General features: G+C 47.0%; 3 protein-coding genes across 4 annotated transcripts; 1 reads left to right on the forward strand and 2 right to left on the reverse strand.

Annotated features, from left to right (window-relative positions):
• Nucleotides 1-7,710: 7,710 nt before the first annotated feature.
• On the reverse strand, nt 7,711-14,796 carry ube2t (ubiquitin-conjugating enzyme E2T (putative)). The gene is made up of 7 exons (XM_084189456.1): nt 14,667-14,796; nt 14,304-14,421; nt 13,986-14,055; nt 13,762-13,867; nt 13,217-13,315; nt 9,112-9,207; nt 7,711-8,800 (listed from the first exon to the last, which is right to left on the reverse strand). The coding sequence occupies exons 2-7, from the start codon at nt 14,410-14,412 to the stop codon at nt 8,651-8,653; spliced, it is 630 nt and encodes a 209-aa protein (XP_084045582.1). The 5' UTR covers nt 14,413-14,421; nt 14,667-14,796; the 3' UTR covers nt 7,711-8,650.
• A 1,865-nt stretch (nt 14,797-16,661) lies between these two features.
• LOC311114180 (putative methyltransferase YdaC) lies at nt 16,662-24,153 on the reverse strand (the record flags this gene model as incomplete). The annotated part of the gene is made up of 5 exons (XM_084189454.1): nt 16,662-16,858; nt 17,842-18,022; nt 18,523-18,594; nt 18,784-18,917; nt 24,132-24,153. The coding sequence occupies 5 exons, from the start codon at nt 24,151-24,153 to the stop codon at nt 16,662-16,664; spliced, it is 606 nt and encodes a 201-aa protein (XP_084045580.1).
• Nucleotides 24,154-24,758: 605 nt separating this feature from the next.
• Nucleotides 24,759-53,866, forward strand: etv7 (ETS variant transcription factor 7). Of its 2 annotated transcripts, XM_084189453.1 has the most exons (9): nt 24,940-25,206; nt 25,555-25,711; nt 25,830-25,994; nt 33,510-33,707; nt 40,223-40,342; nt 40,681-40,823; nt 41,459-41,559; nt 41,697-41,903; nt 52,464-53,866. In XM_084189453.1, the coding sequence occupies exons 1-8, from the start codon at nt 25,168-25,170 to the stop codon at nt 41,860-41,862; spliced, it is 1,089 nt and encodes a 362-aa protein (XP_084045579.1). In that variant the 5' UTR covers nt 24,940-25,167; the 3' UTR covers nt 41,863-41,903; nt 52,464-53,866. The 2 variants fall into 2 exon arrangements, with proteins under 2 accessions (XP_084045578.1, XP_084045579.1); XM_084189452.1 differs by lacking the exon at nt 52,464-53,866 and having other exon boundaries at nt 24,759-25,206; nt 41,697-42,908.
• Nucleotides 53,867-71,728: the final 17,862 nt, after the last annotated feature.

A 71,728-nucleotide genomic window follows, 5' to 3' on the forward strand; every position in this document is an offset into this window, starting at 1 on the left:
GTTCTCATTTACAACTGCGACCTGGCCAAGATAAAGCAAAGCAGTGTGATAAAAACAACAACACAGAGTTACATATGGGGTAAAACAAAACAAAGTCAAAAATACAACAGAAAAAATATATATATACAGTGTGTGCAAATGTAGCAAGTTATGGAGGTAAGGCAATAAATAGGCTATAGTGCAAAATAATTACAATTAGTATTAACACTGGAATGATTGATGTGCAAGAGATGATGTGCAAATAGAGATACCGGGGTACAAAAGAGCAAAATAAATAACAATATAGGGATGAGGTAGTTGGGCGGGCTAATTTCAGATGGGCTGTGTACAGGTGCAGTGATCGGTAAGGTGCTCTGACAACTGATGCTTAAAGTTAGTGAGGGAGATAAGAGTCTCCAGCTTCAGAGATTTTTGCAATTTGTTCCAGTCATTGGCAGCAGAGAACTGGAAGGAATGGCGGCCAAAGGAGGTGTGCCAAGCTTGTAGCGTCATACCCAAGAAGACTTGAGGTTGTAATCGCTGCCAAAAGGTGCTTCAACAAAGTACTGAGTAAAGGGTCTGAATACTTATGTAAATGTGATGTTTCCAGATTTTTTTTAATACATTTGCTAAAATGTCTAAAAAGCTGTTTTTGCTTTGTCATTATGGGGTATTGTGTGTAGATTATTGAGGGAAAAACAATTTAATCCATTGTAGAATAAGGCTGTAACGTAACAAAATGTGTAAAAAGTCAAGGGGTCTGAATACTTTCCGAATGCACTGTATTGTTAAAGTAAGTCTCTCTCACCTTCTCTCGTCCGCCCAGGTCCATTCCGGCCATGTGACTCCCTGCTAGGCAGCTGGTTGGTCCGTGTGGGTCTATGGTGCATCTCCATCGTGTCTCTATTGGGGAACTCTCTCTTGCTGCTGTCGCTCTTCGGTTCGGCGGGCTATCTCTCACCGCTTCGGTTCACCACCGCCTGCATGGGCGCTGCCAACCTCCTCACCGGCGTATGCACATGCACGCTCGCCCTCGTGGACGCCCTCACGCTGGGAGAGTTTGGTCGTCACGGCGCCCGCTGGGAGTCGGGTCCCGGTTGCCAGGCGACGGGGTGGGTGTGGGTGTTTGCGTCCGAGGCGAGTGTTCTGCTGTTGACCCTGGCGGCCGTGCAGTGTAGCGTGAGCGTGACGTGCACACGGGCCTACGGGAAGGCGCCCTCACACGGGAGCGCCCGTACGTGCGCGCTCTTCTGCCTCACCCTCTCTCTCACCCTGGCGTCCCTCCCTCTGGTCAATGTGGGGGAGTACGGTTCCTCCCCTCTCTGCCTGCCCTCCCCCCTGCATCCCCCCTCCCCCCACCCTCCCTCCCATCTAGGCTTCCCCCTCTCTCTGATCATGATGAATACTCTGTGTCTGCTGATAGTGACAGCCTCATACATCCGTATGTACTGGGAGCTGCTGAGAGGAGAGTGTGAGGGGCTGTGGGACTGCAGCATGATTAAACACATCATCTGGTTGATCTTCATCAACAGTCTCCTCTACATCCCAGTAGCCTTCCTGTCTCTCTGCTCCCTGCTGGGGCTGCTTTCTCTGGGGGAGGAGGTGCTGAAGTCTGTCTTGCTCCTCCTCCAACCCCTCCCCTCCTGCCTCAACCCCCTCCTCTTCCTCCTCTTCACCCGAGACCACACCCACTTCTTGTTCTGGCCACATCCCAAGGCACGCCCCCAGTTACACCGGGACCGCACGCTTGAAGACTCGCTGGTCTCCGTGGACACGGAGAAGAGCTTGTGTTCTGATTCATCGACGCAGGTGTCACTCACCGAGGCCAACGCCCTCTACGGTGGAAGCCCCACCCTCCAACCCCGGCTGGATCCAATCAGATTCTCCCACTGCTCTTCCTCCTCCCCTGTTCCTCTGATCCCCTGCCAGACACCTTCCCCCAGCCTGAGAGAAAGAGAGATGGAGAGTGAAAGAGAGAGGGAAAGAGATATAGAGGGAGAGGGAAAGAGAGATGGAGAGAGCGAGGCAGAGTGGTAACGTATGAATCACTAAACTACAATGGGACACAATCTGGCTGTCTGGGACCCTAAGAGACATTATAAACCAACACATTCCCTAGTCCCCCTAGTCCTCTTCTCCCCTCCCTCCTTCTCTCTCCTTCCCTCCCTCCATCCCTCACTCATAGGGAGACCATTACAGAAGAACAGCAGCAGGGGGCATTTGAAAGAGCATCAGTCCTGGAGAAAGCATCTTCATTAATGTCAGCATCGCTCCACACAGAGACAGCATACACCACTATTGAAGAGTACTAGAGTCTGACTACACCAAGTACCATTAAAAGTCTGTGACTATATCACTAAGGGATACATTCAATCCAACCTGCATTAAAGTTTTTTCACAGTAGCTTTTTTTCCAATGGTCAAATTAACTCTCAGCCTGGTCTTGGGTCCTGTATAAAAACCTACAACTACTACCAGGGAAACCCCCCTCACAGGTATGGTTTCACTTTTCAGAATGTTGACTAAACATTGCTATGGCAGATTTGAATGAATCCCAGCCTAAGTGCCGTTAATAGTCTATAAGTACACACTACCATGTGCCCTACTGCCCTCACCAGTCACCAAGGGTAGCATTCAGAGGGGTCTGAAATGTGGACACTTTCCAATGCTTTGTACAGCCATATTCCAACTAATAGGCCGGGATTCATTCAAATGAAATTTCCCAGATGTTCGTGAGATGGCATTCACTGTCAACTCTGTTGATTTGATTGAATTCCAGCTCCATTAACAGCAGATGTGTGGCTGAATGAATGATATGTAGCCTGCCTAGGGTCCCTCCATAGACTGTAGATCCAATGTAGATCCAATTTAGGTAGGTGGACTTTCCAATCCTTTCAGATGAGTTGTAGTGTACAGGGGGTAGGGGACGGGTCATTTGGGATTGGGATTATCTAAAGAGGTTTTGGTGTACAGTAGGCTAGCTAGCTGGGGTCTGTTCAGAACGCTGCAGATAGAAATGTAAAGAATAGAGCTGTCCTGTCTGTTCTGTTCTACACCATAGATTTCTACATATGTGTTTCGTAACGTTCCACTCTGCTGAACAGAGACGTGGTGATGATGTGACTACCATGTAATTGTTCCTATAGAAGGGTTGCCTGACATCATGAAAATGATGCGTGCGTCGATGGGGCAGAAGGTCGTGGGCTGTTATATGATTCAAGTTTCAACTTTTATTTGCCACGTACATTACAACAGATGTAAAACAGTGAAATGATTTCCTTGAGAGCTCTTTTCCCAACGATGCAGTGATTAAAATAATAATATAGAATAGAAAATCTAATAAATAAATGTATAACTACGATGCGAGTTAAAAAACACGAGAACGCAAGTATATACAGGTCAGTGTCAGTACCTTATTCAATGTGCAGGGGTACTGGAGTGGTTGTACGTACAGGTCAGTGTCAGTACCTTATTCAATGTGCAGGGGTACTGGAGTGGTTGGATATACAGGTCAGTACCTTATTCAATGTGCAGGGGTACTGGAGTGGTTGGATATACAGGTCAGTGTCAGTACCTTATTCAATGTGCAGGGGTACTGGAGTGGTTGGTTATACAGGTCGGTACCTTATTCAATGGCAGGGGTACTGGAGTGGTTGGATATACAGGTCAGTGTCAGTACCTTATTCAATGTGCAGGGGTACTGGAGTGGTTGTATATACAGGTCAGTGTCAGTACCTTATTCAATGTGCAGGGGTACTGGAGTGGTTGGATATACAGGTCAGTGTCAGTACCTTATTCAATGTGCAGGGGTACTGGAGTGGTTGTATATACAGGTCAGTGTCAGTACCTTATTCAATGTGCAGGGGTACTGGAGTGGTTGGATATACAGGTCAGTGTCAGTACCTTATTCAATGTGCAGGGGTACTGGAGTGGTTGTATATACAGGTCAGTCCCAGTACCTTATTCAATGTGCAGGGGTACTGGAGTGGTTGAGGTGGGTTTATACATAAAAAGTGACTGGTAGCAGGATTAATAATAATAATAATAATAATAATAATAATAATATAGCAGTGTAAACAGGGCTGAAGTGACTGGTAACAGGAATATATAAATACTAGGGTAATATACTAATGGTAATATATACAATACCAGTCAAAAGTTTGGACACACCTACTCATTCCAGGGTTTTTCTTTATTTTTACTATTTTCTACATTGTAGAATAATAGTGAAGACATCAAAACTATGAAATAACACATATGGAATCATGTAGTAACCAAAAAAGTGTTAAACAAATCAAAATATATTTTATATTTGAGATTCTTCAAAGTAGCCACCCTTTGCCTTGATGACAGCTTTGCACACTCTTGGCATTCTCTTAACCAGCTTCATGAGGTAGTCACCTGGAATGCATTTCAATTAACAGCTGTGCCTTCTTAAAAGTTAATTTGTGGAATTGCTTTCCTTCTTAATGCGTTTGAGCCAATCCGTTGTGTTGTGACAAGGTAGGGGGGTATACAGAAGATATCCCTATTTGGTAAAAGACCAAGTCCATATTATGGCAAGAACAGCTCAAATAAGCAAAGAGAATGACAGTACATCATTACTTTAAGACATGAAGGTCAGTCAATACGGAAAATATGTTTCTTCAAGTGCAGTCGCAAAAACCATCAAGCGCTATGATGAAACTGGCTCTCATGAGGACCGCCACAGGAAAGGAAGACCCAGAGTTACCTCTGCTGCAGAGGATAACTTCATTAGAATGAACTGTACCTCATATTGCAGCCAAAATAAATGCTTCATTAGAGTTAAAGTAACAGACACATTTCAATATCAACTGTTCAGATGGGCATGAATCAGTCCTTCATGGTCGAATTTGAGATTTTTGGTTCCAACTGCCGTGTCTTTGTGAGACACAGAGTAGGAGAACGGATCATCTCCGCATGTGTGGTTCCCACCTTGAAGCATGGAGGAGGAGGTGTTATGGTGTGGGGGTGCTTTGCTGGTGACACTGTCTGTGATTTATTTAGAATTCAAGGCACACTTAACCAGCATGGCTACCACAGCATTCTGCAGCGATACGCCATCCCATCTGGTTTGGGCTTAGTGGGACTATCATTTGTTTTTCAACAGGACAATGACCCAAAACACACCTCCAGGCTGTGTAAGGGCTATTTGACCAAGAAGGAGAGTGATGGAGTGCTGCATCAGATGACCTGGCCTCCACACTCCCCAACCTCGACCCAATTGAGATGGTTTGGGATGAGTCGGACCGTAGAGTGAAGGAAAAGCAGCCAACAAGTGCTCAGCATATGTGGGAACTCCTTCAAGACTGTTGGAAAAGCATTCCAGGTGAAGCTGGTTGAGAGAATGCCAAGAGTGTGCAAAGCTGTCATCAAGGCAAAGGGTGGCTAATTTGAAGAATCTCAAATAAAATAATGTTTAACACTTTTTTTGGTTACTTCATGATTCCATATGTGTTATTTCATAGTTTTGATCTCTTCACTATTATTCTATTCTACAATGTAGCTCAGTTGGTAGAGCATGGCGCTTGCAACGCCAGGGTTGTGGGTTCGATTCCCACGGGGGGCCAGTATGAAAACGTATGCACTCACTAACTAAATAAGAGCGTCTGCTAAATGACTAAAATGTAAAAATAAAGAAAAACCCTTGAATGAGTAGGTGTCCAAACTTTTGACTGGTACTGTACATGTAAAACAGGATCCATAGATCAATACTAATGGTAATCAATAATCAATAAACAGCAGCATAATGGAGTAATACATCTAATCAATAATCATTTAGCGGCAGCGTGTCAGTGGGTAAAAACCTGTGGATGGGCATAGAGTCAGTGTGGATAGTCTGTGGGAGAGGGACAGCAGTAGTTAAGTCCTTTAACAGTCTTATGGCCAGGGGATAGAAGCTGTTTAGCAGTCTGTTGGTCTGAGCCTTGACGCACCGGTACCGCCTGCCCGATGGGAGCATGGAGAACACGCCATGTCTACCTTCTCAGACCCCGCCTAGCATGCTGGGAGCTCACCACCAGTGATGCGCTGGGCCGCCGGCACCACCCTCTGCAGGGCCTTGCGGTCGAGGGGCGGTGCAGTTGTAAAAGTTCCTTTGTTGTTTCAGCCTCCTGATGGAGAAGAGGCATTGTCTTGCCCTGTTCACAACTGTTCTGGTGTGAAAAGACTAATGCTAGTGTTCATGGGAACAGGAATGATGGTGGTCAGCTTGAGACGTGGGGATGACAGACTGGGACAAGGAGAGGTTGAACATGACCATGATGATGTCTGCCAGCTGGTCTGACCATGATGATGTCTGCCAGCTGGTCTGACCATGATGATGTCTGCCAGCTGGTCTGACCGTGATGATGTCTGCCAGCTGGTCTGACCATGATGATGTCTGCCAGCTGGTCTGACCATGATGATGCCTGCCAGCTGGTCTGACCATGATGATGTCTGCCAGCTGGTCTGACCATGATGATGCCTGCCAGCTGGTCTGACCATGATGATGCCTGCCAGCTGGTCTGACCATGATGATGCCTGCCAGCTGGTCTGACCATGATGATGCCTGCCAGCTGGTCTGACCATGATGATGTCTGCCAGCTGGTCTGACCGTGATGATGTCTGACCATGATGATGTCTGCCAGCTGGTCTGACCGTGATGATGCCTGCCAGCTGGTCTGACCATGATGATGCCTGCCAGCTGGTCTGACCATGATGATGCCTGCCAGCTGGTCTGACCATGATGATGCCTGCCAGCTGGTCTGACCATGATGATGTCTGCCAGCTGGTCTGACCGTGATGATGTCTGACCATGATGATGTCTGCCAGCTGGTCTGACCGTGATGATGCCTGCCAGCTGGTCTGACCATGATGATGCCTGCCAGCTGGTCTGACCATGATGATGCCTGCCAGCTGGTCTGACCATGATGATGCCTGCCAGCTGGTCTGACCATGATGATGTCTGCCAGCTGGTCTGCGAACGCTCTGAGAACGTGCCCTGGAATACCGTCCAGCCCTGCGAGTGTTGACCAGATTAAAAACCTTACATCGGCCTCAGAGAGCGAGATCACCCAGTCCTCTGGGACGGCGGGGGCCCTCGTGTACGGCTCTGTGAGGTTTTTTGCCAAAGCGTTTACAAAATGCATTTAGTTTGTCTGGTAGAGAGGCATCTAGGTCAGATAGCTAGCAACAATGACAAGAAGCTCCCATTTGGGGAATCGCAGGTGGCTCATTTTCATCTTGTTCCTGATACAATGTCTTGTTTTGAGGTGTTTGGACTGACGTCAAGTTTATGCTAATAAGGCTCAAATTCGCTAGTTAACTAGCAACTGTAACGACATATTTGAGACAAGTTCTCATTGTACAAATGTATTTATGTTTTCAATAAAACATTGGAGATGAAATATAGTTTAGTTGTCAACAGTCTAAGCCAACCCCGTCTGTTTTGCCCCATAGTTGCGCACGCATCAGTTTTGTTGCTAAACAAACAACCCTTCTATAAACCCCCATGTTCCCTTTGTTATATCATAATAAGTATAAAATGTGATATGATTCAGATATATAACCTGTAGTTTGTTACAAACTGACTTGTTCCTTTGGATGTACATACGTTCTGGTTGTCAGGATGTTAAAGTTATATTTGAATAATAATAGTTTCATTGAGATGACTGATCTTTGTTTTTTATTTTATGCTCATGTGTTTATAAAATAAAATGACTGTTTAACTCCGTTAGGTTCCAACATTTTAATAAGAAAACAAGCATCTAAGCATCATATTAAGGCCTCGTTACAGCAGCATTATATTAAGGCCTCATTACAGCAGCATCATATTAAGGCCTCGTTACAGCAGCATTATATTAAGGCCTCATTACAGCAGCATCATATTAAGGCCTCGTTACAGCAGCATTATATTAAGGCCTCATTACAGCAGCATCATATTAAGGCCTCGTTACAGCAGCATCATATTAAGGCCTCGTTACAGCAGCATTATATTAAGGCCTCATTACAGCAGCATCATATTAAGGCCTCGTTACAGCAGCATCATATTAAGGCCTCGTTACAGCAGCATTATATTAAGGCCTCATTACAGCAGCATCATATTAAGGCCTCGTTACAGCAGCATCATATTAAGGCCTCGTTACAGCAGCATTATATTAAGGCCTCGTTACAGCATCATTATATTAAGGCCTCATTACAGTTTTTCCACAGTAGCTCTTTATCCAATGGTCAAATTAACTCTCAGCCTGGTCTTGGGTCCTGTATAAAAACCTACAACTACTACCAGGGCGACCCCGCTCACAGGTATGGTTTCACTTTTCAGAATTACAAGTGTGTGGGCACGGGATGAATATTGTAAATAAAAAAGACACTGCGTAAACATTGCTATTGCGGGTTTGAATGAATCCCTGCCTTAGTCTGTGCATAACTATATAAAGGGAAAAACTCAAAACACTTTAAAATACAATTGTGGTACTCTGTAGCTCAATTGGTAGAGCACGGCGCTTGTAACGCCAGGGTAGTGGATTCGATCCCCGGAACCACCCATACGTAAAAATTTAAGCACACATGACTGTAAGTCGCTTTGGATAAAAGCGTCTGCTAAATGGCATTTTATTATTACAAACTGAAGTAACACAAGGGGACAGGAGCACAAAACGTGTAACGTGTTACAGACATGTTCTCTTGGGGTGCTGGGGGTGCTGGGGGCCCTGGGGGTGCTGGGGGTGCGCCTCTGTCTTGTCCTTCTGAGCTTCTCTCTTGACGGCCGACGGCTGGACCGGAGCCTCTACACTGTCCACGGTCTCCACCACACCACCCTACACACACAGTATTAATTAACTGCTGAAGGCAAGCATCTTAAAATGTATTAAATGCGATTCAAATGAATTAATGAACTAAGTCAGGAGCTATTTAAAATCATTGAACAGCATAAGGTCTGTATCTACAGTTCCCTTACTAAAATGGGGTGGTCTTGTTCTACAAATAGAGGCACCATAACATTACTACGGAATTACAGCACCACCTTGTGGCGAAGAAGACATTACTACATTGACATGGAGTTACAGCACCACCTTGTGGCGAGAAGACATTACTGCATAAAGTCACTACGGTCCACATATCTAACAACCTGTAACATTCCCTTGTTGTTCTGTACAGCGTGTTTCTCTGTCCACCTCTTGGCCTTCTCCAGATACACCTGCTTGCTGTACTTCAACTCTGATGACTGGGAGAGAAACATAACTCAGTGTAAGAGACATAATATACCGAGGGTGTCTCAGGAGAGTTGGAATACGAAAAAAAAACACATTTCCAATTAAATAGGACAAACATAAGCACCCACCAAAATTATGAATTATACTGAACAAAAATATAAAAAACGGAACATGGAACAATTTCAAAGATTTTACAGAGTTACAGTTCAAATAAGGAAAATCAGTCAATTGAAATAAATTCATTAGGCCCTAATCTATGGCTTTCACTTGACTGGGCAGGGGCGCAGCCATGGGTGGGCCTGGGAGGGCATAGGCCCACCCACTGGGGAGCCAGGCCTAGCCAATCAGAATAAAGCCCACAAAAAGGCACACCCTCTGACGAACCCGCAAGTGAAGAAGCCGGATGCGAAGGGCTGCCGTGGTTACACGTGGTCTGCTGTTCTGAGGCCGGCTGGACGTACTGCCAAATTATCTAAAATGACGTTGGAGGCAGCTTATGGTAGAGGAATTATCCAAAAATTATCTGGCAACAGCTCTGATGGACATTCCTGTAGTCAGCATGCCAGTTGCACGCTCCCTCAAAACTTGAGACATCTGTGGCATTGTGTTGTGTGACAAAACATAAATAAATGGTGTGGCCTTTTATTGTCCCCAGCACAAGGTGCACCTGTGTAATGATCATGCTGTTTAATCAGCTTCTTCACATGCCACCCCTGTCAGGTGGATGGATTATCTTGGAAAAGGAGAAATGCTCACTAACAGGGACGGAAACAAATGAATGCACAACATCAGCGAAATAAGGTTTTTGTGTGGAAAATGTTTATTTATTTATTTACTCATGAAAAACATGTGACCAACACTTGTTCAGTGTAGAAAGCTCAGTGTGTGAGACGGATAACTGTGTGAGGGCTATAGGAACAATATTAACTCTCTAGCATGGCGTTTGCAACGCCAGGGTTGTGGGTTCGATAAAATAATGTATGTGCTAACTGTAAGTCGCTCTGGATAAACTTAGATGACTAAAATGTAAATGATGTAACATCTCATTCCAAAATGATGGGCATTAATATGGAGTTGGTCCCCCCTTTGCTGCTATAACAGCCTCCACTCTTCTGGGAAGGCTTTCCACTAGATGTTGGAACATTGCTGTGGGGACTTGCTTCCATTCAGCCACAAGACCATTAGTGAGGTCGGGCACTGATGTTGGGCGATTAGGCCTGGCTCGCAGTCGGCGTTCCAATTCATCCCAAAAGGTGTTTGACAGGTTGAGGTCAGGCCTCTGTGCAAGCCAGTCAAGTTCTTCCACACCGATCTCGACAAACCATTTCTGTATGGACCTGGCTTTGTGCATTGGGCCATTGTCATGCTGAAACAGGAAAGGGCCTTCCCCAAACTGTTGCCACAAAGTTTCAAGCACAGAATCTTCTAGAATGTCATTGTATGCTGTAGCGTTAAGATTTCCCTTCACTGGAACTAAGGGGCCTAGCCCGAACCATGAAAAACATCCCCAGACCATTATTCCTCCTCCACCAAACTTTACAGTTGGCACTATGCATTTGGGAAGGTAGCATTCTCCTGGCATCCGCCAAACATGTTTTTACGTGTCCAAGTCAATAACCAACATGCAGAAACAGTTTGGACTGCCAGGTGGTGAAGCGTGATTCATCACTCCAGAGAACGCGTTTCCACTGCTCCGAGCCAGGCATGGGGATCTTAGGCCATGGAAACCCAGTTCATGAACCTCCTGACGAACAGTTCTTATGCTGACGTTTCTTTCAGAGGCAGTTTGGAACTCAGTAGTGAGTGCTTCAGCACTCCGTGGTCCCGTTCTGTGAGCTTGTGTGGCCTGCCACTTCGCAGCTGAGCCGTTGTTGCTCCTAGACGTTTCCACTTAACAATAACAGCACTTACAGTTGACAGGGGCAGCTCTAGCAGGGCAGAAATTTCACGAACTGACTTGTTGGAAAGGTGGCATCCGATGACGGTGCCACGTTGAAAGTCACTGAGCTCTTCAGTACGGGCCATTCTACTGCTAATATTTGTCTATGGAGATTGCATGGCTGTGTGCTCGATTTGATACACCTGTCAGCAACGGGTGTGGCTGAAATAGCCGAATCCACTAATTTGAAGGGGTGTCCACATACCTTTATATATATAGTGTTTATCAGCTATGAGGTCAGTCTTTAGGAAAGTATTCAGACCCCTTGACTTTTTCCACATTTTGTTACAGCCTTATTCTAAAAAATGTATTTATATTTGTTTAGGTCCTCATCAATCTACACACAATACCCCATTATGACAAAGTGAAAAACTGGTTTTTCAAAATTTTTGCAAATGTATTAAATAAAAACACAGAAATACCTTATTTACATAAGTATTCAGACCCTTTGCTATGACACTAAAAATTGAGCCCAGGTGCATCCTGTTTCCATTGATCATCCTTGAGGTGTTTCTACAACTTGATTGGAGTCCAGCTGTGGTAAACTCAATTGATTGGACAATTGAAGGCACACACCTGTCTATATAAAGTCCCACAGTTGACAGTACATGTCAGAGCAAAAACCAAGCCACGAAGCCGAAGAAATTGTCCGTAGAGCTCCAAGCCAGGATTGTGTCGAGGCACAGATCTGGGGAAGGGTACCAAAACATTTCTGCAGCATTGAAGGTCCCCAAGAACACAGTGGCCTCCATTATTCTTAAATGGAAGAAGTTTGGAACCACCAAGACTCTTCCTAGAGCTGGCCGCCCGGCCAAAATGAGCAATCGGGGGAGAAGGGCCTTGGTCAGGGAGGTGACCAAGAACCCGATGGTCACTGACAGAGCTCCAGAGTTCCTCTGTGGAGATGGGAGAACCTTCCAGAAGGACAACCATCTCTGCAGCACTCCACCAATCAGGTCTTTATGGTAGAGTGGCCAGACGGAAGCCACTCCTCAGTAAAAGGCACATGACAGCCCCGCTTGGAGTTTGCCAAAAGGCACCTAAAGACTCTCAGACCATGAGAAACACGATTCTCTGGTCTGATGAAACCAAGATTGAACTCTTTGGCCTGAATGCCAAGCGTCACGTCTGGAGGAAACCATCCCTACGGTGAAGCATTGTGGTGGCAGCATCATGCTGTGGGGATGTTTTTCAGCGGCAGGGACTGGGAGACTAGTCAGGATCGAGGGAAAGATGAACGGAGCAAAGTACAGAGAGATCCTTGATGAAAACTTGCTCCAGAGCACTCAGGACCTCAGACTGGGGCGAAGGTTCACCTTTCAACAGGACAACGACCCTAAGCACAAAGCCAAGACAACGCAGGAGTGGCTTCGGGACAAGTCTCTGAATGTCCTTGAGTGGCCCAGCCAGAGCCCGGAGTTGAACCCGATCGAACATCTCTGGAGAGACCTGAAAATAGCTGTGCAGCGACGCTCCCCATCCAACCTGACAGAGCTTGAGAGGATCTGCAGAGAAGAATGGGAGAAACTCCCCAAATACAGGTGTACCAAGCTTGTAGCGTCATACCCAAGAAGACTCGAGGCTGTAATCGCTGCCAAAGGTGCTTCAACGAAGTACTGAGTAAATGGTCTGAATACTGATGTAAATGTGTTATATTTCATTTTTTTTACTTTGAATAAATTTGCTAACATGTCTAAAAAGCTGTTTTTGCTTTGTCATTATGGGGTATTGTGTGTAGATTGAGGGGAAAAAACAATGTAATCAATTTTAGAATAAGGATGTAACGTAACAAAATGTGGAAAACGTCAAGGGGTCTGAATACTTTCCGAATGCGCTGTATATGAGCTATGGGGTCAGTATGTCTGATTTAATAGCTATGGGGTCAGTCTGAGTTTAACAGAGGTTAGATCGTACTGGTAAGCTCACTCCAAAACTTGAAATGTCGCCGGCCACATTGGTACGCACCTTTTCAGGGGCGCAACTGGTTAGTACATTGTCAAGCAGGGCGGTAACCTGTGTTTGAGTCGTTGTACGGACAGTGAAGGAGCAAAGTGACCTTGGTCAGTGTGTGTGTTACTCACTATGTCAGCCATGAGCGGGTCGTCCAGGTTGGGTTCAACCATCAGCAGCTGTATGGAGGTGAGCACTGTAGAGATGTTCAGGGAAGGTTTCCACGCACCCTACACACACACACACACACACACACACACACACACACACACACACACACACACACACACACACACACACACACACACACACACACACACACGGAAAGAGGTGCTACACATGGTGTGGAGGGTGGCTGTCCATGTTGTACCTTGGGTGGGAGTGTATGTGTCTTACCCTGGGTGGTAGTTTGAGTGTGTGTTTGCGTGCGTGTTACCCTGGGTGGTAGTTTGAGTGTGTGTTTGCGTGGGTGTTACCCTGGGTGGTAGTTTGAGTGTGTGTTTGCGTGGGTGTTACCCTGGGTGGTAGTTTGAGTGCGTGTTTGCGTGGGTGTTACCCTGGGTGGTAGTTTGAGTGCGTGTTTGCGTGGGTGTTACCCTGGGTGGTAGTTTGAGTGTGTGTTTGCGTGGGTGTTACCCTGGGTGGTAGTTTGAGTGCGTGTTTGCGTGGGTGTTACCCTGGGTGGTAGCTTGAGGGCGTCGTGACAGATGCGACCAGTGTTGTCTATGTTGGGGTGGTAGATGGGGGTCAGGAACCTCATCTTAGGGGGCTCGAAGGGATACCTGGAGGGTTAGACGAGAATCATCATTACGCAATCAAGATCGTTGTACCTAAAAGGTGTACTAGACCTGTATCTACTCAGAGATTTTAGTGTTTTATTATGTCAGAGTCACATCATACCTATCTGGAACCTTGATCTCCAGTGAGAAGACTCCTCCTTCAAATGGAGTCTCGGCTCCACCCACTATCTCTGCACAGGACAGGAGAGTATCAACACCTATAGACGTTTATATCTATATAAAACTACATCATTGATCACTACTATAATTCATGTCTATAATATACGGTCTATATAATAGATAATTGATCAACACCAATAGGCTATCAATGGCTGATGCATGAAAATAGTTACTTCAACACATATACTAGCACCCACCGAGAGGCTACATAACCGTACGATTGACTTATCGATAAGTTGATTGATTGATAGCTACTCACGGGCCCGGAGCTCGTCCATCTGCCCCTCCGTCTGCCAGCACGTAATCCCCGGTGAAGGCTCCGTGCTCATCATGTGCAGCTCTCGCTTTAAACGTGAGGTCCTCTGCATTATCTAGCTCTGAGACACACGGTGAAATACATTTTTAACTAGTTAACTAACTCGTTACTTAGCTAACTTCAGACTAACGAAGTGACAAAACTTTAAAAACGGCAGAAGTCTGAATAGTTAGCTATCTACCTTACCCATATAACGTTACAGTAGCTAGCTAGAAGCTTTGTGCCAACTAAGGCTAGCCATGATGCTAAAACGAGCTGGACATTTGTTGGGTATATTATTATCGACAGTTTGTCATTTGGGCTTACCTGGACAAAATACTATGTCGTTTTCCGCTTCAAATACACCTGTAGGCGAGACTTTTAGCGAAAGAAAATAGAAGCTACCTAGGTAGTTTCTGAAGGGGCGTTTGACAGAACGTTTCGATTTTCCCTCCTTATACGTCACCGGAAATACGCCTTTGGTGAAGTGCATTGTGAGTGATGTAGTTCATTGGCAGAATGTAGAAAACTTCTGCTAGAAAATTGTAGGCTATCTACCAGAGCTTCATCCAAATGATAGAATAATGACACTGAGTCAAAATACATATATTCCGATTTATTTGAAAAACAAAAGTGAGACAAGGTTGCCAAGATTTATTCTAATACTAGCAGTCAAACAAGGAAATGGTTCCAATCGTTTTTCCACCATTCATTTTTTTTCCATAGAGGATTTTAGAAACACTTAAAATAAGGGCTGTGTTTTGTGCAGGCTTACCCTGGAGTGACGTTTTGATAACCGTGTAAATCTCTCTAGGAAAATGTGACTTTTATCAAGTTTGGTGGGGGAGGAATAATATTCTGGGGCTGTTTTTCATGGTTCGTGCTACGCCCCTTAGTTCCAGTGAAGGGAGATCTTATAGCTACAATGATGTTCTAGACGATTCTGTGCTTCCAACTTTGTGGCAACAGAGCCAGGCCTAATGGCCCGACATCAGTTCCCAACCTCACTAATGCTCTTTGTGGCTGAATGGAAGCAAGTCCCCGCAGCAATGTTCCAACATCTAGTGGAAAGCCTTCCCAGAAGAGTGGAGGCTGTTATAGCAGCAAAGTGGGACCAACTCCATATTAATGCCTATGATTTTGGAATGAGATGTTTGATGAGAAGGTGTCCATATACTTATGGTCATGTAGTGTAGATCTGAATTAAATGTATACAAATCTAAAAGTAAAAAAATCAATCAATCAATCAAATGTATTAATAAAGCCCTTTTTACATCAGCAGATGTGCTTATACTGAAACCCAGCCTAAAACCCCAGAGAGTAAACAATGCAGATGTAGAAGCAGGGTGGCTAGGAAGACTTCTAGAAAGGCTGGAACCTAGGAAGAAACCTAGAGAGGAACCAGGCTCTGAGGGGTGACCAGTCCTCTACTGGCTGTACTGGGTAGAGAGGAACCAGGCTCTGAGGGGTGACCAGTCCTCTACTGGCTGTACTGGGTAGAGAGGAACCAGGCTCTGAGGGGTTGCCAGTCCTCTTCTGGCTGTGCCGGGTGGAGATTATAAGAGCACATGTCCATTAAGGTTAGATCGTTCTTCAAGATGTTTAAACGTTTCAAAGTCAACTAATGCGAGATCATCAGCCTCTACCATATGGACGCATAGATACACCGTGATCCATTGGTGGCTAAAGAAATGAGTGCATGGAACTCTTAGCCTATAGGCCAATGCACTTCCATTGCTCTTTCACACTGAGGATTGGTGATTATCGAGGGGGAGATTATTGGAAAGATTTTAAAAATAGCTTACTATGAGGAACTATAGTTTGAATATATTATCATTCACAATGGATGTTAAAAACATTTCCGCGCAGCAGGCCAGGTACTTCTATACAAGCTCAGGCGCCAGCGCTCCTTCAACATTATCTGGACAGAGAAACCAGACACCTGCTCACTGCTCACATGGAGCAATCCAAACAAAAGACAATGAAAACATTTACAAATCTCGTAAATGATGGTTATGAAATAAACCAAAAGTTGTTTCTCACCAGTGTAGCCGGTTGTGAACTCTGCAAACAACGTTTCCACTCCGAGAATGAGAATGGTAAAAGACAAATTAATACACGCATTAACAGAAATTAATGTAACCAAATGATCAGTTTGGCTTATTGCCACGCCCACTGCCCAAATAGGCCTATGATCTTGTGATTTGAAACAATCCACAGCTATTTATTAAAAGAAGAAAACTATCCTTGATTCCTCAATGGCGGATGATGGTGATGAAACCCTTTTGTGTGTGTGTGCATGTGATTCTGTGTATGTGTCCATCACTTCTCAGCAGTAGCATATATAGCCTGGTAGGTGATGTGTTTGTGTTGTTGATCCTCCATAGTGACCTGGTTAAACCCAGAGGCTCTCAGAGCTTCCATGTAGGCCTTGGGTTGCCAGTTCTCTGCAGGGAACTCCCGCCTGGACGCAAAGCTGGCCACACTGCTCAGTCTTAGAGAGGTCCCCATCACACCTCCTACAGTAGAGAGACATTCAGAACCACACCAACCCTCCCCAGTCCCCACTCCCACACCAACCCTCCCCAGTCCCCACTCCCACACCAACCCTCCCCAGTCCCCACTCCCACACCAACCCTCCCCAGTCCCCACTCCCACACCAACCCTCCCCAGTCCCCACTCCCACACCAACCCTCCCCAGTCCCCACTCCCACACCAACCCTCCCCAGTCCCCACTCCCACACCAACCCTCCCCAGTCCCCACTCCCACACCAACCCTCCCCAGTCCCCACTCCCACACCAACCCTCCCCAGTCCCCACTCCCACACCAACCCTCCCCAGTCCCCACAACCACACCAACCCTCCCCAGTCCCCACAACCACACCAACCCTCCCCAGTCCCCACAACCACACCAACCCTCCCCAGTCCCCACAACCACACCAACCCTCCCCAGTCCCCACAACCACACCAACCCTCCCCAGTCCCCATAACCACACCACACCAACCCTCCCCAGTCCACACCACACCAACCCTCTCCAGTCCCCACTACCACACCACACCAACCCTCCCCAGTTCACACCACACCAACCCTCCCCAGTCCCCACAACCACACCACACCAACCCTCCCCAGTCCCCAGTCCCCAGACCCCACAACCACAACCACACCACACCAACCCTCCCCAGTCCCCACAACCACACCAACCCTCCCCAGTCCACACCACACCAACCCTCCCCAGTCCCCACAAGCACACCACACCAACCCTCCCCAGTCCCCATAACCACACCACACCAACCCTCCCCAGTCCCCACAAGCACACCACACCAACCCTCCCCAGTCCCCATAACCACACCACACCAACCCTCCCCAGTCCCCAGTCCCCACAACCACAACCACACCACACCAACCCTCCCCAGTCCCCACAACCACACCACACCAACCCTCCCCAGTCCCCACAACCACACCACACCAACCCTCCCCAGTCCCCACAACCACACCCCTCACCTGGTTTCATGACTCTGTGTATCTCTGCGGCTCCCTTCCTCAGGTCTGGCCAGTAGTAGTAACAATTACAGTGGAAAACCTTGTCTAACATACTCTCTGCTAGAGGCATGGCTGCCACATCACACTGATACAGAGACACCTTCCCACTGGAGACCAACTCCTTCAGACGATCACCTGCCATCTAGAGTTGAGAGGAGGAGAGGGGTGGGGAGGAGAGGGGTTAGGAGAGGGGAGAGGAGTGGGGAGGAGAGGTGGGTGGAGGTTAGGAGAGGGGAGAGGAGTGGAGAGGAGAGGTGGGTGGAGGTTAGGAGAGGGGAGAGGAGTGGAGAGGAGTGGGGGAGGTGAGGAGAGGAGGAGAGGAAGGAGGATGGTGGGGAGGAGAGGGGTGGGAGGAGAGGGGAGAGGAGGGGGGAGGTGAGGTGGGGGGAGGTAAGGAGTGGAGGAGAGGGAGGAGGCTGGTGGAGGGGAGGAAAGGAAAGGGGAGAGGAGTGGAGAGGGGGAGGTGAGGAGTGGGGAGGTGAGGAAAGGAAAGGGGAGAGGAGTGGAGAGGAGATTAGGAGGGAGGTGAGGAGAGGAGGAGAGGAGGGGGAGGTGAGAAAACCAGTGTTGTAGTTGAGTCACTAAACTACCACCCCTCTACACATGCACACACCCTACACACTCATTTAGTCTCTATCTCACCTGGTGCATATATTGTGAGTAGTCCACTCCTATGAGTCTCCCTGTAGGTTCTGTCAGTAGTGTGGCTGCAGCCTCCAGGCCCCGGCCCAGCCCCGGCCCAGCCCCGGCCCAGCCTCCAGACCCGGCCCCGGCCCAGCCCCGGCCCAGCCCCGGCCCATGGCCCAGCCCCGGCCCAGCCTCCAGGCCCAGCCCCGGCCCATGGCCCAGCCCCGGCCCAGCCCCGGCCCAGCCTCCAGGCCCATGGCCCAGCCCCGGCCCAGCCTCCAGGCCCAGCCCCGGCCCATGGCCCAGCTCTAACACTGGATCTCCAGGCTGGATCCCACACAGTGACACCGCAATCTCCTCTAACACCGTGTTGTGGTAAGATCTTACTTTTTGGAGAAATGTCCTCTGGTCTGATGAAACAAAAATAGAACTGTTTGGCCATAATGACCATCGTTATGTTTGGAGGAAAACGGGGGTTGCTTGCAAGCCGAAGAACACCATCCCAACCGTGAAGCACGGGGGTGGCAGCATCATGCTGTGGGGGTGCTTTGCTGCAGGAGGGACTGGTGCACTTCACAAAATAGATGGCATCATGAGGAAGGAAAATTATGTGGATATATTGAAGCAACATCTGAAATATGAAAGCTGATCTACCCCTTAAAAAAATAAAAAAATCTCAAGACATCAGTCAGGAAGTTAAAGCTTGGTCGCAAATGGGTCTTCCAAATGGACAATGACCCCAAGCATACTTCCAAAGTTGTGGCAAAATGGCTTAAGGACAACAAAGTCAAGGTATTGGAGTGGCCATCACAAAGCCCTGACCTCAATCCTATAGAAAATGTGTGGGCAGAACTGAAAAAGCGTGTGCGAGCAAGGAGGCCTACAAACCTGACTCAGTTACACCAGCTCTGTCAGGAGGAATGGGCCAAAATTCACCCAACTTATTGTGGGAAGCTTGTGGAAGGCTACCCGAAATGTTTGACCCAAGTTAAACAATTTAAAGGCAATGCTACCAAATACTAATTGAGTGTATGTAAACTTCTGACCCACTGGGAATGTGATGAAATAAATAAAAGCTGAAATAAATAATTATCTCTTCTATTATTCTGACATTTCACATTCTTAAAATAAAGTGGTGATCCTAACTGACCTAAGACAGGGACTTTTTACTAGGATTAAATGTCAGGAATTGTGAAAAACTGAGTTTAAATGTATTTGGCTAAGGTGTATGTAAACTTCCAACTTCAACTGTACATTAGAAGTCTCAAGGTCATTGGCCACAGATAAAATGACGTCAAATCACGTTATATCTACCTTAGCTTTGATTGGACTGATCAAGTCAACATCATAATTTCAAAATCTTAGCTAGCAAGCTAGACAAGCAGTCATCATTACATTTTACATTTACATTTACGTCATTTAGCAGACGCTCTTATCCAGAGCGACTTACAGTTAGTGAGTGCATAAATTATATATATATATATATATATATATATATATATATTTTTTTTCTTCATACTGGCCCCCCGTGGGAAACGAACCCACAACCCTGGCGTTGCAAACGCCATGCTCTACCAACTGAGCTACATCCCTGCCGGCCATTTCCTCCCCTACCCTGGACGACGCTGGGCCAATTGTGCGCCGCCCCATGGGTCTCCCGGTCGCGGCCGGCTACAACAGAGCCTGGATTTGAACCAGGATCTCTAGTGGCACAGCTAGCACTGCGATGCAGTGCCTTAGACCACTGCGCCACTCATGCATCAAGTTGGCAATCTAGTGGCAAATCCTTTTCAATCCTTGTCATTAGGGGAGGGTTTGGCTGGCCGGGATGTCCTTGTCTCATCGTGCTCTAGCGACTCCTTGTGGCGGGCCGGTCGGTCGACTTCGGTCGTCAGTTCGACAGTGTTTCCTCCGTCACATTGGTGCGGCTGGCTTTCGGGTTAAGCGAGCAGTGTGTCAAGAAGCAGTGCGGCTTGGCTCTCAACCTTCGCAGAGTCCGTAGGGGAATTGCAGCGATGAGACAAGATCATAACTAATTGGATATCATGAAAAAGGGGGTAACGCCATGGGCCAGAAAAGACTTCAGTGAGTTCAAGACAACTGGGAACTCGGATAAAACTAGCGCAGACTGGGAAAATACGGAAAATAATTTTGAACGGTCATCAATCTTTCTAGAGCCCTCAAGAAGGACCGCCGCGCCAACTTCCTGTTCAAGTTTTGGAAAGGCACACACCTGTCTATATAAGGTCCCACAGTTGACAGTGCAGGTCAGAGCAAAAACCAAGCAATGAGGTCAAAGGAATTGTCCGTAGAGCTCTGAGATAGGATTGTGTCGAGGCACAGATCTGGGGAAGGGTACCAAAACATTTCTGCAGCATTGAAGGTCCCCAAGAACACAGTGGCCTCCATCATTCTTAAATGGAAGAAGTTTGGAACCACCAAGACTCTTCCTAGAGCTGACTACCCGACCAAACTGAGCAATCAGGGGAGAAGGGCCTTGGTCAGGGAGGTGACCAAGCTCCAGAGTTTCTCTTTGGAGATGGGAGAACCTTCCAGAAGGACAACCATCTCTGCAGCACTCCACCAATCAGGCCTTTATGGTAGAGTGGTCAGACGGAAGCCACTCCTCAGTAAAAGGGACATGACAGCCCGCTTGGAGTTTCCCAAAAGGCACCTAAAGGACTCTCAGACCATGAGAAAAAAGATTCTCTGGTCTGATGAAACCAAGATTGAACTCTTTGACCTGAATGCTAAGCGTCACATCTGGAGGAAACCTGGCACCATCCCTACGGTGAAGCATGGTGGTGGCAGAATCATGCTGTGGGGATGTTTTTCAGCGGTAGGGACTGGGAGACTAGTCCGGATCGAGGGAAAGATGAACGGAGAAAAGCACAGAGAGATCCTTGATGAAAACCAGCCCTAGAGCGATCAGGACCTCAGACTGGGTCGAAGGTTCACCTTCCAACAGGACAGGAGAGACCTGAAAATAGCTGTGCAGCGACGCTCCCCAAGAATGGTAGAAACTCCCCAAATATAGGTGTGCCAAGCTTGTAGCGTCATACCCAAGAAAACTTGAGGCTGTAATCGCTGCCAAAGGTGCTTCAACAAAGTACTGAGTAAAGGGTCTGAATACTTATGTAAATGTGATATTTCAGTTGTTGTTTTTTTATACATTTGCAAAAATTTCTATAAACCTGTTTTTGCTTTGTCATTATGGGGTATTGTGTGTAGATTATTGAGGAAAAATAACATTTAATCAATTTTAGAATAAGGCTGTAATGTAACAGAATGTCGAAAAAGTCAAGGGGTCTGAATACTTTCCGAATGCACTGTATTTGCATTCGTTATGGTCTTGTGAAGGCTGGCTGAATTCTGGCAAAGAGTATGTTCTTTTATCTTAGCATGTCTATAGATTCTCCCTTCTCCCTGTTTTTTTTGGCTTGGAAATGTTGATACTGGAGACTGTTTTCTTAAGAAACTGCGTAACCAAGCATTTATAGCGGCTAAGAAATGCTTTGCCATTAAATTGGAAGGTTGGTTATCCGCCCACATGTCAAGTTATGTATTAGTATATTTGATTTATTACAAGATTAAGGGTCTACTGGGCAACTTTCATAAGGTCTGGTTGCCTTATATGGAATACAGTACGACTAAAGGAGTCTGTATTGAAAACAGGCCCACGTCAGGGGAGGTCTGGATGCCTTCTATGGAATACAGTACGACTAAAGGAGTCTGTCCTGAAAACAGGCCCACCTCAGGGGAGGTCTGGATGCCTTCTATGGAATACAATACGACTAAAGGAGTCTGTATTGAAAACACGCCCACGTCAGGGGAGATACCTATTAGGCAATCCCTAGCTGCTGGGCTGCTCAGTCCTGGCCCTGGGGGTCTGCTGGGCTGCTCAGTCCTGGCCCTGGGGGTCTGCTGGGCTGCTCAGTCCTGGCCCTGGGGGTCTGCTGGGCTGCTCAGTCCTGGCCCTGGGGGTCTGCTGGGCTGCTCAGTCCTGGCCCTGGGGGTCTGCTGGGCTGCTCAGTCCTGGCCCTGGGGGTCTGCTGGGCTGCTCAGTCCTGGCCCTGGGGGTCTGCTGGGCTGCTCAGTTCTGGCCCTGGGGGTCTGCTGGGCTGCTCAGTCCTGGCCCTGGGGGTCTGCTGGGCTGCTCAGTCCTGGCCCTGGGGGTCTGCTGGGCTGCTCAGTCCTGGCCCTGGGGGTCTGCTGTACTGTTGTCACTCTGGCCTTGGCCTAATACACCCAAAACCAATAAATGAATGTTTCACTAAGATCGTAAAGCTGAGTGAGGTGTGTTGGGTTGGGGCGCTGCAGGGTGGTAGACCCCTAGGGAGAGGACAGGGCGACGTTGGGTTGGGGTGCTGCAGGGTGGGGGATCCCTAGGGAGAGGACAGGGCGACGTTGGGTTGGGGCGCTGCAGGGTGGGGGACCCCTAGGGAGAGGACAGGGCGACGTTGGGTTGGGGTGCTGCAGGGTGGGGGATCCCTAGGGAGAGGACAGGGCGACGTTGGGTTGGGGCGCTGCAGGGTGGGGGACCTCTAGGGAGAGGACAGGGCGACGTTGGGTTGGGGTGCTGCAGGGTGGGGGACCCCTAGGGAGAGGACAGGGCGACGTTGGGTTGGGGCGCTGCAGGGTGGGGGACCCCTAGGGAGAGGACAGGGCGACGTTGGGTTGGGGCGCTGCAGGGTGGGGGACCCCTAGGGAGAGGACAGGGCGACGTTGGGTTGGGGTGCTGCAGGGTGGGGGACCCCTAGGGAGAGGACAGGGCGACGTTGGGTTGGGGTGCTGCAGGGTGGGGGACCCCTAGGGAGAGGACAGGGCGACGTTGGGTTGGGGCGCTGCAGGGTGGTGGACCCCTAGGGAGAGGACAGGGCGACGTTGGGTTGGGGTGCTGCAGGGTGGGGGATCCCTAGGGAGAGGACAGGGCGACGTTGGGTTGGGGTGCTGCAGGGTGGGGGACCCCTAGGGAGAGGACAGGGCGACGTTGGGTTGGGGTGCTGCAGGGTGGGGGACCCCTAGGGAGAGGACAGGGCGACGTTGGGTTGGGGCGCTGCAGGGTTGTGGAGAGGACAGGGCGACGTTGGGTTGGGGTGCTGCAGGGTGGGGGACCCCTAGGGAGAGGACAGGGCGACCCAGCTAGATTGTGTGCAAGTAAAAAGAGGTATACAGTACTATTAGTTCTATGAGATTAATTATATGGAGGATTTTCTGTTTCTGTGTGTTCATGTATATTTGAGGTGTATGTCGGTTTTTGTGTGTTTTTTTTTTTTTTCAAACCTTTAAAAAATGAAAGGTGGAAACTGGGAAGGAAATTGTGTTGGGAGAGAGTTTAGTTATTAACTAGACTGGTGGGCGTCGGGCGTGCAGGTGGCTCGGGCTGGCTGGTTGGTCTGGCTGGTTGGTCTGGCTGGTTGGTCTGGCTGGTTGGGCTGGCTGGTTGGTCTGGCTGAAATTTGATATCAAGGATGTCTTAATAAAGACAATCAAAAGTATTTGTATTTTTTCAAGAGTTTGTTAGGCTATTGGTTAAAGGTGCAACACAATATGTATTATTGAATTACCTTTGATCTAGTTAAATCTTATGAATCACTTAAACATATTTAATAATTATATCTTACCTAGCTTTATGACTGTGGGCATTTTTGCTTAATTTCTGTTCTATATAGAGATGACATATTGGATTGTGTAAAAATGCAGGAAATGATATTTAGATGCCCAGATCCCCAGGTTATGTCCACCCCACTCCTAAAACCAAAGTGGTGCTCCTGTCTAGATAATTTCATTGAGAGAGAAAAACAGTTTTTCTGTACACAGCAGGTTCGGCTGATTGCACTTTTATCACGGTCCCTTAGCCGTGTGCACAATATTCCCCTACTGAAACCAACATAAACTAACCTTTTGAAAACAGAATGGAACAGAGGGCTGGACCTTGCTCTCTAGCGTCATCTGATTCTAGATATATCACCCTAATCCTTTTAGGAGCTTCCATGGAAGAGGTGTTGACGAGCGAACTCCGAATATTAAACCAATATCCAAACTGAAAACAAATGTAATGCGGCGTTAGCTGGGGAGGGCTCATTAGGACGACTGAATGAACCGAATCCTTTCGTCCCCCTTTTTTTTAAAATTATTGTTTATTGAATCAAATATAAACACACACTCAGACATAATTTAATTCAAGAATTGATAAGAGCATAAAAGACAAACAAAAAATAATATGTTCCTTCCCACTCAGCTCTCGCTGCGCGACATTCGTCATGAATTTTGGGCACCAGGCGTCCAAATAGCCTCTCCCGAAAAAACACGTACCACGATCAATTTAGATAAGCGAGATAGCGCAAGCTGCACGCTAAGGCTTGAGCGCATGGAAGTGATATCTGCACTTTTTGAAAAAACATACACACACACACCTCTATGGATCCTTTCGATTTCGATTCCCGGAAACAAGGATCATATGTCATTATAATAGTCGGACTGCATCTGAAAATCATGTACAGCTCATACGTTTAGATTCCATAATAACTTATTCTGACCGTTAATGATAGAAGTCTTATACACATAATTATCGTATTAGCGGACGGATTGTTGATCACCTGAGCTCTTATATAGAGCATTATTCTACTAGTCTACTTCCGGACAGACAGGTAGAGAACGATGGAAGACAGAGGCAGCTCCCGGTCAGATCTGATCAAGGTAAACTGAAGCCCTGATGACATGAATAGGAAACGCTTCCACGTCCTACAAGTAATGTTTCCGTTTTAATAGGAATGTATAGAGAGATGGATTATGTTTGTTTTACACATTGTGTCAGCTGTTTTTACTCCCAGCGAAAGATCGAGCAGTTTAAGGGAGAAAGAGAAAGAGACACTTTCACTTTTGCATTTAGTTCTGCATGTGTGCTTTCATGCTCGCTAGATATACATTTATTCACTGATAAAGGAGACAGAATAGTTGTGGGCTTAACTGTGTTGTATTTGAAAAAACATAACTTAAAATTATAATATAAAAAAGTGTGTGTGTGTGTGTGTGTGTGTGTGGCAGGACCATGAAGAGCCCAGTCCTTTGGCTGTTCTCACTCCCCTAGCCCCTGGCAGAGGAGTGCTGTTCCCTCCATCTCTCTTTCCTCCCTGCTCTGCCCTCCTCCCTCCAGTCATCCCCCATTCACAGGAAGACCTGTGGCAGCTACCTGGAAGACTACGTGAGTCAACCACACACACAAATATACATACATACACGCACACACACACTTACTTGTTGGCTAACAACTACGTGCATGTATATGGTGTCTGTGTGTGTGTGTGTGTGTGTGTGTTTAGGTATAAACCCGTCTCTGTGGGATAAGGAGGATGTGTGCCACTGGCTGCACTGGGCTCAGAGGGAATATTCTCTCCTCAGAACTGAGAGAGGACGTTTTGAGATGAATGGCAGAGCTCTCTGCCTCCTCACCAAGGAAGACTTCAGACGACGCTGTCCCGATTCAGGTACGCCACTGGGGAGAGCTCCTCTCTCTGTTTCCAGGTGATGTACAATACGACCTCCTCTCTCTCTGTTTCCAGGTGATGTACAATATGACCTCCTCTCTCTCTGTTTCCAGGTGATGTACTATACGAGCTCCTCTCTCTGTTTCCAGGTGATGTACAATACGAGCTCCTCTCTCTGTTTCCAGGTGATGTACTGTACGAGCTCCTCTCTCTGTTTCCAGGTGATGTACTGTACGAGCTCCTCTCTCTGTTTCCAGGTGATGTACTATACGAGCTCCTCTCTCTGTTTCCAGGTGATGTACAATACGACCTCCTCTCTCTGTTTCCAGGTGATGTACAATACGACCTCCTCTCTCTGTTTCCAGGTGATGTACAATATGACCTCCTCTCTCTCTGTTTCCAGGTGATGTACAATACGAGCTCCTCTCTCTGTTTCCAGGTGATGTACAATATGACCTCCTCTCTCTCTGTTTCCAGGTGATGTACAATATGACCTCCTCTCTCTCTGTTTCCAGGTGATGTACAATACAACCTCCTATCTCTCTGTTTCCAGGTGATGTACAATACGAGCTCCTCTCTCTGTTTCCAGGTGATATACAATATGACCTCCTCTCTCTCTGTTTCCAGGTGATGTACAATATGACCTCCTCTCTCTCTGTTTCCAGGTGATGTACAATACGACCTCCTCTCTCTGTTTCCAGGTGATGTACAATACGACCTCCTCTCTCTCTGTTTCCAGGTGATGTACAATATGACCTCCTCTCTCTCTGTTTCCAGGTGATGTACAATATGACCTCCTCTCTCTCTGTTTCCAGGTGATGTACAATACGAGCTCCTCTCTCTCTGTTTCCAGGTGATGTACAATACGACCTCCTCTCTCTGTTTCCAGGTGATGTACAATACGACCTCCTCCCTCTGTTTCCAGGTGATGTACAATATGACCTCCTCTCTCTGTTTCCAGGTTGATGTACAATACGACGTCCTCTCTCTGTTTCCAGGTGATGTACAATACGACCTCCTCCCTCTGTTTCCAGGTGATGTACAATATGACCTCCTCTCTCTCTGTTTCCAGGTTGATGTACAATACGACGTCCTCTCTCTGTTTCCAGGTGATGTACTATACGAGCTCCTCTCTCTGTTTCCAGGTGATGTACAATATGACCTCCTCTCTCTCTGTTTCCAGGTGATGTACAATATGACCTCCTCTCTCTCTGTTTCCAGGTGATGTACTATACGAGCTCCTCTCTCTGTTTCCAGGTGATGTACAATACGAGCTCCTCTCTCTGTTTCCAGGTGATGTACAATATGACACCCTCTCTCTGTTTCCAGGTGATGTACAATACGAGCTCCTCTCTCTGTTTCCAGGTGATGTACTATACGAGCTCCTCTCTCTGTTTCCAGGTGATGTACAATATGACCTCCTCTCTCTCTGTTTCCAGGTGATGTACAATACGACCTCCCCCCTCTCTGTTTCCAGGTGATGTACAATATGACCTCCTCTCTCTGTTTCCAGGTGATGTACTATACGAGCTCCTCTCTCTGTTTCCAGGTGATGTACAATATGACCTCCTCTCTCTCTGTTTCCAGGTGATGTACAATACGACCTCCTCTCTCTCTGTTTCCAGGTGATGTACAATATGACCTCCTCTCTCTGTTTCCAGGTGATGTACTATACGAGCTCCTCTCTCTGTTTCCAGGTGATGTACAATACGACCTCCTCTCTCTGTTTCCAGGTGATGTACAATATGACCCCCTCTCTCTGTTTCCAGGTGATGTACAATACGAGCTCCTCTCTCTGTTTCCAGGTGATGTACTGTACGACCTCCTCTCTCTCTGTTTCCAGGTGATGTACAATATGACCTCCTCTCTCTCTGTTTCCAGGTGATGTACAATACAACCTCCTCTCTCTCTGTTTCCAGGTGATGTACAATACGAGCTCCTCTCTCTGTTTCCAGGTGATGTACAATATGACCTCCTCTCTCTCTGTTTCCAGGTGATGTACAATACGAGCTCCTCTCTCTCTGTTTCCAGGTGATGTACAATATGACCTCCTCTCTCTGTTTCCAGGTGATGTACAATACGACCTCCTCTCTCTGTTTCCAGGTGATGTACAATACGAGCTCCTCTCTCTGTTTCCAGGTGATGTACAATATGACCTCCTCTCTCTCTGTTTCCAGGTGATGTACAATATGACCTCCTCTCTCTCTGTTTCCAGGTGATGTACTATACGAGCTCCTCTCTCTGTTTCCAGGTGATGTACAATACGAGCTCCTCTCTCTGTTTCCAGGTGATGTACAATATGACACCCTCTCTCTGTTTCCAGGTGATGTACAATACGAGCTCCTCTCTCTGTTTCCAGGTGATGTACTATACGAGCTCCTCTCTCTGTTTCCAGGTGATGTACAATATGACCTCCTCTCTCTCTGTTTCCAGGTGATGTACAATACGACCTCCCCCCTCTCTGTTTCCAGGTGATGTACAATATGACCTCCTCTCTCTGTTTCCAGGTGATGTACTATATGAGCTCCTCTCTCTGTTTCCAGGTGATGTACAATATGACCTCCTCTCTCTCTGTTTCCAGGTGATGTACAATACGACCTCCTCTCTCTCTGTTTCCAGGTGATGTACAATATGACCTCCTCTCTCTGTTTCCAGGTGATGTACTATACGAGCTCCTCTCTCTGTTTCCAGGTGATGTACAATACGACCTCCTCTCTCTGTTTCCAGGTGATGTACAATATGACCCCCTCTCTCTGTTTCCAGGTGATGTACAATACGAGCTCCTCTCTCTGTTTCCAGGTGATGTACTGTACGACCTCCTCTCTCTCTGTTTCCAGGTGATGTACAATATGACCTCCTCTCTCTCTGTTTCCAGGTGATGTACAATACAACCTCCTCTCTCTCTGTTTCCAGGTGACGTACAATACGAGCTCCTCTCTCTGTTTCCAGGTGATGTACAATATGACCTCCTCTCTCTCTGTTTCCAGGTGATGTACAATACGAGCTCCTCTCTCTCTGTTTCCAGGTGATGTACAATATGACCTCCTCTCTCTGTTTCCAGGTGATGTACAATACGACCTCCTCTCTCTGTTTCCAGGTGATGTACAATACGAGCTCCTCTCTCTGTTTCCAGGTGATGTACAATATGACCTCCTCTCTCTCTGTTTCCAGGTGATGTACAATATGACCTCCTCTCTCTCTGTTTCCAGGTGATGTACAATACGAGCTCCTCTCTCTGTTTCCAGGTGATGTACAATATGACACCCTCTCTCTGTTTCCAGGTGATGTACAATACGAGCTCCTCTCTCTGTTTCCAGGTGATGTACTATACGAGCTCCTCTCTCTGTTTCCAGGTGATGTACAATATGACCTCCTCTCTCTCTGTTTCCAGGTGATGTACAATACGACCTCCCCCCTCTCTGTTTCCAGGTGATGTACAATATGACCTCCTCTCTCTGTTTCCAGGTGATGTACTATATGAGCTCCTCTCTCTGTTTCCAGGTGATGTACAATATGACCTCCTCTCTCTCTGTTTCCAGGTGATGTACAATACGAGCTCCTCTCTCTGTTTCCAGGTGATGTACAATATGACACCCTCTCTCTGTTTCCAGGTGATGTACAATACGAGCTCCTCTCTCTGTTTCCAGGTGATGTACTATACGAGCTCCTCTCTCTGTTTCCAGGTGATGTACAATATGACCTCCTCTCTCTCTGTTTCCAGGTGATGTACAATACGACCTCCCCCCTCTCTGTTTCCAGGTGATGTACAATATGACCTCCTCTCTCTGTTTCCAGGTGATGTACTATATGAGCTCCTCTCTCTGTTTCCAGGTGATGTACAATATGACCTCCTCTCTCTCTGTTTCCAGGTGATGTACAATACGACCTCCTCTCTCTCTGTTTCCAGGTGATGTACAATATGACCTCCTCTCTCTGTTTCCAGGTGATGTACTATACGAGCTCCTCTCTCTGTTTCCAGGTGATGTACAATACGACCTCCTCTCTCTGTTTCCAGGTGATGTACAATATGACCCCCTCTCTCTGTTTCCAGGTGATGTACAATACGAGCTCCTCTCTCTGTTTCCAGGTGATGTACTGTACGACCTCCTCTCTCTCTGTTTCCAGGTGATGTACAATATGACCTCCTCTCTCTCTGTTTCCAGGTGATGTACAATACAACCTCCTCTCTCTCTGTTTCCAGGTGATGTACAATACGAGCTCCTCTCTCTGTTTCCAGGTGATGTACAATATGACCTCCTCTCTCTCTGTTTCCAGGTGATGTACAATACGAGCTCCTCTCTCTCTGTTTCCAGGTGATGTACAATACGACCTCCCCCCTCTCTGTTTCCAGGTGATGTACAATATGACCTCCTCTCTCTGTTTCCAGGTGATGTACTATATGAGCTCCTCTCTCTGTTTCCAGGTGATGTACAATATGACCTCCTCTCTCTCTGTTTCCAGGTGATGTACAATACGAGCTCCTCTCTCTGTTTCCAGGTGATGTACAATATGACACCCTCTCTCTGTTTCCAGGTGATGTACAATACGAGCTCCTCTCTCTGTTTCCAGGTGATGTACTATACGAGCTCCTCTCTCTGTTTCCAGGTGATGTACAATATGACCTCCTCTCTCTCTGTTTCCAGGTGATGTACAATACGACCTCCCCCCTCTCTGTTTCCAGGTGATGTACAATATGACCTCCTCTCTCTGTTTCCAGGTGATGTACTATATGAGCTCCTCTCTCTGTTTCCAGGTGATGTACAATATGACCTCCTCTCTCTCTGTTTCCAGGTGATGTACAATACGACCTCCTCTCTCTCTGTTTCCAGGTGATGTACAATATGACCTCCTCTCTCTGTTTCCAGGTGATGTACTATACGAGCTCCTCTCTCTGTTTCCAGGTGATGTACAATACGACCTCCTCTCTCTGTTTCCAGGTGATGTACAATATGACCCCCTCTCTCTGTTTCCAGGTGATGTACAATACGAGCTCCTCTCTCTGTTTCCAGGTGATGTACTGTACGACCTCCTCTCTCTCTGTTTCCAGGTGATGTACAATATGACCTCCTCTCTCTCTGTTTCCAGGTGATGTACAATACAACCTCCTCTCTCTCTGTTTCCAGGTGATGTACAATACGAGCTCCTCTCTCTGTTTCCAGGTGATGTACAATATGACCTCCTCTCTCTCTGTTTCCAGGTGATGTACAATACGAGCTCCTCTCTCTCTGTTTCCAGGTGATGTACAATATGACCTCCTCTCTCTGTTTCCAGGTGATGTACAATACGACCTCCTCTCTCTGTTTCCAGGTGATGTACAATACGAGCTCCTCTCTCTGTTTCCAGGTGATGTACAATATGACCTCCTCTCTCTCTGTTTCCAGGTGATGTACTGTACGAGCTCCTCTCTCTGTTTCCAGGTGATGTAAAATACGACCTCCTCTCTCTCTGTTTCCAGGTGATGTACAATACGAGCTCCTCTCTCTGTTTCCAGGTGATGTACAATACGACCTCCTCTCTCTCTGTTTCCAGGTGATGTACAATATGACCTCCTCTCTCTCTGTTTCCAGGTGATGTACTGTACGAGCTCCTCTCTCTGTTTCCAGGTGATGTACAATACGAGCTCCTCTCTCTGTTTCCAGGTGATGTACAATACGAGCTCCTCTCTCTGTTTCCAGGTGATGTACAATACGACCTCCTCTCTCTCTGTTTCCAGGTGATGTACAATATGACCTCCTCTCTCTCTGTTTCCAGGTGATGTACTGTACGAGCTCCTCTCTCTGTTTCCAGGTGATGTACAATACGAGCTCCTCTCTCTCTGTTTCCAGGTGATGTACAATACGAGCTCCTCTCTCTCTGTTTCAAGGTGATTTACAATATGACCTCCTCTCTCTCTGTTTCCAGGTGATGTACTGTACGAGCTCCTCTCTCTGTTTCCAGGTGATGTACTATACGAGCTCCTCTCTCTGTTTCCAGGTGATGTACAATATGACCTCCTCTCTCTCTGTTTCCAGGTGATGTACAATACGACCTCCCCCCTCTCTGTTTCCAGGTGATGTACAATATGACCTCCTCTCTCTGTTTCCAGGTGATGTACTATATGAGCTCCTCTCTCTGTTTCCAGGTGATGTACAATATGACCTCCTCTCTCTCTGTTTCCAGGTGATGTACAATACGACCTCCTCTCTCTCTGTTTCCAGGTGATGTACAATATGACCTCCTCTCTCTGTTTCCAGGTGATGTACTATACGAGCTCTTCTCTCTGTTTCCAGGTGATGTACAATACGACCTCCTCTCTCTGTTTCCAGGTGATGTACAATATGACCCCCTCTCTCTGTTTCCAGGTGATGTACAATACGAGCTCCTCTCTCTGTTTCCAGGTGATGTACTGTACGACCTCCTCTCTCTCTGTTTCCAGGTGATGTACAATATGACCTCCTCTCTCTCTGTTTCCAGGTGATGTACAATACAACCTCCTCTCTCTCTGTTTCCAGGTGATGTACAATACGAGCTCCTCTCTCTGTTTCCAGGTGATGTACAATATGACCTCCTCTCTCTCTGTTTCCAGGTGATGTACAATACGAGCTCCTCTCTCTCTGTTTCCAGGTGATGTACAATATGACCTCCTCTCTCTGTTTCCAGGTGATGTACAATACGACCTCCTCTCTCTGTTTCCAGGTGATGTACAATACGAGCTCCTCTCTCTGTTTCCAGGTGATGTACAATATGACCTCCTCTCTCTCTGTTTCCAGGTGATGTACTGTACGAGCTCCTCTCTCTGTTTCCAGGTGATGTAAAATACGACCTCCTCTCTCTCTGTTTCCAGGTGATGTACAATACGAGCTCCTCTCTCTGTTTCCAGGTGATGTACAATACGACCTCCTCTCTCTCTGTTTCCAGGTGATGTACAATATGACCTCCTCTCTCTCTGTTTCCAGGTGATGTACTGTACGAGCTCCTCTCTCTGTTTCCAGGTGATGTACAATACGAGCTCCTCTCTCTGTTTCCAGGTGATGTACAATACGAGCTCCTCTCTCTGTTTCCAGGTGATGTACAATACGACCTCCTCTCTCTCTGTTTCCAGGTGATGTACAATATGACCTCCTCTCTCTCTGTTTCCAGGTGATGTACTGTACGAGCTCCTCTCTCTGTTTCCAGGTGATGTACAATACGAGCTCCTCTCTCTGTTTCCAGGTGATGTACAATACGAGCTCCTCTCTCTGTTTCCAGGTGATGTACAATACGAGCTCCTCTCTCTGTTTCCAGGTGATGTACTGTACGACCTCCTCTCTCTGTTTCCAGGTGATGTACAATACGAGCTCCTCTCTCTCTGTTTCCAGGTGATGTACAATACGAGCTCCTCTCTCTCTGTTTCCAGGTGATGTACAATATGACCTCCTCTCTCTCTGTTTCCAGGTGATGTACTGTACGAGCTCCTCTCTCTGTTTCCAGGTGATGTACAATATGACCTCTCTCTGTTTCCAGGTGATGTACAATATGACCTCTCTCTGTTTCCAGGTGATGTACTATACGAGCTCCTACAGTGTGTGAAGCAGCAGAGAAGAGGTGTGGCCTGTGGAGACCAAACTCCACTCACCCTGACCCTCCCCCAGCCCCCTCTCAGTCTCACCCAACTCCCCCCTACTATAAACACCCAGTCACCCCAAACCAATGGAAGCCAGGGTCCCCGACCGCTAGGAGCCAATGTATCAACAGGTGAGTTTCTGTTCTGTTCTAACCTAACAAGCATAAAAGAAACGCCATCCGGTGTTCAGGGAGAAACGGAAGCTAGGTTGAAGATGACTGTACCCCTTAAAACGTAACGTTATGACTATAACTGCTGTTCCCTGAAGGAGGGAAACGAGGTACAGCACACTATGGGGTGTCGCACTCTTGTGACTTCGATTGAAGGATCTACAGTCACGCCTGACAAGGCCAATTAAATCGCACCTCGTTGGAAGCCCCGCCTTCCACAGGTGATAAGCATGAGGCTCGAATTCATTCCTTCAATTTAATACCGCTCTTCACCGAGCCGAGGAACAGCCGGCACTGCGCTAAACAGCCGCTATACCTCGTTTCCCTCCTTCAGGGAACAGTAGTTATACTCATAACTTTACGTTCTCTTTCAGTCAGTCAACTTTGGTACAACATACTACGGGGAAATATAATCACACCCCAAGCCGGATACTAAATGAAACGTGCATAAAGCTCACAGCAGACAGGGCATGTCAGCTCTCTTGCTCTTCAGAAGCAAAAGGAGGAGGTGAAAAGGGAAATAGACATGGCCATAACATAGTCATGACTTTCAAGGCGAAGGGAGCATTTGAATGCAACGTCACCTTAAAGTCGGCCGGGGCCAACTGAGCGCCGGATAACGCGTGGAGGCCATGAGCACGGAGGTTTTGTAGGAGAGGATCTTCAGATCCACTGACTCCAGAGGCTCAAAGGGGGCAAAACACAGTGCCTCCAAAACCAGCGCCAAGTCCCATGTGGGCACAATATGTTTAGAGACCGGTCGATGAGACGTTTTACACCTTTCAGGAACCACACCACCAGGGCAGGGCGGTCTGAGAAGACATACACCTTTCAGGAACCACACCACCAGGGCAGGGCCCCCGGTGAGGCTCCGTCAACTCCCACATGACACGCTGAGATAGCGGCCATGTACACTGCTGTAGCACAGGGGGTTGGTGGCACCTTAATTGGGGAGGACGGGCTCGTGGTAATGGCTGGAGTGGAATGGGTGGAATGGTTTCAAATACATCAAACACATGGTTTCCATGGTTTGATGCCGTTCCATTCGTACCGTTCCAGACATTATTATGAACCGTCCTCCAATCAGCAGCCTCCACTGACCTGTAGGAACACAAGGATGTCCCTCACAGCACTGAAAAGGAACCAGTCCTTTATCTTGGTACCAGAGCTCAAACACTTGCCACTTATACGCATACAGCGCTATCATGGAGGGAGCCCTTACAGACTGAATGGTAGTTATAGCATTCGGAGGTAAACCTCTAGCCATCAGATTGGCCCTCTCAGGGGCCAGGCCCATAGGAACCAAATCTTCGGCCTTGCTTGTCAAACCTGGCCGTGTGCCTGGGACAACAGATCTCCACGAACCAAGGCTGCCTGGGCCAACGGGAAGCAACAAGAATCAATGATAAGCCCTTCCGGTGCGGACTGAATCAGAACCACTGGCGGAAACGCGGAAAGGACGGTCCGAAGCCACTGGTGTGCCAGCGCGTCCGTTCCCAATGGGGCACGCAGGACCCTCATCGAGAAAAATAAGACACTGCACGTTTTCTCGCGATGGGTAAAGATCTACGTCGGCCCTGCCAAAAAAGTCCATAACAGGGAGACCACCCAGGGGTGTAGCCTCCACTCCTGAGAGAGAGGGTCCCACATGGTTAAAAGATCTGCACCCGAGTTGAGGCAACCGGGGACATGCGTCGCCCAAAGCGAGAGCATATGCACACTGCCCCCCAGCAATAGGGAGCAAGCCACGGTTAGGAGGGAGAGAGACCGTCTGTAGATGAATGCCACCGCTGAAATATTGTCGGCTCTGACCAGCACAAGCCGGCCCGACAAAGGCGGGTGGAAGCGTCTGAGCACCAGACACACCGTTAGGCACTCCAGGTAATGAATATGCAGTGCGTGTCACCATCTGTCGTGATCAGCTTGAGGGATACAACTCTGCCCATGGGAGCCCCCTGACAATAGTAGAGGGTCCCACCGCTGGGACAGGGCCCAAAGGCCTGACGGGGACACCCAAAGTGACCGGTTTAGGCTGCGAGATGCACCCAGGTGAGTAGCTAGCACTCAGCGCTGAAAGGGCTGCATCAACTATAGCCCCATGGGGAACGACTTCCATCACAGAAGCCTTCGTCCCCAGTAGGCACTGGCCAAAACGCACTGTGTGACCCACCTGAAATTTGGCTAAGCAGAGCCGGAACCCGGACACCCTCCATGGGGATAGAAAAGCGCGAAACGCGAGTGAGTCTAGCTCGAGAACCAGACGCAGGATGCGCTGAGATGAAGTCAGACAGCTCTTTTTCTGGTTTCTTATGAAGCCTAGAGACTGAATACGGGACAGTAGCATGGATGTCTGCTTGCCCCCTCGACTCCTCCACTACCAGACAAGACGCTTGAGCTTTCTGAGTTTGAGACTGAGGTGCTTGCTGAGGGCACGTAGGTCTAGAATGGGATGCAAATTCCTGACCCTTTTCGGGACCAGGAAATACAGTACAACTCAGACTGCCTGCTTCAAGAGATGGGAGGCTATTTCCTCCCTCAAAATGGACGCTGAGGCCTCGGGAACAGTCGACGTGATGACTCTGCACAACTAATTGTAGCCTGTACCTTGACATCACTGTTTGCATGATCCAGAGTGGCACACCGTTGGTCGGAGCAGACAGCGAGCCTCCCGTGAAGTGCCATCTGAAGGGGCGAGACGCCACCTTGACAACCGTTTCCACCACTCTTGACAACCGTGTGTCTGAACTTGGAGAAGGGACACTTTTCATCGAACTCACATGAACACTGTGGAACTTGGGGTTGAAAAAACAGTGTTTATGTGCTAAGGTTTGCCTAAAGCCCGGCCCACTCTGGGTACAAGGGCTCCGACGATCAGTGACAAACTCCGATTGGGAGTGCCACCTGGGGGTACACTTGTCACAACGAGCCAGTGAGGCGGTAAGATGCGTTCCAGTAACCAGCTGGCACCCAGCGCTGGATGGAATGCATTATCATGGAGGTTACCTTACCGACCGGTCATGGGTACTGGCTGGGAATGGGACAGACAGCACTGGAAAATCGGACCCCTTCTGTAGTAACAGACGGACGATAAATGATCAATTCTAATTCCCAGGAATGAAAAGCACTGAGCTGGAGAAAAGACAGCTCATTTCGGGGTTCATATGAACCACAGGGAATGTGTATGGGATAATAGCATGGTCCAACTCTGCTTGTTCCCCCATAACCTGTATCACTAGACAGCCCATAGAGACTAGTGAGCTACAGGCAGGAATCGGCAATGGATCCCAGTAATGAGCCATCTATGGGGAGGGGTGCCCCCTTGTGGACAGAGAGCGAATCGCCCAACTTATTACTCCCACCCTGGGGCATGGCTGCCCGAGGGCTACTTCCTCATTGGAGGAGCATGCCCCGCTCTCTCTACTCCCTCCAACTCCAGGAATTTAAAATAGGAATGGGTTTGCCATAGTGCTGGGGGAACACTAGTTAGCTTCATTCACCGGAAGTTATGCATGCTAGCCGACGCTAGCTAACCTCTTTGACCGCAGCACGGTCCGTTTAGAATAACCAAGAGACTTAATGCTACGTATACTAAACGAGATCTACCCAAGCAACTCCACCATGGGGAGGCAGGAATAGATCAACTCCACCGTGGGGAGGCAGGAATAGATCAACTCCACCGTGGGGAGGCAGGAATAGATCAACTCCACCGTGGGGAGGCAGGAATAGATCAACTCCACCGTGGGGAGGCAGGAATAGATCAACTCCACCGTGGGGAGGCAGGAATAGATCAACTCCACCGTGGGGAGGCAGGAATAGAGCAACTCCACCGTGGGGAGGCAGGAATAGATCAACTCCACCGTGGGGAGGCAGGAATAGATCAACTCCACCGTGGGGAGGCCGGAATAGATCAACTCCACCGTGGGGAGGCAGGAATAGATCAACTCCACCGTGGGGAGGCAAGAATACATTTACATTACATTTACGTCATTTAGCAGACGCTCTTATCCAGAGCGACTTACAAATTGGTGCATTCACCTTATAGCCAGTGGGATAACCACTTTACAACTTTTTTTTTTGTGGGGGGGGGGGGATGGGTAGAAGGAATACTTTATCCTATCCCAGGTGTTCCTTAAAGAGGTGGGGTTTCAAATGTCTCCGGAAGGTGGTGAGTGACTCCGCTGTCCTGGCGTCGTGAGGGAGCTTGTTCCACCATTGGGGTGCCAGAGCAGCGAACAGTTTTGACTGGGCTGAGCGGGAACTGTGCTTCAGCAGAGGTAGGGGAGCCAGCAGGCCATAGGTAGATGAACGCAATGCCCTCGTTTGGGTGTAGGGACTGATCAGAGCCTGAAGGTACGGAGGTGCCGTTCCCCTCACAGCTCCGTAGGCAAGCACCATGGTCTTGTAGCAGATGCGAGCTTCAACTGGAAGCCAGTGTAGTGTGCGGAGGAGCGGGGTGACGTGAGAGAACTTGGGAAGGTTGAACACCAGACGGGCTGCAGCATTCTGGATGAGTTGTAGGGGTTTAATGGCACAGGCAGGGAGCCCATCCAACAGCGAGTTGCAGTAATCCAGACGGGAAATGACAAGTGCCTGGATTAGGATCTGTGCCGCTTCCTGTGTAAGGCAGGGTCGTACTCTCCGAATGTTGTAGAGCATGAACCTACAGGATCGGGTCACCACCTTGATGTTAGCGGAGAACGGGTGTTGTCCAGGGTCATGCCAAGGCTCTTCACACTCTGGGAGGAGGACACAACGGAGTTGTCAACCGTGATGGCGAGATCATGGAACAGGCAGTCCTTCCCCAGGAGGAAGAGCAGCTCCGTCTTGCCAAGGTTCAGCATGAGGTGGTGATCCGTCATCCATACTGATATGCCTGCCAGACATGCAGAGATGCGATTCGCCACCTGGTTATCAGAAGGGGGAAAGGAGAAGATTAGTTGTGTGTCGTCTGCGTAGCAATGATAGGAGAGGCCATGTGAGGATATGACAGAGCCAAGTGACTTGGTGTATAGCGAGAATAGGAGTGGGCCTAGAACTGAGCCCTGGGGGACACCAGTGGTGAGAGCACGTGGTGCGGAGACAGCTTCTCGCCACGCCACTTGGTAGGAGCAACCGGTCAGGTAGGACGCAATCCAAGAGTGAGCCGCGCCGGAGATGCCCAGCTCGGAGAGGGTGGAGAGGAGGATCTGATGGTTCACAGTATCAAAGGCAGCAGACAGGTCTAGAAGGACAAGAGCAGAGGAGAGAGAGTTAGCTTTAGCAGTGCGGAGAGCCTCCATGACACAGAGAAGAGCAGTCTCAGTTGAATGACCAGTCTTGAAACCTGACTGGTTTGGATCAAGAAGGTCATTCTGAGAGAGATAGCAGGAGAGTTGGCTAGAGACGGCACGCTCAAGAGTTTTGGAGAGAAAAGAAAGAAGGGATACTGTCTGTAGTTGTTGACATCGGAGGGATCAAGTGTAGGTTTTTTGAGGAGGGGTGTAACTCTCGCTCTCTTGAAGACGGAAGGGACATAGCCAGCGGTCAAGGATGAGTTGATGAGCGAGGTGAGGTAAGGGAGAAGGTCACCGGAGATGGTCTGGAGAAGAGAGGAGGGGATAGGGTCAAGCGGGCAGGTTGTTGGGCGGCCGGCCGTCACAAGTCGCAAGATTTTATCTGGAGAGAGAGGGGAGAAAGAAGTCAAAGCATAGGGTAGGGCAGGACCAGCAGTGTCATTTGACTTAACAAACGAGGATCGGATGTCGTCAACCTTCTTTTCAAAATGGTTGACGAAGTCATCCACAGAGAGGGAGGAGGGGGGGAGGGGGAAAAGATTCAGTGAAAAGATGCCAGGTCCGCAGGGAGCCCTGTTCTGTGAGCTCGCAATGAGTCATCAAGCCACGGAGCTGGAGGGGAGGACCGAGCCGGCCGGGAGGATAGGGGACATAGAGAGTCAAAGGATGCAGAAAGGGAGGAGAGGAGGGTTGAGGAGGCAGACACACACACACACACACACACACACACACACACATACAGACACACAGACACACACACACACACACAGACACACACACACACACACACACACACATACACACACAGACACACACACAGACACACAGACACACACACACACACACACACACACACACAGACACACAGACACACAGACACACACACAGGTCAGGTGTAGGTGGTTTCCGTGAGGGCAGTTGGTTGTGTGTGTGTGGGTGTGTGTGTGTGCCAGTAGGTTTGTTCTGTTAACCCCCAGTCCCCCCTCTCTGTCTCCCTCTCTCTCTCCTCTCTGTCTCCCTCACTCCCCCCTTCCCCCTCTCTCCTCTCTGTCTCCCCCCTCTCCCCCCCTCTCTCACACACACACACACACATACACACACACACACACATATACACACACACACACACACACACACACTGGTGAGCACCACACACACACTATGCACAGCAACTTTTTTATCTGTTTGTGATCTCTCTCTCAGATGTGTCCAAGTGTCCTCCCACAATCCCTAGCTCCCAGGAGGAGGAGCCTCTCAACCTGTCCAATCAGGAGAGGCCTCAGATAGAAGTCCCACCCAGAGAGGCCAATGGCAAGATCCAAGGTAACGCACACAGACACACACACAGACACACACACAGACACACACACAGACACACACAGACCCCCCCTCTCTCTCTGTCTCTCTCCCTCTCTCTCTCTCTCTCTCTCTCTCTCTCTCTCTCTCTCTCTCTCTCTCTCTCTGTCTCTCTCTCTCTCTCTCTCTCTCTCTCTCTCTCTCTCTCTCTCTGTCTCTCTCTCTGTCTCTCTCTGTCTCTCTCTCTGTCTCTGTCTCTCTCTCTGTCTCTCTCTGTCTCTCTCTCTGTCTCTCTCTCTCTCTCTGTCTCTCTCTCTGTCTCTCTCTCTCTCTCTCTCTGTCTCTCTCTCTCTCTGTCTGTGTAGACTGCAGGTTGCTGTGGGACTATGTGTACCAGCTGTTGTCAGACCAGCGTTACCAGCCCTTCATCCGCTGGGAAGACCAGGAGAGCCTGGTGTTCAGGGTGGTCGACCCCAACGGACTAGCTCGACTCTGGGGGAACCACAAGGTACGCTGGGGGTCTGTCTGGAGCTCACAGGACGGATGGTGTCACAGAGTTCTAGAAAAGGGTTGGGGTCAATTCCATTTCAATTCAGTCAATTCAGGAAGCATTTTTGGAAATGGAATTTCAGTTTCCTACTAGAATTGACAGTGGTGATGATGGTGGTGGTGATGACGGTAGTGATGGTGATGACGGTAGTGATCGTGATGACGGTGGTGATGACGGTAGTGATGGTGATGACGGTAGTGATGACGGTAGTGATGGTGATGACAGTAGTGATGACGGTATGATGGTGATGACGGTAGTGATGATGATGACGGTGGTGGTGACGGTAGTGATGGTGATGACGGTAGTGATGACGGTAGTGATGGTGATGACGGTGGTGGTGACGGTAGTGATGGTGATGACGGTGGTGATGACGGTAGTGATGGTGATGACGGTGGTGGTGACGGTAGTGATGATGATGACGGTGGTGATGACGGTAGTGATGGTGATGACGGTAGTGATGGTGATGACGGTGGTGGTGACGGTAGTGATGATGGTGGTGATGACGGTAGTGATGGTGATGACGGTAGTGATGACGGTATGGTGGTGATGACGGTAGTGATGATGATGATGGTGGTGGTGATGTCTCCCTGTAGAACCGAGCCAACATGACGTATGAGAAGATGTCTCGTGCTCTAAGACACTACTACAAACTCAACATCATCAAGAAAGAACCAGGACAGAAGCTACTCTTCAGGTGGGACACACACACACACACACACACACACACACACACACACACACACACACACACACACACACACACACACACACACACACACACACACACACACACACACACACCACACTCAGCCCTTCTCCTCTCCTCTCCAGGTTTCTCAAGACCCCCCAGGAGATCAAGCGACACCGAGTGGACCGCCTCGACTCAGCAGATTCCCCTGAACACACACACACACCCTCACACACACTCCGGCGGGACTTCAGTGAGGATGGTTTGGAGTTGTCCCCTGAATACAGCCCCCCAATCTCTAACCCCTGACTCTAACCCCTGGGGGGTTAGGTGCCATCATAACCATGAAGGTATGAACATGGGTACTCCTGTGTTGAGGTATTGGCTGTATTGCACTGTGAGATGGCTATGTATTTGAGCAGTAATCTACAACCCACTATCATACTATGGAAAAGTGATGCTGGGTAGCTAGTGACTAGATTCCCCAAATAAAACACTATTCATCAGGAAAGAACAGAGCTGTCTGATCACAACCGTACTCATCTGCAGCTTCATGAATTACAGAATCACTTTTAAAACTACACACACATCTTCTGCTTACACAAATACCACAACTCACAGTTCTGTTCCCAGTTCTTCTGATGCCCTGGGTTCCCAGTTCTTCTGATGCCCTGGGTTCCCAGTTCTTCTGATGCCCTGGGTTTCCAGTTCTTCTGATGCCCTGGGTTTCCAGTTCTTCTGATGCCCTGGGTTCCCAGTTCTTCTGATGTCCTGGGTTCCCAGTTCTTCTGATGCCCTGGGTTTCCAGTTCTTCTGATGCCCTGGGTTCCCAGTTCTTCTGATGCCCTGGGTTCCCAGTTCTTCTGATGCCCTGGGTTTCCAGTTCTTCTGATGCCCTGGGTTTCCAGTTCTTCTGATGCCCTGGGTTCCCAGTTCTTCTGATGCCCTGGGTTCCCAGTTCTTCTGATGCCCTGGGTTTCCAGTTCTTCTGATGCCCTGGGTTCCCAGTTCTTCTGATGCCCTGGGTTCCCAGTTCTTCTGATGCCCTGGGTTTCCAGTTCTTCTGATGTCCTGGGTTTCCAGTTCTTCTGATGCCCTGGGTTCCCAGTTCTTCTGATGCCCTGGGTTCCCAGTTCTTCTGATGCCCTGGGTTCCCAGTTCTTCCTGGGTCTGTGGGACATGTGACTTGTCAAATGCACTATGTAAATAGAATTGTAATATGATCAAAATAAAAGTTCCACATTACAATCAGGTCTCACACTCTAATAGCTGTCCCCATTAGGAGCTGGGATGATGGGAATAATTAATTTGATCATAATATTTACCTTTTGTATAAATAAATGAATAGATTTTGATGAATATTTTATTATTTGAACTAGATTGTTGCAAGCCATGCATACGACCTACCTCAAGCCCTACAATACCAGACTGGTCAGAAAGAGGCGAAGTGAAACTGAGATCAGGTTGACTACTATCCCATCCACCAACCATAACCTAGCAACCTGCTATCCCATCCACCAACCATAACCTAGCAACCTGCTATCCCATCCACCACCCATAACCTAGCAACCTGCTATCCCATCCACCACCCAATCACCTAGCAACCTGCTATCCCATCCACCACCCAATCACCTAGCAACCTGCTATCCCATCCACCACCCAATCACCTAGCAACCTGCTATCCCATCCACCACCCAATCACCTAGCAACCTGCTATCCCATCCACCAACCATAACCTAGCAACCTGCTATCCCATCCACCACCCAATCACCTAGCAACCTGCTATCCCATCCACCACCCAATCACCTAGCAACCTGCTATCCCATCCACCACCCAATCACCTAGCAACCTGCTATCCCATCCACCAACCATAACCTAGCAACCTGCTATCCCATCCACCAACCATAACCTAGCAACCTGCTATCCCATCCACCACCCAATCACCTAGCAACCTGCTATCCCATCCACCAACCATAACCTAGCAACCTGCTATCCCATCCACCAACCATAACCTAGCAACCTGCTATCCCATCTACCACCCATAACCTAGCAAACACCACCCAACACCTAGCAACTACCACCCATCACCTAGCAACCATATATCCCATCTACCACCCATCACCTAGCAACCATATATCCCATCCACCACCATCACCTAGCAACCATATATCCCATCTACCACCCATCACCCATCACCTAACAACCATATATCCCATCCACCACCATCACCTACCAACCATATATCCCATCTACCACCCATCACCCATCACCTAGCAACCATATATCCCATCCACCACCATCACCTAGCAACCATATATCCCATCCAACACCATCACCTAGCAACCTGCTATCCCATCCACCACCATCACCTAGCAACCTGCTATCCCATCTACCACCCATAACCTAGCAAACACCACCCATCCCAAGCAACAACCACCCACCCCCTAGCAAACACCACCCATCCCCTAGCAACTACCACCCATCACCTAGCAACCTGCTATCACATCCACCACCATCACCTAGCGGTGACCGTAGGCAGTCAAATTCCTTTTAGTCACGGTAATTAGGCTTCTCCAAGCTCTGATGCTGGTGATGGTCATTAGTAGCCTACCAAACTTGGTAACTGCCTGGTACTCAGCACTCTATTGTCCCTCTAATCACTCTGACATCAATGCAAATGTATTTGAACATCTAATTAAACACTTAATGAGAGCCCATGAGCTCATGTTGCGCAACATTTCTGTAGGCTATGCAATTGTGCAAGAAAACAGAGTGATGGCCTCTACTAAAAAGAGGAGGAAATGTTTATTTTTATTATTTGTATTTTATTTAACCAGGTAAGCCAGTTGAGAACATGTTCTCATTTACAACTGCGACCTGGCCAAGATAAAGCAAAGCAGTGCAATAAAAACAACAACAACACAGAGTTACATATGGGGTAAACAAAACATAAAGTCAAAAATACAACAGAAAATATATATACAGTGTGTGCGAATGTAGTAAGTTATGGAGGTAAGGCAATAAATAGGCCATAGTGCAAAATAGTTACAATTTCGTATTAACACTGGAATGATAGATGTGCAAAAGGTGATGTGCAAATAGAGATACTGAGGTGCAAATTAGCAAAATAAATAACAATATAGGGATGACGTAGTTGGGTGGGCTAATTTCAGAATGGCTGTGTACAGGTGCAGTGATCGGTAAGCTGCTCTGACAACTGATGCTTAAAGTTAGTGAGGGAGATAAGAGTCTCCAGCTTCAGAGATTTTTGCAGTTCGTTCCAGTCATTGGCAGCAGAGAACTGGAAGGAATGGCGGCCAAAGGAGGTGTTGGCTTTGGGGATGACCAGTGAGATATACCTGCTGGAGCGCAGACTACGGGTGGGTGTTGCTATGGTGACCAGTGAGCTAAGGTAAGACAGGGATTTGCCTAGCAGTGATTTATAGATTACCTGGAGCCAGTGGGTTTGGCGACGAATATGTAGTGAGGGCCAGCCAACAAGAGTGTACAGGTCACAATGGTGGGTAGTATATGGGGCTTTGGTGACAAAACGGATGGCACTGTGATAGACTACATCCAATTTTCTGAGTAGAGTGTTGGAGGCTATTTTGTAAATGACATCGCCGAAGTCAAGGATCGGTAGGATAGTCAGTTTTAGAAGGGCATGTTTGGCAGCATGAGGGAAGGAGGCTTTGTTGCGAAATAGGAAGCCGATTCTAGATCTAACTTTTGATTGGAGATGCTTAATGTGAGTCTGGAAGGAGAGTTTACAGTCTAACCAGACACCTAGGTATTTGTAGTTGTCCACATACTCTAGGTCAGACCCGCCGAGAGTAGTGATTCTAGTCGGGTGGGTGGGTGCAAGCAGCGTTCGGTTGAAGAGCATGCATTTAGTTTTACTAGTGTTTAAGAGCAGTTGGAGGCTACGGAAGGAGTGTTGTATGGCGTTGAAGCTCGTTTGGAGGTTTGTTAACACAGTGTCCAATGAAGGGCCAGATGTATAAAAAATGGTGTCGTCTGCATAGAGGTGGATCCGAGCTTCACCAGCAGCAAGAGCAACATCATTGATATACACAGAGAATAGAGTCGGCCAGAGAATTGAACCCTGTGGCACCCCCATAGAGACGGCCAGAGGTCCAGACAACAGGCCCTCCGATTTGACACATTGAACTCTATCTGAGAAGTAGTTGGTGAACCAGGCGAGGCAGTCATTAGAGAAACCAAGGCTATTTAGTCTGCCAAGAAGAATGCGGTGGTTGACAGAGTCGAAAGCCTTGGCCAGGTCGATGAAGACGGCTGCGCAGTACTGTCTTTTATTGATTGCGGTTATAATATAGTTTAGGACCTTGAGCGTTGCTGAGGTGCACCCATGACCAGCTCGGAAACCGGATTGCATAACGGAGAAGATACGGTGGGATTCGAAATGGTCGGTGATCTGTTTGTTAACTTGGCTTTCAAATAATTTCGAAAGGCAGGGAAGGATGGATATAGGTCTGTAACAGTTTGGATCTAGAGTGTCACCCCCTTTGAAGAGGGGGATGACCGCGGCAGCTTTCCAATCTCTGGGGATCTCAGACGTTATGAAAGAGAGGTTGAACAGGCTAGAAATAGTGGTTGTGACAATTTCGGGCAGCTAATTTTAGAAAGAAAGGGTCCAGATTGTCTAGCCCAGCTGATTTGTAGGGGTCCAGATTTTTCAGCTCTTTCAGAACATCAGCTGTCTGAATTTGTGTGAAGGAGAAGCGGGGGGGGGGGGGGGGGCATGGGCAAGTTGCAGCGGAGGGTGCAGAGCTGGTGGCCGGGGTAGTGGTAGCCAGGTGGAAAGCATGGCCAGCCGTAGACAATAATTCTCGATTATTGTAGATTTATCGGTGGTGACAGTGTTTCCTAGCCTCAGTGCAGTGAGCAGTTGGGAGGAGGTGCTCTTATTTTCCATGGACTTTACAGTGTCCCAAAACTTTTTGGAGTTAGTGCTACAGGATACAAATTTCTGTTTGAAAAAGCTAGCCTTTGCTTTCCTTACTGATTGTGTATATTGGTTCCTGACTTCCCTGAAAAGTTGCATATCGTGGGGGCTGTTCGATGCTAATGCAGTACGCCACAGGATGTTTTTGTGCTGGTCAAGGGCAGTCAAGTCTGAGGAGAACCAGGGGCTATATCTGTTCTTAGTTCTGAATTTTTTGAATGGGGCATGCTTATTTAAGATTGAGAGGAAAGCACTTTTAAAGAACAACCAGGCATCCTCTACTGACGGAATGAGGTCAATATCCATCCAGGATACCCGGGCCAGGAAAATTATAAAGGCCTGCTCGCTAAAGTGTTTTACGGAGCGTTTGACAGTGATAAGGGGTGGTCGTTTGATCGCGGACCCATTACGGATGCAGGCAATAAGGCAGTGATCGCTGAGATCCTGGTTGAAGACCGCGGAGGTGTATTTAGAGGCTAAATTAGTCAGGATGATATCTATGAGGGTGCCCATGTTTACAGATTTAGGGTTGTACCTGGTAGGTTCGTTGATAATTTGTGTGAGATTGAGGGCATCTAGTTTAGATTGTAGGTTGGCCGGGGTGTTAAGCATATCCCAGTTTAGGTCACCAAGCAGTACGAACTCTGAGGATAGATGGGGGGCAATCAGTTCACATATGGTGTCCAGGGCACAGCTCTGGGCTGAGGGGGGTCTGTAGCAAGCGGCAACAGTGAGAAACGTATTTCTGGAAAGGTGGATTTTTAGAAGTAGAAGCTCAAACTGTTTGGGCACAGACCTGGATAGTATGATAGAGCTCTGCAGGCTATCTCTGCAGTAAATTGCAACTCCACCCCCTTTGGCAGTTCTATCTAGATGGAAAATGTTGTAGTTGGGGATGGACATTTCAGAATTTTTGGTGGCCTTCCTAAGCCAGGATTCAGACACTGCTAGGACATCAGGGTTGGCGGAGTGTGCTAACGCAGTGAATAACTAAAACTTAGGGAGGAGGCTTCGGATGTTAACGTGCAAGAAACCAATGCTTTTACGGTTACAGAAGTCAACAAATGATAGCGCCTGGGGAGTAGGAGTGATACTGGGGGCTACAGGGCCTGGGTTAACCTCTACATCACCAGAGGAACAGAGGAGGAGTAGAATAAGGATACGGCTAAAGGCTTTAAGAACTGGTCTTCTAGTGCGTTGGGTACAGAGAATAAAGGGGGCAGATTTCCGGGCGTTGTAGAATAGATTCAGGGCATTATGTACAGACAAGGATATGGAAGGATATGAGTACACTGTAGGTAAACCTAAGCGTTGGGTAACAATGAAAGAGATAGCATCACTGGAGGCACCGATTGAGCCGGTCTCCGCGTGTATGGGGGTTGGGATAAAGCAGCTATCAATGGCAGGTTGAGCTGGGCTGGAGAATCTACAGTGAAATAGTACAATAAGAAATAACCGAAACAGCAATAAGCAAGGCATATTGACATGGGAGAGAGGCATAAAGCAATCACAGGTGTTATTCGTTATTCTATAGGCTAGGCCTGCTATATTTATTTCTGCCGCCATTTTCTTGCATAATTAATTATACCCAATTAAGAGCCCACCATGTCAAATGAGCAAATTGTCTGTGGGCATGTTATTTATCTGTATACAATTGTGCATTTCATGTTTCCATCAGTCTGGTCGTGACTTTTTTTCATGCCTCAGGTAATTCATCCGCATTAAATGGTTGGATGTAAACCTGGTTACAGAGTAACATTTGTTTCTGAACTTACTTATCAGACTGTGAAATCTATTTTCTGCCGTTACGTAACTGGATGATCGATTCACCTGTTCTTCTCTCCATGGAAGCCTCACTTCTCAATGTACTTCACATTCTCTTCAAACTGATAGATTCAGTTTCCTAAAAACATGCACAATTGCTCAGAAATCGCTTGCTCTTCTCCCCACCACCCACGTGCATTACTCTGATGTCTTGAGGTTCAGTTGTGACTGAAAACAGTGATGCACTGGGCATCCGAATGTGCTCTTAAAAGCCACTAGGCCTTCATTCTTCCGATCACCTCCTATTAGAATAGACAACTCTTCTGGGGCCGTACCTTGGATTGGGATGCCACTTGCAGTCCTCTCTCTTTGAGCTGTCTTCTGTTTTACTGCCAATAGCCCTATATCTACCCCTTGGTTATTTCTCAGATTTCTGAAACACACCGTTGCTCTTCTGCAGATTATCTTCTTGGTGTAATTGAGCCAAATTTATGCAAATTCAATACTTCCTGTTCTATTACAGGTAAGTTAAGTGCTCATGAAAGGTATTTTCTAATGAAACTGTGTTGGTTGCCCCATATTTTTAGTAAACACCTGTCTACTTGACACTGTTTAGGAGTTTCTATGGTAACACTTTACTTGACACCCAGTGTTATAACACGTTATGACAGGGGCATAACCATGTCATAATGTAATAACAGCAGACATAACACTGTCATAACCTGTCATAACCTGTCATAACACTGTCATAACCTGTCATAACACTGTCATAACCTGTCATAACACTGTCATAACCTGTCATAACACTGTCATAACCTGTCATAACACTGTCATAACACTGTCATGACCCATATATTTACACCTGTTGTGATCAACACTACCAGTCAAAAGTTTGGACACACCTACTCATTCAAGGGTTTTTCTTTATTTGTACTATTTTCTACATTGTAGAATAATAGTGAAGACATCAAAACTATGAAATAACACATATGGAATCATGTAGTAACGAAAAAAAGTGTTAAACAAATCAAAATATGTTTTAGTTTTAAAATAGCCAACTAAAGTCTGAGGGAAGAGCAGTCAGCTGACTGACCACGGCCATTTTTTATATTTTTATATTACCATTATTTAACTAGGCAAGTCAGTTAAGAACAAATTCTTATTTACAATGACGGCCTACCCCGGCCAAACCCGGACGACGCTGGGCCAATTGTGTGCCGCCCTATGGGACTCCCAATCATATCTCTCTGTACTTTGCTCCGTTCATCTTTCCCTCGATCCTGACTAGTCTCCCAGTCCCTGCCGCTGAAAAACATCCCCACAGCATGATGCTGCCACCACCATGCTTCACCATAGGGATGGTGCCAGGTTTCCTCCAAATGTGACCCTTGGCATTCAGGCCAAAGAGTTCAATCTTGGTTTCATCAGACCAGAGAATCTTGTTTCTCATGGTCTGAGAGTCCTTTAGGTGCCTTTAGGCAAACTCCAATCGGGCTGTTATGTGCCTTTTACTGAGGAGTGGCTTCGGTCTGGCCACTTTACCATAAAGGCCTGATTGGTGGAGTGCTGCATTTACATTTACATTTTCGTCATTTAGCAGATGCTCTTATCCAGAGCGACTTACAAATTGGTGCATTCACCTTATGATAGCCAGTGGGACAACCACTTTACAATATATATATATATATATATATATATATATACAAAAACTTTTTTTGGGGGGGTGGGGTAGGGGGAGGGTAGAAGGATTACTTTTATCCTATCCCAGGTATTCCTTAAAGAGGTGAGGTTTCAAGTGTTTCCGGAAGGTGGTGAGTGACTCCGCTGTTCTGGCGTCGTGAGGGAGCTTGTTCCACCATTGGGGTGCCAGAGCAGCGAATTGGGGTGCCAGAGCAGCAGGTGGAGTGCTGCAGAGATGGTTGTCCTTCTGGAAGGTTCTCCCACCTCCACAGAGGAACTCGGGAGCTCTGTCAGAGTGACCATCGGGTTCTTGGTCACCTCCCTGACCAAGGCCCTTCTCCCCCGATTGCACAGTTTGGCCGGGCGGCCAGCTCTAGGAAGAGTCTTGGTGGTTCCAAACTTCTTCTATTTAAGAATGATGGAGGCCAATGTGTTCTTGGGGACCTTCAATGCTGCAGACATTTTTTGGTACCCTTCCCCATATCTGTGCCTTTTACACAATCCTGTCTCGGAGCTCGAAGGACAATTCCTTCAACCTCATGGCTTGGTTTTTTTTCTGAAATGCACTGTCAACTGTCGGACCTTAAATAGACAGGTGTGTGCCTTTCCAAATCATGTCTAATCAATTGAATTTACCACAGATGGACTCCAATCAATAGAAATGTCTAAAAACCTGTTTGTTGCAACAAAAAAGATCTACAACATTTTCATCCCATCGGTGGATTTTTCTTTATTGCAACAAATAATGGAAACTGTGTTCTTCGAATAAATTATGAATAACGAATGCTTTTGAATGTACAAGGGGCACGTGATATCATGTACAGTGGGGGAAAAAAGTATTTAGTCAGATACCAATTGTGCAAGTTCTCCCACTTAAAAAGATGAGAGAGGCCTGTAATTTTCATCATAGGTACACGTCAACTATGACAGACAAAATGAGAAAAAATAATCCAGAAAATCACATTGTAGGATTTTTAATGAATTTATTTGCAAATGATGGTGGAAAATAAGTATTTGGTCAATAACAAAAGTTTCTCAATACTTTGTTATATACCCTTTGTTGGCAATGACACAGGTCAAACGTTTTCTGTAAGTCTTCACAAGGTTTTCACACACTGTTGCTGGTATTTTGGCCCATTCCTCCATGCAGATCTCATCTAGAGCAGTGATGTTTTGGGGCTGTCGCTGGGCAACACAGACTTTCAACTCCCTCCAAAGATTTTCTATGGGGTTGAGATCTGGAGACTGGCTAGGCCACTCCAGGACCTTGAAATGCTTCTTACGAAGCCACTCCTTCGTTGCCCGGGCGGTGTGTTTGGGATCATTGTCATGCTGAAAGACCCAGCCACGTTTCATCTTCAATGCCCTTGCTGATGGAAGGAGGTTTTCACTCAAAATCTCACGATACATGGCCCCATTCATTCTTTCCTTTACACGGATCAGTCATCCTGGTCCCATTGCAGAAAAACAGCCCCAAAGCATGATGTTTCCACCCCCATGCTTCACAGTAGGTATGGTGTTCTTTGGATGCAACTCAGCATTCTTTGTCCTCCAAACACAACGAGTTGAGTTTTTACCAAAAAGTTCTATTTTGGTTTCATCTGACCATATGACATTCTCCCAATCCTCTTCTGGATCATCCAAATGCACTCTAGCAAACTTCAGACGGGCCTGGACATGTACTGGCTTAAGCATGGGGACACGTCTGCAGGATTTGAGTCCCTGGCGGCGTAGTGTGTTACTGATGGTAGGCTTTGTTACTTTGGTCCCAGCTCTCTGCAGGTCATTCACTAGGTCCCCCTGTGTGGTTCTGGGATTTTTGCTCACCGTTCTTGTGATCATTTTGACCCCACAGGGTGAGATCTTGCGTGGAGCCCCAGATCGAGGGAGATTATCAGTGGTCTTGTATGTCTTCCATTTCCTAATAATTGCTCCCACAGTTGATTTCTTCAAACCAAGCTGCTTACCTATTGCAGATTCAGTCTTCCCAGCCTGGTGCAGGTCTACAATTTTGTTTCTGGTGTCCTTTGACAGCTCTTTGGTCTTGGTCATAGTGGAGTTTGGATTGTGACTGTTTGAGGTTGTGGACAGGTGTATTTTATACTGATAACAAGTTCAAACAGGTGCCATTATTACAGGTAACGAGTGGAGGACAGAGGAGCCTCTTAAAGCAGAAGTTACAGGTCTGTGAGAGCCAGAAATCTTGCTTGTTTGTAGTTGACCAAATACTTATTTTCCACCATAATTTGCAAATAAATTCATAAAAAATCCTACAATGTGATATTCTGGATTTATTTTTCTCAATTTGTCTGTCATAGTTGACGTGTACCTATGATGAAAATTACAGGCCTCTCTCATCTTTTTAAGTGGGAGAACTTGCACAATTGGTGGCTGACTAAATACTTTTTCCCCCCACTGTAACTATAAAGCACCAGTCCACATTTAATTCTAAATGCTTATTTTACTGCTTATTTTACAAAACCCTTGTTTATTCTTGCAGGACAAGCACTTTCCTGACTTTCAAGAATGGCTGAAGAATGCCTGAATTGCTTTGCCTTGCTTTTCTGGTTGGCTGGCAAGTTTCACCATCCAATTATTAAAGATTGGCACGGACCGTGGCAATACGTTGGCACATGAGAATTATTAGAATATGGCACATTTCTGTAAATTAATGCATTCTATCCAAGCTGGTTTTTGCGGGCATGAAACCCTTAGGTGGGATACAGGCTGTGGGCTACCCAAGACATGAAACCCATAGGTGGGATACAGGCTGCGGGCTACCCAAGACATGAAACCCATAGGTGGGATACAGGCTGCGGGCTACCCAAGACATGAAACACATAGGTGGGATACAGGCTGTTGCCAATTTATTAATGCACAATTTGCCTAAATGGGTAATGGAAACATTTCAACCACTACATTCTTTTTCGACACTGTAGGTTTTTGTAAACGTCGTTACGTCAAGCTGTTTTTATCGGCACAAGATAGTTATATGGAAACGCACCCTAGCATGCAATCTCCAGTGCCCTCCTGAATTATTTGCACCAATTATTTGGTAAATATAAACAAAAAAGCTTGTGATTATCAGCTTGGTCTGACACTCAAAATATCATGTGATATTTAATTATGTAAAAATTGTAAAAAGAAAAAAAACTCATCAAGAAATAATTATTTTATTCAAAAAACATGCATGTAACAATTATTGGCACCTGTGCATTTTGTACTTTGCGCAGCCAACCCTTTGCCAAGCTAACAGCTCTGCGTCGTCTCCTATAATGTTTGATGAGGTGGGAGAACACATAGGAAGGCATCTGAGACCATTCCTCCATACAGCAACTCTCCAGATCCTTCAGAGTCCTTGGTCCTCTTCACCCCACAGGTTTTCAAATGGGGTTTAGGTCAGGGGACTGGTATGGCTATTGCAAAAGCTTGATTATATGGTCAGTGAACCATTTTTGTGTGGATTTGGAGGTATGCTTTGATTCGTTGTCCTGCTGGAAGATACAATGATGACCCAGTTTTAGCCTCCTGGTAGAGTTTTACGGATACAGGATCTCACTTTGTCCTGTTCCATGTGAGTATCTATTACTGTGGTGTCTTGTCTGCTATTGTCTAGTCACTCTTGGCTGATTAGTCCCTATTTTACCCATGTTTGTTTGTGCCTGGGAAAGGGGGATTTTTAGGAAGTTGCCCTTGGGCATACACTACCCGTAGGAAAACTTTAGCACTAGCTAGACCTGAGGGACCATCCACTATTTTTGTATAGTTAGTAGCAAGCTAAGCGGTTCTTGAGGCAGGCCGGATCAGTTTTTGAATTTATTATTTCATTCCTTGGGTCCAGCTCAGCCCCTTTTCCCAAACCGTTTACCGTGTGTTTAAAATAAACGTTTTGTGTTTGACGGTAGGATTGGTTGTCTGTGTATTTTCTCACTGTTCCTTTTCACTATTCTAATTCGCATGAGTTATGTTACGGGTCTCTTTACCATCCACCCTTTTAAAGCCACATGGTTCGTAACACAGAGGAAGACAGGTTTTGGCGTAAAACCTCCTGGTACTTAATGGAGTCCATGATGCCTTGTATCTTAACAAGATTCCCAGGGCCTTTGGAATTTAAACAGCCCCACAACGTCACAGATCCAGCCCCACAACGTCACAGATCCACCACCATACTTCACAGATCCACCGCCATACTTCACAGATCCACCACCATACTTCACAGATCCACCACCATACTTCACAGATCCACCACCATACTTCACAGATCCACCGCCATACTTCACAGATCCACCGCCATACTTCACAGATCCACCACCATACTTCACAGATCCACCACCATACTTCACAGATCCACCACCATACTTTACAGATCCACCGCCATACTTCACAGATCCACCACCATACTTCACAGATCCACCACCATACTTCACAGATCCACCGCCATACTTCACAGATCCACCACCATACTTCACAGATCCACCGCCATACTTCACAGATCCACCACCATACTTCACAGATCCACCGCCACACTTCACAGATCCACCGCCATACTTCACAGATCCACCACCATACTTCACAGTGGGGATTAGGTTATTTTTTGCATGACCATGGCTCTTTTTACTCCTAACCCACCTCTGGTGTTTGTTGCCAAAAAGCTATATTTTAGTCTCATCAGACCATAGAACCTGGTTCCAATGACGTTTAGCAAACTCCAGGTGCTTATGTTTGGTGACAGCCGAAGCTTTCTTCTGGCAACCGGTCCAAATAACTTGTTAGCATTGAGGTGGCGTCTAATTGTAGTTTTGGAGACTTATTGACCCCAAGATGTAACCAACTTCTGCAATTCTCCAACTGTGATCCTTGGAGATGTTTTTTCCGCTTCAACCATCCTTCTCACTGTGCGTGGGGGAAAAATACACTTGCATCCTCTTCCAGGCAGGTTCATCACAGCTCCTGTTTTAAATGTCAAAATGATTGCCTTAGCTACCCATCTCCACTACTATCTTTTTATAGCCATTGCCTGATTTGTGAAGGTCAAAAACATTTTACATTTTAGTCATTTAGCAGACGCTCTTATCCAGAGCGACTTACAGTAAGTGAATGCATACATGTTTTTTAATTTTTTTTATACTGGCCCCCCGTGGGAAACGAACCCACATCCCTGCCGACCAAACCCTCCCCTACCTTGGACGACGCTGGACCAATTGTGCGCCGCCCATGGGTCTCCCGGTTGCGGCCCATCTGCGACAGAGCCTGGACTCTAACCATGATCTCTAGTGGCACAGCTGGCACTGCCTTAGACCACTGCGTCACTCGGGAGTCGAAAACCTTTTGTCTCGTTTCATTTGTGTGTTCTTTGGCCTTTCCCATGTTGATGGATGACTAAGGGAGTTTAGCCTGTGTGTCACCTCATATTTATACCCCAGTGAAACAGGAAGTCATGGATATACATAAGAGTTCCCAAAGACTCAGTTTAACTTTAAAAAGTACAATCTTAATTGGAATATACATTTAATTCGATTTTGTTCATAATTTCTAGGGGTGCCAATAATTGTGACGCATGTTTTAACATTTTAACATTTTGTCATTTAGCAGACGCTCTTATCCAGAGCGACTTAAAGTTAGTGAGTGCATACATTATTATTATTATTTTTTAAATAAATATTTATTGATGAATTATTTTCTTTCTTTTAACTATTTTAACTAAATGAAAGGTTAGATGATATTTTGAGTGTAAGATCAAGATGATAAACAACAATTACATTTTTTTCAGAGCCTTTTTTGTTCATACAGTATTTACCTAACGTAATTCAGGAGGGCGCTGCATTTATCTATGAAAACGTTCTAAATGTCTGGACAACTGGAAACATACAGAAGCTGTCTACAGCTTGTCGACAGAAAATCACTGGACAACTGGAAACATACAGAAGCTATCTACAGCTTGCTGCGTACTGTAACTTCAGACCAACCAATCAGCCTACAGCACTGCACACGCACCCGTCGTTACTATGACGACTAGCATACCCATGTCAGTAAAGAGTGCTTTCTGAACACACACAAAATAACTAAATACAACCGGGCATGATGACACCCTGCTGCCCCCAGTCCGCCTGGCCTTGCTGCTATTCCAGTTTCAACTGTTCTGCCTGCGGTTACGAAACCCCTACCTGTCCCAGACCTGCTGTTTTCAACTCTAAATGATCGGCTATGAAAAGCCAACTGAGAGACCTGAGCCCTAGGACCATACGTCGGGACTACCGGCCGTGGTGACTCCTTGCTGTCCCCAGTCCGCCTGGCCTTGCTGCTATTCCAGTTTAAACTGTTCTGCCTGCGGTTATGGAACCCCTACCTGTCCCAGACCTGCTGTTTTAAACTCTAATGATCGGCTATGAAAAGCCAACTGAGATTTATTCCTGATTATTATTTGACCATGCTTGTCACTTATGAACATTTTTGAACATCTTGGCATGGTTCTGTTATAATCTCCACCCGGCACAGCCAGAAGAGGACTGGCCACCCCTCATAGCCTGGTTCCTCTCTAGGTTTCTTCCTAGGTTTTGCCTTTCTAGGGAGTTTTTCCTAGCCACCGTGCTTCTACACCTGCATTACTAGCTGTTTGGGGTTTTAGGCTGGGTTTCTGTACAGCACTTCGAGATATTAGCTGATGTAAGAAGGGCTATATAAAATAAAATTGATTGATTGATTGAACTAAACAATACTCAGGTAAAAAAGGGTTCTTAAACATCAGGGCTGAAGATGAGATGCAACAACAATAGTTTATTTTCAGTTTCTTAGATCTCCAATACACAACTAGAGAAGTACGTTTCCTGGATAAAATACGGTGTGCTTGTTATCTTGTTTTAAAGTATTAATGTTTGTGAATTAAGTTATAGTAGTGGTAGTGGCTGCAGTAGTAATGGTGGTGACTGGTTATACAGTGGGGAAAACAAGTGTTTAGTCAGCCACCAATTGTGCAAGTTCTCCCACTTAAAAAGATGAGAGAGGCCTGTAATTTTCATCATAGGTACACGTCAACTATGACAGACAAATTGAGGGAAAAAATCCAGAAAATCACATTGTAGGATTTTTATGAATTTATTTCCAAATTTTGGTGGAAAATAAGTATTGTGCAAGAACTTGCACAATTGGTGGCTGACTAAATACTTTTTTCCCCACTGTAGTTGAAAAAGTAGGTAGATTGACAAATTGATTGATTGGCTTGATTAATTGGTTGGTTGATTTGGTAGGATAGCCTGAACATGTGGAAGTTGGTTTGGAGTGTATAGCTTGAACGGATCAAAAGTTACTGTTAGACGTTATAGATATATTTATAAAGATATAGGTTATAAACGTTTTTAAGATTGTGAAGTTAGGATAGCCTGAACATGAAAAAGTTGGTTTGGTGTCTCTACCTTAAAATGTTCACAAGTTCCTGTTGGTGAGTTATTTTATGCTAATGTTTGCTAATTTATGTTGTTATAGTTGATACAGATATTAAAGAATTTAAAGTTAGGGTAGCCTGAATGTTTTCTAGTTGGTCTTTTAGCTTAATTGGCCAAGGAGCAGGACCAATTAGAATTTCTACCTCTGTATTCCTGGCATATTTATATACAGTGCCTTTGGAAAGTATTCAGATCCCTTGACTTTATCCACATGTTGCTACGTTATTTATTTATTTATAGCTTTATTCTAAAATTGATTAAAATAAAATAAAAAATAATCCTCATCAATCTACACACAATACCCCATAATGACAAAGCAAAAACAGGTTTAGAGAAATGTTTGCACATTTATAAAAAAAAAAAAAAATTTACATAAGTATTCAGACCTTTTGCTATGAGACTCGAAATTGAGCTCAGGTGCATCCTGTTTCCATTGATCATCTTTGAGATGTTTCTACAACTTGATTGGAGTCCACCTGTGGTAAATTCAATTGATTAGACATGATTTGGAAAGGCACACACCTGTCTATATAAGGTCCCACAGGTGACAGTGCATGTCAGGGTAAAAACCAAGACGTGAGGTCGAAGGAATTGTCTGTAGAGCTCCGAGACAGGATTGTGTCGAGGCACAGATCTGGGGAAGGGTACCAAAAAATGTCTGCAGCATTGAAGGTCCCCAGAAACACGGTGGCCTCCATCATTCTTAAATGGAAGAAGTTTGGAACCACCAAGACTCTTCCTAGAGCTGGCCGCCCGGCCAAACTGAGCAATCGGGGGAGAAGGGCCTTGGTCAGGGAGGTGACCAAGAACCCGATGGTCACTCTGACAGAGCTCCAGAGTTCCTCTGTGGAGATGGGAGAACCTTCCAGAAGGACAACCATCTCTGCAGCACTCCACCAATCAGGCCTTTATGGTTATAGTTGACATCATTATCTCATGCTAATTTATGCAAATGCATATAGTTATAGTTGATCAAGGTTTTTGTAGATTTTGAAGTTAGGATTGCCAGAACATGTGAAAGTTGTTTTGGTGTCTAACTTAAACGGTTCAAGAGTTACTGTTGGTGAGTTATTGTATGCTAATTTATGCACATTTATATAGTCATATTTGATCAAAAGAAAATTAATTTGAAGAAAATTGACAAATTGGTTTGTTGTCTCTAGCTTGAACAGTTCAAAAGTTGTTGTTGATTAGTTAATTTATGCAAACATCTGCACATTAATATAGTTATAGTTGATAAAGATTTATTTTAAATAATTTGTAGTTAGGATAGCCGGTTCTCTAGCTTGAACGGCTCAAGAGTTACTGTTGTTGAGTTAGTTTATGATAATTTATGGAAATGTTATTGTTGCTAAAAGTTATTAAGAATTGGAAGTAGGAAATTGCCTGAACATGTGAAAGTTGGTTAAGGCAGTGAGTTGCTGAGTAACAGCTTATTCTAAAACATTTATGATATCAGTTTAGTAAAATTACTTTGTTGATTTGTTTCCTGAATGACCATTGAGGAGGAGCTGGAGAAACTGAAGTAATGCTGTAATGAACTCAGCGTTCTAATGGGAGCAGTTCTGGGGTTAAAGTTCCCCAATGTTCCTCTAAAGAAGCATTTAAAAAAGCAAGATGACTCTCTTTTGTATCGTTCTACCATCAGGGAAATAAAGTGATATTATTATTGGACATGTTTTGGATACGGTAGCTGGCTACATCAGCATGTAGTTAGCAGCTCACCAGTGAACCTCTTTACAGTGTTTACATAGATTTACATGTACATTTACGTCATTTAGCAGACACTCTTATCCAGAGCGACTTACAAATTGGTGCATTCACCTTATAGCCAGTGGGATAACCACTTTACAATGTTTTTTTTTTTTTTTTTGGGGGGGGGGGGGGTGGGGTAAGGGGTGGGGGGGGGGGGGGGGGGGGGGGGGGGGTTGGAGTAAAGGGGTGGGGGGTAGAAGGATTACTTTATCCTATCCCAGGTATTCCTTAAAGAGGTGGGGTTTCAAATGTCTCCGGAAGGTGGTGAGTGACTCCGCTGTCCTGGCGTCGTGAGGGAGCTTGTTCCACCATTGGGGTGCCAGAGCAGCGAACAGTTTTGACTGGGCTGAGCGGGAACTATGCTTCCGCAGAGATAGGGGAGCCAGCAGGCCAGAGGTGGATGAACGCAGTGCCCTCGTTTGGGTGTAGGGACTGATCAGAGCCTGAAGGTACGGAGGTGCTGTTCCCCTCACAGCTCCGTAGGCAAGCACCATGGTCTTGTAGCAGATGCGAATTTCAACTGGAAGCCAGTGGAGTGTGCAGAGGAGCGGGGTGACGTGAGAGAACTTGGGAAGGTTGAACACCAGACGGGCTGCGGCATTCTGGATGAGTTGTAGGGGTTTAATGGCACAGGCAGGGAGCCCAGCCAACAGCGAGTTGCAGTAATCCAGACGGGAGATGACAAGTGCCTGGATTAGGACCTGTGCCGCTTCCTGTGTAAGGCAGGGTCATATATAGTATATTACTATACTATATTATTATTGGACATGTTTTGGATACGGTAGCTGGCTACATCAGCATGTAGTTAGCATCTCACCAGCAGGTGTATCGGTGATGTAATGCAAACACTCAGCATATACAGTACAGTATGATGTGGTGTGGCCTGCAGCACTCCATCTCATGTCTATCAATGCAATAGGCTCCACGCCTGGGTAAATACCAGCCAGTAACGACCAGTCTCTCTAGTCAGACGGGTTGCCTCCCAATGTTCCAGCATACACTGCACTGTACCCATACACAGAAAATAAGTCAAGTCCGTGTGTAAGTCGCTGTGGATAAAAGTGTATGCTAAATGGCATATTATTATTAATATTATTATATTAATACTGTTGCCTTAGGTCTGGTATATTAATACTGTTGCCTTAGGTCTGGTGTTTCCGAGACTGAGGGCTTGTTTGTTCAATCTGTCTGTGTGGCTGAAGTTCAGCATGATTGTGCAAATTGAAATGTAAACACCGCTGAATGAATGAGACGTCATTCATTCAGTGAGGAGAGAGAGACGTCATTCATTTAGTGAGGAGAGAGAGACGTCATTCATTCAGTGAGGAGAGAGAGAGACGTCATTCATTCAGTGAGGAGAGAGAGACGTCATTCATTCAGTGAGGAGATAGAGACGTCATTCATTCAGTGAGGAGAGAGAGACGTCATTCATTCAGTGAGGAGAGAGAGAGACGTCATTCATTCAGTGAGGAGAGAGAGACGTCATTCATTCAGTGAGGAAAGAGAGACGTCATTCACTCAGTGAGGAGAGAGAGAGATGTCATTCATTCAGTGAGGAGAGAGAGAGAGACGTCATTCATTCAGTGAGGAGAGAGAGACGTCATTCATTTAGTGAGGAGAGAGAGACGTCATTCATTCAGTGAGGAGAGAGAGAGACGTCATTCATTCATTGAGGAGAGAGAGACGTCATTCATTCAGTGAGGAGAGAGAGATGTCATTCATTCAGTGAGGAGAGAGCGACGTCATTCATTCAGTGAGGAGAGAGAGACGTCATTCATTCAGTGAGGAGAGAGAGACGTCATTCATTCAGTGAGGAGAGAGAGACGTCATTCATTAAGTGAGGAGAGAGAGATGTCATTCATTCAGTGAGGAGAGAGCGACGTCATTCATTCAGTGAGGAGAGAGAGACGTCATTCATTCAGTGAGGAGAGAGAGAGACGTCATTCATTCAGTGAGGAGAGAGAGACGTCATTCATTCAGTGAGAAGAGAGAGAGACGTCATTCATTCAGTGAGGAGAGAGAGACGTCATTCATTCAGTGAGAAGAGAGAGAGACGTCATTCATTCAGTGAGGAGAGAGAGAGACGTCATTCATTCAGTGAGGAGATAGAGAGAGACGTCATTTATTCGGTGAAGAAAGAGAGAGACGTCATTCATTAAGTGAGGCGAGAGAGACGTCATTCTTTAAGTGAGGAGAGAGAGACGACATTCATTCAGTGAGGAAAGAGAGAGATACATCATTCATTCAGTGAGGAGAGAGAGACGTCATTCATTAAGTGAGGTGAGAGAGACGTCATTCTTTAAGTGAGGAGAGAGAGACGACATTCATTTAGTGAGGAGAGAGAGACGTCATTCATTCAGTGAGGCGAGAGAGACGTCATTCATTAAGTGAGGAGAGAGAGAGAGACGTCATTCATTCAGTGAGGAGAGAGAGACGTCATTCATTTAGTGAGGAGAGAGAGACGTCATTCATTTAGTGAGGAGAGAGAGACATCATTCATTCAGTGAGGCGAGAGAGACGTCATTCATTCAGTGAGGAGAGAGAGACGTCATTCATTCAGTGAGGAGAGAGAGACGTCATTCATTCAGTGAGGCGAGAGAGACGTCATTCATTAAGTGAGGAGAGAGAGAGAGACGTCATTCATTCAGTGAGGAGAGAGAGAGAGACGTCATTCATTCAGTGAGGAGAGAGAGACGTCATTCATTTAGTGAGGAGAGAGAGACGTCATTCATTCAGTGAGGAGAGAGAGAGAGACGTCATTCATTCAGTGAGAAGAGAGAGACGTCATTCATTCAGTGAGGAGAGAGAGAGAGACGTCATTCATTCAGTGAGAAGAGAGAGACGTCATTCATTCAGTGAGGAGAGAGAGAGAGACGTCATTCATTCAGTGAGAAGAGAGAGACGTCATTCATTCAGTGAGGCGAGAGAGACGTCATTCATTAAGTGAGGAGAGAACCCCCTAGCGCCCCGTCCTAATAAAACAGACCTTGGTTGTCCCCCCCTAGCACCCCATTCTAATTCCTCAGACATTGGTTGACCCCCCCCCTTCCCCCCAGCACCCCATCCTAAATAAACAGAGCTTGGTTGACCACCCCCCCCCCCCTCTCCCTAGCACCCCATCTTAATTAAATATTTGACTGACCTTCATGTCTTAAAGTAATGATGGACTGTCGTTTCTCTTTGCTTATTTGAGCTGTTCTTGCCATAATATGGACTTGGTGTCACGGTTTCGGCCGAGGCTGCTCCTCCTCCTTGTTCGGGCAGGCTTCGGCGGTCGTCGTCTCCGGAGTACTAGCTGCCACCGTTGAATGTTTCTATGTTCGTTTGGTTTTGTCTTTATTATGTACACCTGTTTTCGTTTAGCGCTAATTAGTGTCCTATAAGTTCTCGTTGTGTTTGTCAGGTGTTGTGTGTGATTGTTTCGCTGTCGTGTTTGTGCGCTACTGTTTACCGTTTGCTCCTTGGAGCTTTCCTCCTCTGTTTAGGAGGGTATTTATCGCACATGTTTAATGCGCCCTTTTGTTTACGCCTGTGTGCGGATTTTCTCGCCTCCGGGCTTTTGGTTCGTGTATTTGAGTGTGCTTTCACTAAAGTCTTTTGGACTTATTTTCTGCGTCCTGCGCCTGATTCCTGCACCACACCCACCTACAGCACCCACTGACACTTGGTCTTTTACCAAATAGGTCTATCTTCTGTATACCCCCCCTACCTTGTCACAACACAACTGATTGGCTCAAACGCATTAAGAAGGAAATAAATTCCACAGTTTAACTTTTAACAAGGCACACCTGTTAATTTAAATGCATTCCAGGTGACAACCTCATGAAGCTGTGTCACGGTTTCGGCCGAGGCTGCCTCTCTTCCTTGCTCGGGCAGGCTTCGGCGTTCGTCGTCTCCGGAATACTAGCTGCCACCGTTGAATGTTTCTATGTTCGTTTGCTTTTGTCTGATTGTTGTACACCTGTTTCTCGTTTAGTGTAATTAGTGTCCTATAAGTTCTCGTTGTGTTTTGTCTAGTGTTGTGTGTTATTGTTTTCACTGTCGTGGTTGTTGCTAGACGTATTTTGCATTTTGCTCGGTTGAGCTGTTCCTCCATAGTTTGGAGTGTTTTTGTCGCACCTGTTTGTGCGCGCGTATTTGTTTCGCCTGCGTGCGGAGTTTCGCCTTCGGGCTATTTAGTGTTTGCACTGTGAGTATTCACTAAAGTCTTTGGAATATACTTCTGCGTCCTGCGCCTGATTCCACCACCACACCCACCTACTACATCCCTGACAAGCTGGTTGAGAGAATGCCAAGATTGTGCAAAGCTGTCATCAAAGCAAAGGGTGGCTATTTGAAGAATCTCAAATATAAAATATATTTTGATTTGTTTAACACTTTTTTGGTTACTACATGATTCCATGTGTGTTATTTCATAGTTTTGATGTCTTCACTATTATTCTACAATGTAGAAATAAAGAAAAACCCTTGAATGAGTAGTTGTGTCCAGACTTTTGACTAGTTGTGTACTTTCATAACAAGTGTCCTTACTGCTTATAAAACCTTCTGGTAAAGACGTCTTTCCTTAAGACACTGATGTAGGAGACACAGTGATCAGAGCGTGGCCAATTCTTTTCCTCTGGAGTCACAGTGGTGAATCCTGTGATGCTCTGTCCTCTCAACACACTTCTCCTCTCACCCCCCCCCCCCCTCACACCCGTGTCCCTAATAAGAGAGTGTGTTTGATGGGTTTATGTCAGTGATCCTCCATGGTGTCCGTGTGACCAGGCACAGGGCCCAGAATGACCCAGTTTAGCTATTACACTGGGCCTGTTGTTCCCCAGTCTCTCCTCTGGCATTTACATAGCACCACAGGGTCAGGATTTTTTAAATGTGGTTCAGTTGGTAGAGTATGGTACTTGCAACGCCAAGCATCCTGGGTTCGATTCCCGCTTGGGGCCACCCCATACGAAATACGTTCTACTCCATAGCGGACATAACCACATGCACTAACACCAGACTACCACATGGTGGGGCTCTGAGCACAACAGAGGAGCCGGAAAAGTGCTGCTAGTGGTGGATAGTGAGGGAATGAGTATGCCTCACACACACTGGCCCATTAAACTGGCCTTGGGTCAGTGTCTAGACACAACCCCTATTCTACACCACCACCCAACCCAGGGGGGAAGTTGACCCTAGACACTGATTGTGGGTAAGTTTAGCATTTCCCTCACTAAGGTTACGTTTGGGGGAGGGGAAGATGATCCTAGATCTTTACCTAGGGGAAACGTCACCTTGGCACACATCTTCAACTGAGAGCACACCTTGAGACTCCCCTAACCCAACCCATCATAACCTAACCTAACCTAACCTAACCTAACCTAACCTAACCCAGCCCAACCTAACCCAGCCTAACCTAACCTAACCCAACCCAGCATAACCTAACCCAACCTAACCCAACCTAACCTAACCTAACCTAACCTAGCCTAGCCTAACCTAACCTAACCTAGCCTAACCTAACCTAACCTAACCTAGCCTAGCCTAGCCCAACCTAACCTAACCTAGCCTAACCTAACCCAACCTAACCTAACCTAACCTAACCTAACCTAACCTAACCTAACCTAACCTAACCTAACCTAACCTAACCTAACTAAACTAACCTAACCTAACCTAACCTAACCTAACCTAGCCTAACCTAACCTAGCCCAACCTAACCTAACCTAGCCTAACCTAACCTAGCCCAACCTAACCTAACCTAACCTAACCTAACCTAACCTAACCCAGCCTAACCTAACCCAGCCCAACCTAACCCAGCCTAACCCAGCCCAACCTAACCCGGCCTAACCTAGCCCAACCTAACCCAGCCTAACCTAACCCAGCCTAACCTAACCCAGCCCAACCTAACACAGCCTAACCTAGCCTAACCTAACCCAGCCCAACCTAACCCAGCCTAACCTAACCCAGCCCAACCTAACCCAGCCCAACCTAACCCAGCCCATCCTAACCCAGCCCAACCTAACCCAGCCCAACCCAACCTAACCCAGCCCAACCCAACCTAACCCAACCTAACCTAACCTAACCTAACCTAACCCAACCTAACCTAATCAACGTGTAACCCAACCTAACCTAACCTAACCTAACCTAACCCAGCCTAACCTAACCTAACCCAACCTAACCTAACCTAACCTAACCTAACCTAACCTAACCCAGCCTAACCTAACCTAACCCAGCCTAACCTAACCCAACCTAACCTAACCCAACCTAACCCAACCTAACCTAATCAACATTTAACCCAACCTAACCTAACCTAACCTAACCCAGCATAACCTAACCCAACCTAACCTAACCCAACCTAACCTAACCCAACCTAACCTAACCTAACCTAACCGAACCTAACCTAATCAACATGTAACCCAACCTAACCTAACCTAACCCAGCCTAACCTAACCCAACCTAACCTAACCCAACCTAACCTAACCTAACCTAACCTAACCTAACCTAACCCAACCTAACCTAACCTAATCTACATGTAACCCATCCAAACCTAACCTAACCCAGCCTAACCTAACCCAACCTAACCTAATCTACATGTAACCCAACCTAACCTAACCCAGCCTAACCTAACCCAGCCTAACCTAACCCAACCTAACCCAACCTAACCCAACCTAACCTAACCTAACCTAGCCTAACCTAACCTAACCTAACCTAACCTAACCTAACCTAACCTAGCCTAACCTAGCCTAACCTAACCCAGCCCAACCTAACATAACCTAACCTAGCCTAACCTAACCTAACCTAACCTAGCCTAACCTAGCCCAACCTAACCTAACCTGGCCAGCCCAACCTAAACTAGCCCAACCTAACCGAACCTAACCTAACCTAACCTAACCTAACCTAACCTAACCCAGCCTAACCTAACCCAACCTAACCTAATCTACATGTAACCCAACCTAACCTAACCCAGCCTAACCCAGCCTAACCTAACCCAACCTAACCCAACCTAACCCAACCTAACCTAACCTAGCCTAGCCTAACCTAACCTAACCTAACCTAGCCTAACCTAGCCTAACCTAACCCAGTCCAACCTAACCTAACCTAGCCTAACCTAACTTAACCTAACCTAGCCTAACCTAACCTAGCCCAACCTAACCTAACCTGACCCAGCCCAAACCTAACCTAACCTAACCTAACCTAACCTAACCTAACCCAGCCTAACCTAACCCAGCCCAACCTAACCGAGCCTAACCTAACCCAGCCCAACCTAACCCATCCTAACCTAGCCCAACCTAACCCAGCCTAACCTAACCCAGCCTAACCTAACCCAGCCTAACCTAATCCAGCCTAACCTAGCCTAACCTAACCCAGCCCAACCCAACCCAGCCCAACCTAACCCAGCCCAACCTAACCCAGCCCAACCTAACCCAGCCCAACCTAACCCAGCCTAACCTAACACAGCCCAACCTAACCCAGCCCAACCTAACCCAGCCCAACCTAACCCAGCCCAACCTAACCCAGCCTAACCTAACACAGCCTAACCTAACCCAGCCCAACCTAACCCAGCCTAACCTAACCCAGCCCATCCTAACCCAGCCCAACCTAACCCAGCCCAACCTAACCCAACCTAACCTAACCCAGCCTAACCTAACCCAACCTAACCCAACCTAACCTAACCTAACCTAACCCAACCTAACCTAATCTACATGTAACCCATCCAAACCTAACCTAACCCAGCCTAACCTAACCCAACCTAACTCAACCTAACCTAATCTACATGTAACCCAACCTAACCTAACCCAGCCTAACCTAACCCAGCCTAACCTAACCCAACCTGACCTAACACAACCTAACCTAACCCAGCCTAACCTAACCCAGCCAAACCCACCCAACCTAACCTAACCCAACCCAACCCAAACAACCCAACCTAACCTAACCCAGCCTAACCCAGCCTAACCTAACCCAACCTAACCTAACCCAACCTAACCTAACCCAACCTAACGTAACCCAACCTAACCTAACCTAACCCAGCCTAACCTAACCCAGCCTAACCTAACCCAGCCTAACCTAACCCAGCCTAACCTAATCTACATGTAACCTGACCTAACCCAATCCAACCTAATCTATATGTAACCTAACCTAACCCAATCCAACCTAACCCAGCCTAATTTAACCTAACCTACATGTAACCTAACCTAACCCAGCCTAACCTAACCCAACCTATGGCTCTCCTTACTGCCACTAATACCTGATCTGGGATCACCTGCTGCTGTCAGGGCTCTCCTTACTGCCACTAATATCTGATCTGGGATCACCTGCTGCTGTCAGGGCTCTCCTTACTGCCACTAATACCTGATCTGGGATCACCTGCTGCTGTCAGGGCTCTCCTTACTGCCACTAATACCTGATCTGGGATCACCTGCTGCTGTCAGGGCTCTCCTTACTGCCACTAATACCTGATCTGGGATCACCTGCTGCAGGTATCTTAACAGCACCAGTGAGAGGAGTCTACTACCTCAGATTCACTGCCTTTGATTATCACACTACCAATTACAGGTGTATATGCCTGTACCATAATGACAAGAAGGTTATGTATAACTCTAAATGATTTGGCCCATGGGTGTAATGCATTGTCTCTAGAGCTAGAGAAGGGGATGGGGTCTACATACCCTCAGGCAAGGGGCTCTATTGTACTCCTGATAATCTACATACCCTCAGGCACCATGCTGTAACTACTCTCTAGTGTATCCTTCCCTGTGTGAGGGGAGCACCATGCTATGACTACTCTCTAGTGTATCCTTCCCTGTGTGAGGGGATCACCATGCTGTAACTACTCTCTAGTGTATCCTTCCCTGTGTGAGGGGAGCACCATGCTATAACTACTCGCTAGTGTATCCTTCCCTGTGTGAGAGGAGCACCATGCTGTAACTACTCTCTAGTGTATCCTTCCCTGTGTGAGGGGAGCAGACTACTCTCTAGTGTATCCTTCCCTGTGTGAGAGGAGCAGACTACTCTCTAGTGTATCCTTCCCTGTGTGAGGGGAGCACCATGCTGTAACTACTCTCTAGTGTATCCTTCCCTGTGTGAGGGGAGCAGACTACTCTCTAGTGTATCCTTCCCTGTGTGAGAGGAGCACCATGCTGTAACTACTCTCTAGTGTATCCTTCCCTGTGTGAGGGGAGCAGACTACTCTCTAGTGTATCCTTCCCTGTGTGAGAGGAGCACCATGCTGTAACTACTCTCTAGTGTATCCTTCCCTGTGTGAGGGGAGCACCATGCTGTAACTACTCTCTAGTGTATCCTTCCCTGTGTGAGAGGAGCAGACTACTCTCTAGTGTATCCTTCCCTGTGTGAGAGGAGCACCATGCTGTAACTACTCTCTAGTGTATCCTTCCCTGTGTGAGAGGAGCACCATGCTGTAACTACTCTCTAGTGTATCCTTCCCTGTGTGAGAGGAGCACCATGCTATAACTACTCTCTAGTGTATCCTTCCCTGTGTGAGAGGAGCAGACTACTCTCTAGTGTATCCTTCCCTGTGTGAGGGGAGCACCATGCTATAACTACTCTCTAGTGTATACTTCCCTGTGTGAGGGGAGCACAATGCTGTAACTACTCTCTAGTGTATCCTTCCCTGTGTGAGGGGAGCACCATGCTATAACTACTCTCTAGTGTATCCTTCCCTGTGTGAGGGGAGCACCATGCTGTAACTACTCTCTAGTGTATCCTTCCCTGTGTGAGGGGAGCACCATGCTATGACTACTCTCTAGTGTATCCTTCCCTGTGTGAGGGGAGCACCATGCTGTAACTACTCTATAGTGTATCCTTCCCTGTGTGAGGGGAGCACCATGCTGTAACTACTCTCTAGTGTATCCTTCCCTGTGTGAGGGGAGCACCATGCTGTAACTACTCTCTAGTGTATCCTTCCATGTGTGAGGGGAGCACCATGCTGTAACTACTCTCTAGTGTATCCTTCCCTGTGTGAGGGGAGCACCATGCTGTAACTACTCTCTAGTGTATCCTTCCCTGTGTGAGGGGAGCACCATGCTATAACTACTCTCTAGTGTATCCTTCCCCGTGTGAGGGGAGCACCATGCTGTAACTACTCTCTAGTGTATCCTTCCCTGTGTGAGGGGAGAACCATGCTGTAACTACTCTCTAGTGTATCCTTCCCTGTGTAAGAGGAGCACCATGCTATAACTACTCTCTAGTGTATCCTTCCCTGTGTGAGAGGAGCACCTTGCTATAACTACTCTCTAGTGTATCCTTCCCTGTGTGAGAGGAGCACCATGCTGTAACTACTCTCTAGTGTATCCTTCCCTGTGTGAGAGGAGCACCATGCTGTACCTACTCTCTAGTGTATCCTTCCCTGTGTGAGAGGAGCACCATGCTATAACTACTCTCTAGTGTATCCTTCCCTGTGTGAGAGGAGCAGACTACTCTCTAGTGTATCCTTCCCTGTGTGAGGGGAGCACCATGCTATAACTACTCTCTAGTGTATCCTTCCCTGTGTGAGGGGAGAACCATGCTGTAACTACTCTCTAGTGTATCTTTCCCTGTGTGAGAGGAGCAGACTACTCTCTAGTGTATCCTTCCCTGTGTGAGGGGAGCACCATGCTGTAACTACTCTCTAGTGTATCCTTCCCTGTGTGAGAGGAGCAGACTACTCTCTAGTGTATCCTTCCCTGTGTGAGGGGAGCACCATGCTGTAACTACTCTCTAGTGTATCCTTCCCTGTGTGAGAGGAGCAGACTACTCTCTAGTGTACCCTCCCTGTGTGAGAGGAGCAACATGCTGTAACTACTCTCTAGTGTATCCTTCCCTGTGTGAGAGGAGCAGACTACTCTCTAGTGTATCCTTCCCTGTGTGAGGGCAGCACCATGCTGTAACTACTCTCTAGTGTATCCTTCCCTGTGTGATGGGGAGCACCATGCTGTAACTACTCTCTAGTGTATCCTTCCCTGTGTGAGGGGAGCACCATGCTGTAACTACTCTCTAGTGTATCCTTCCCTGTGTGAGGGGAGCACCATGCTGTAACTACTCTCTAGTGTATCCTTCCCTGTGTGAGAGGAGCAGACTACTCTCTAGTGTATCCTTCCCTGTGTGAGAGGAGCACCATGCTGTAACTACTCTCTAGTGTATCCTTCCCTGTGTGAGAGGAGCAGACTACTCTCTAGTGTATCCTTCCCTGTGTGAGGGGAGCACCATGCTGTAACTACTCTCTAGTGTATCCTTCCCTGTGTGAGAGGAGCAGACTACTCTCTAGTGTATCCTTCCCTGTGTGAGGGGAGCACCATGCTGTAACTACTCTCTAGTGTATACTTCCCTGTGTGAGGGGAGCACCATGCTATAACTACTCTCTAGTGTATCCTTCCCTGTGTGAGGGGAGCACCATGCTATAACTACTCTCTAGTGTATCCTTCCCTGTGTGAGAGGAGCACCATGCTATAACTACTCTCTAGTGTATCCTTCCCTGTGTGAGGGGAGCACCATGCTGTAACTACTCTCTAGTGTATCCTTCCCTGTGTGAGGGGAGCACCATGCTATAACTACTCTCTAGTGTATCCTTCCCTGTGTGAGAGGAGCACCATGCTGTAACTACTCTCTAGTGTATCCTTCCCTGTGTGAGAGGAGCAGACTACTCTCTAGTGTATCCTTCCCTGTGTGAGGGGAGCAGACTACTCTCTAGTGTATCCTTCCCTGTGTGAGGGGAGCACCATGCTGTAACTACTCTCTAGTGTATCCTTCCCTGTGTGAGGGGAGCACCATGCTGTAACCACTCTCTAGTGTATCCTTCCCTGTGTGAGGGGAGCACCATGCTGTAACCACTCTCTAGTGTATCCTTCCCTGTGTGAGGGGAGCACCATGCTATAACTACTCTCTAGTGTATCCTTCCCTGTTTGAGGGGAGCAGACTACTCTCTAGTGTATCCTTCCCTGTGTGAGGGGAGCACCATGCTATAACTACTCTCTAGTGTATCCTTCCCTGTGTGAGGGGAGCACCATGCTGTAACTACTCTCTAGTGTATCCTTCCCTGTGTGAGGGGAGCACCATGCTGTAACTACTCTCTAGTGTATCCTTCCCTGTGTGAGGTGAGCACCATGCTATAACTACTCTCTAGTGTATCCTTCCCTGTGTGAGAGGAGCACCATGCTGTAACTACTCTCTAGTGTATCCTTCCCTGTGTGAGAGGAGCACCATGCTGTAACTACTCTCTAGTGTATCCTTCCCTGTGTGAGGGGAGCAGACTACTCTCTAGTGTATCCTTCCCTGTGTGAGGGGAGCAACATGCTGTAACTACTCTCTAGTGTATCCTTCCCTGTGTGAGGGGAGCACCATGCTATAACTACTCTCTAGTGTATCCTTCCCTGTTTGAGGGGAGCAGACTACTCTCTAGTGTATCCTTCCCTGTGTGAGGGGAGCACCATGCTATAACTACTCTCTAGTGTATCCTTCCCTGTGTGAGGGGAGCACCATGCTGTAACTACTCTCTAGTGTATCCTTCCCTGTGTGAGGGGAGCACCATGCTGTAACTACTCTCTAGTGTATCCTTCCCTGTGTGAGGTGAGCACCATGCTATAACTACTCTCTAGTGTATCCT

Source organism: Coregonus lavaretus (assembly GCF_964263955.1).
Source record: "Coregonus lavaretus genome assembly, contig: HAP1_SCAFFOLD_498, whole genome shotgun sequence".
NCBI lineage: Eukaryota > Metazoa > Chordata > Actinopteri > Salmoniformes > Salmonidae > Coregonus > Coregonus lavaretus.

What these genes read in the sequence shown, in the direction of transcription:
- ube2t (XM_084189456.1), bottom strand. Translation starts at nt 14,412, where the DNA reads ATGCAGAGGACCTCACGTTTAAAGCGAGAGCTGCACATGATGAGCACG. An exon ending in GATGGACGAGCTCCGGGCCC is followed by an intron (nt 14,056 to 14,303) that starts GTGAGTAGCTAT and finishes TGTCCTGTGCAG; the next exon opens with AGATAGTGGGTGGAGCCGAG. An exon ending in CCCTCAAGCTACCACCCAGG is followed by an intron (nt 13,316 to 13,761) that starts GTAACACCCACG and finishes GTGTGTGTGTAG; the next exon opens with GGTGCGTGGAAACCTTCCCT.
- etv7 (XM_084189452.1), top strand. Translation starts at nt 25,168, where the DNA reads ATGGAAGACAGAGGCAGCTCCCGGTCAGATCTGATCAAG. An exon ending in CCCGGTCAGATCTGATCAAG is followed by an intron (nt 25,207 to 25,554) that starts GTAAACTGAAGC and finishes TGTGTGTGGCAG; the next exon opens with GACCATGAAGAGCCCAGTCC. An exon ending in GACTCTGGGGGAACCACAAG is followed by an intron (nt 40,824 to 41,458) that starts GTACGCTGGGGG and finishes GTCTCCCTGTAG; the next exon opens with AACCGAGCCAACATGACGTA.